This window comes from Castor canadensis, chromosome 6 (assembly GCF_047511655.1).
Source record: "Castor canadensis chromosome 6, mCasCan1.hap1v2, whole genome shotgun sequence".
NCBI lineage: Eukaryota > Metazoa > Chordata > Mammalia > Rodentia > Castoridae > Castor > Castor canadensis.
In genome coordinates this window covers 50,784,656-50,856,744 of record NC_133391.1, presented here as the reverse complement: position 1 = coordinate 50,856,744, position 72,089 = coordinate 50,784,656, and positions in this window count along the sequence as shown.

The window sequence follows — 72,089 nt, the reverse complement described above, 5'->3', positions numbered from 1 at the left end:
AGCTGAGTAGGCCTATTGGGAAGAAAATGAGCCTTTTTCCATCTTGAAAGTTGTGATTTCCAAGAAGTATTCCTTTGAAAAAGTAACTCAGTTGTCACAGGGCAAGAGGTTCTAAATGCTGCAGACCCTCACATAGACTCTTTTGTTTGGAGAGATCCATGTGTTTCTTCAAATCCACTGAAGAGACCTATTTAGAGAAAACACCACCTATCTCCACCTTGGAACGCCTCTGTTGCAGGAAGTATTTCTTTCAAAAACTAACTCAATTCTCACAGGGAAACAATGCTGAAGCTTTTATCATAGATTGTTTTCTTTGGAGAGACACATGTGTCTCTTTAACACTGCTCAAAAGGCATATTTGGAGCAAAGAGAGTCAAACTCCATCCTGAAAGAACTTAGTTGCAGGAAGCATTGCATTCAAAAACTAACTCAATACTCACAGGGAATGAATATTCTAGATGCTCCTGCATCTAATATCCGTGGATTTCTTTGAGAGACACACGTGTTCCTTCCACTTGGCTGAATAGGCCTAATTGGAACAAAATGAGCTTTTCTCCACTGTGAAAACTATGATTTTCAGGAAGTATTCCTTTCAAAAACTAACTCAATTCTCACAGGAAAGAAGATGCTAAATGCTGCAGCTTCTAACATAGATGGCGTTCTTTGGTGCGATACATGGGTAGCTTCTACTCAGCGGAATATACCTGAAGGGAGCAAACAGTGTCTATCTCCACCTTGAACCACCTAAGTTCCAGGAAGTATTATTTGAAAAAACTAAGCGAATTGTACAGGGAAACAATGTGGTGGAAGCTCTTGGTTCTAACCGATGGTTTTCTTTCGAGGGATACATGTGCTTCTTCAACTTAGCTGAAGAGACCTTTGGAACAAAATCAGACTTTCTCCACCTACAAAATTCTGACTCGCAGGAAGTATTCCCTTCAAACACAAATTCAATTCTCACAGGGAAAAAAATGTGCTAGATGCTGCCTCTTGCAACATCAATGGTGTCTGTTGGAGAGACACATGTGTTTCTTTATCTGAGCCGACAATGCCTGGTAGGATCCAACAGGGTGTATATATAGCTTGGAACACCTGAGTTGCGTTGAGGATTCCTTTCAAAACTACCTCGATTCTCACAGTAAAAGAATGTGCAAGATGCTCCTGCATCTAACAATGAAGGATTTCCTTGGGAGATACATGTGTTTCATCACCTCCCCTGAATAGTCTGATTTCGAGCACAATGAGCCTTTCTCCACTTTTTAAACATTGGTTTGCAGGATATATTCCTTTCAAAACATAACGCAAGTCTCACGTGGAAAAAAAGTGTTAGATGCTCCTCCTTCTAACACAATAGTTTTCTTTTGAAGGCTATCTGTGTTCCTTCAACTTAGCTGAATAGGCCTATTTGCAACCAAATGAACCTTTCTCCACCTTGAAAACTGTGGTTTGCAGCAAGTCTTCCTTTCAAAACTAATTCAATTCTCAGAGGGAGAAAATGCGTTAGATGCTGCACCTTCTATCATAGACGGTTTTCTTTGCAATGATACGTGTGTTCCCTCCCCTCAGTAGAATAGACATATTTGGATCTAAAAGTGCCCATGTCCACCTTCAATCACCTAATTATCAGGAAGCATTTCTTTCAAAAACTACCTCAACTCTCACAGAGAAACAATGTGTTACTTGCTTCCGCTTCGGCCACAGATGTATTTCCGTCGAGAGATACAAGTGTTTCTTCAACTTAGCTGAATAGGCCTATTTGGCGCAAACAGAGCCTATTTCCACCTTGAAAATCCGTGGATGCAGGCAGTATTCCTTTCCCAAACTAATACAATTCTGGCAGGAAAACAATCTGCTAGATGCTCCTTGTGCAAACACGGATGGTTTTCTTTTGAGAAACATCTGTGTTTCATCAACTTAGCTGAATAGGGCTCTTTGCAATAAAATGAGCCTAACCAACCTTGCACTTGGGATATGCAGGAATGACTCATTTCAAAAACCTTTTCTACTCTCAGAGAGGAACAATGTCCTTGATGCTACAACTTCTAGCATACATGCTTTTCTTTGTAGATGTATATGTATATCTTCAACTCAGCTGAATAGCCGTAATTGAGCAAACGCAGCCTATCTCCCCTTTAAAACACCTGAGAATGAGGATGTATTACTTTCCGTACTAAAACAATTCTCACATGAAAACAGTGTGCTTCTAACATGAATCGTTTTCTTTTGAAAAATACATGTTTCTTCATCTTAGCTGGATAGGGGTATTTGGAACAAGGTGAGTTTCTTCTACTTTGAAAATTGAGATTTGCAGGGTGTATTCCTTTCACAAACAAACTGAATTCTCACAGGGACACACTGTGATAGATGTGGCCGCTACAATAATAGATGGATTTCTTCGGAGATATACATGTGGATCTTCAACTCAGCTCAATAGGCCTATTAAGAGTAAGCACAGACTATCTCCAGCTTGAAACACCTTAGTTGTAGGAAGTATTCCTTTCAAGAAATAACTGAAGTCTCACAGTGCTCACAATCTCACAATGTGCTAAATGCACCTGCTTCCAACACAGATGTTTCCTTTCCAGATATGAACGTGTTACATCTACTGAGGGGAATAGTCCTATTTGAAACCAAATGATCCTTTCTCCACATTGTAAACTATGATGTGCAGGAAGTATTCCTTTCAAAAAGTGAGTCAAGTCTCTCATGGAAACAGTGTACTTGAATCCCGTACCTCTCACACGGATGGTTTTCTTTCTAGCAATGCATGTGTTTCTTCAACTTAGGTGAATAGGCCCACTTGGAACACAATGAGCCCATCTCCAGCTTGAGACCTATGCTAGGCAGGAAGTATTCCTTTCAAAAACCGACTCAGTTCTCCAAGGGAAACAATGTGCTAGAAGCGGCAGCTTACAACATAAATGGTTTCTTTGCAGGCATGCATGGATTTCTTCAACTCACCTCAATAGGCCTAATTGGTGGACACACAGTCTACCTGCACGTTGACACACCTAAGTTGCAGGAAATACTCCGTTCAAAAATTCACTCAACTTTCACAAGAAACAAGGTGCTAAATGCTGCAGCTTGTAGCATACATGGTTTTCGGTGGGGAGGAAAATCTGGTACTTCAACGGAGCTGAATAGGTGTATTTGCCACAAACACAGCCTACTCCACCTGGAAACTGCAAAGTTGCAGGAAGCATACCTTTCTAAAAGGGACACAGTTCAAACTGGAAATCGATGTGCTAGATGATACTGCTTCTCACACGGATGATTTAGTTTGAAGACATACATGTGTTTCTTCAGTTTAGCTGAGTAGGCCTATTGGGAAGAAAATGAGCCTTTTTCCATCTTGAAAGTTGTGATTTCCAAGAAGAATTCCTTTGAAAAAGTAACTCAGTTGTCGCAGGGCAAGAGGTTCTAAATGCTGCAGACCCTCACATAGACTCTTTTGTTTGGAGAGATCCATGTGTTTCTTCAAATCCACTGAAGAGACCTATTTAGAGAAAACACCACCTATCTCCACCTTGGAACGCCTCTGTTGCAGGAAGTATTTCTTTCAAAAACTAACTCAATTCTCACAGGGAAACAATGTGCTACATGCTGAAGCTTTTATCATAGATTGTTTTCTTTGGAGAGACACATGTGTCTCTTTAACACTGCTCAAAAGGCATATTTGGAGCAAAGAGAGTCAAACTCCATCCTGAAAGAACTTAGTTGCAGGAAGCATTGCATTCAAAAACTAACTCAATACTCACAGGGAATGAATATTCTAGATGCTCCTGCATCTAATATCCGTGGATTTCTTTGAGAGACACACGTGTTCCTTCCACTTGGCTGAATAGGCCTAATTGGAACAAAATGAGCTTTTCTCCACTGTGAAAACTATGATTTTCAGGAAGTATTCCTTTCAAAAACTAACTCAATTCTCACAGGAAAGAAGATGCTAAATGCTGCAGCTTCTAACATAGATGGCGTTCTTTGGTGCGATACATGGGTAGCTTCTACTCAGCGGAATATACCTGAAGGGAGCAAACAGTGTCTATCTCCACCTTGAACCACCTAAGTTCCAGGAAGTATTATTTGAAAAAACTAAGCGAATTGTACAGGGAAACAATGTGGTGGAAGCTCTTGGTTCTAAGACCGATGGTTTTCTTTCGAGGGATACATGTGCTTCTTCAACTTAGCTGAAGAGACCTTTGGAACAAAATCAGACTTTCTCCACCTACAAAATTCTGACTCGCAGGAAGTATTCCCTTCAAACACAAATTCAATTCTCACAGGGAAAAAAATGTGCTAGATGCTGCCTCTTGCAACATCAATGGTGTCTGTTGGAGAGACACATGTGTTTCTTTATCTGAGCCGACAATGCCTGGTAGGATCCAACAGGGTGTATATATAGCTTGGAACACCTGAGTTGCATTGAGGATTCCTTTCAAAACTACCTCGATTCTCACAGTAAAAGAATGTGCAAGATGCTCCTGCATCTAACAATGAAGGATTTCCTTGGGAGATACATGTGTTTCATCACCTCCCCTGAATAGGCTGATTTCGAGCACAATGAGCCTTTCTCCACTTTTTAAACATTGGTTTGCAGGATATATTCCTTTCAAAACATAACGCAAGTCTCACGTGGAAAAAAAGTGTTAGATGCTCCTCCTTCTAACACAATAGTTTTCTTTTGAAGGCTATCTGTGTTCCTTCAACTTAGCTGAATAGGCCTATTTGCAACCAAATGAACCTTTCTCCACCTTGAAAACTGTGGTTTGCAGCAAGTCTTCCTTTCAAAACTAATTCAATTCTCAGAGGGAGAAAATGCGTTAGATGCTGCACTTTCTATCATAGACGGTTTTCTTTGCAATGATACGTGTGTTCCCTCCCCTCAGTAGAATAGACATATTTGGATCTAAAAGTGCCCATGTCCACCTTCAATCACCTAATTATCAGGAAGCATTTCTTTCAAAGACTACCTCAACTCTCACAGAGAAACAATGTGTTACTTGCTTCCGCTTCAGCCACAGATGTATTTCCGTCGAGAGATACAAGTGTTTCTTCAACTTAGCTGAATAGGCCTATTTGGCGCAAACAGAGCCTGTTTCCACCTTGAAAATCCGTGGATGCAGGCACTATTCCTTTCCCAAACTAATGCAATTCTGGCAGGAAAACAATCTGCTAGATGCTCCTGGTGCAAACACGGATGGTTTTCTTTTGAGAAACATCTGTGTTTCATCAACTTAGCTGAATAGGGCTCTTTGCAATAAAATGAGCCTAACCAACCTTGCACTTGGGATATGCAAGAATGACTCATTTCAAAAACCTTTTCTACTCTCAGAGAGGAACAATGTCCTTGATGCTACAACTTCTAGCATACATGCTTTTCTTTGTAGATGTATATGCATATCTTCAACTCAGCTGAATAGCCGTAATTGAGCAAACGCAGCCTATCTCCCCTTTAAAACACCTGAGAATGAGGATGTATTACTTTCCGTACTAAAACAATTCTCACATGAAAACAGTGTGCTTCTAACATGAATCGTTTTCTTTTGAAAAATACATGTTTCTTCATCTTAGCTGGATAGGGGTATTTGGAACAAGGTGAGTCTCTTCTACTTTGAAAATTGAGATTTGCAGGGTGTATTCCTTTCACAAACAAACTGAATTCTCACAGGGACACACTGTGCTAGATGTGGCCGCTCCAATAATAGATGGATTTCTTCGGAGATATACATGTGGATCTTCAACTCAGCTCAATAGGCCTATTAAGAGTAAGCACAGACTATCTCCAGCTTGAAACACCTTAGTTGTAGGAAGTATTCCTTTCAAGAAATAACTGAAGTCTCACAGTGCTCACAATCTCACAATGTGCTAAATGCACCTGCTTCCAACACAGATGTTTCCTTTCCAGATATGAACGTGTTACATCTACTGAGGGGAATAGTCCTATTTGAAACCAAATGATCCTTTCTCCACATTGAAAACTATGATGTGCAGGAAGTATTCCTTTCAAAAAGTGAGTCAAGTCTCTCATATAAACAGTGTACTTGAATCCCGTACCTCTCACACGGATGGTTTTCTTTCTAGCAATGCATGTGTTTCTTCAACTTAGGTGAATAGGCCCACTTGGAACACAATGAGCCCATCTCCAGCTTGAGACCTATGCTAGGCAGGAAGTATTCCTTTCAAAAACCGACTCAGTTCTCCAAGGGAAACAATGTGCTAGAAGCGGCAGCTTACAACATAAATGGTTTCTTTGCAGGCATGCATGGATTTCTTCAACTCACCTCAATAGGCCTAATTTGTGGACACACAGTCTACCTGCACGTTGACACACCTAAGTTGCAGGAAATACTCCGTTCAAAAATTCACTCAACTTTCACAAGAAACAAGGTGCTAAATGCTGCAGCTTGTAGCATACATGGTTTTCGGTGGGGAGGAAAATCTGGTACTTCAACGGAGCTGAATAGGTGTATTTGCCACAAACACAGCCTACTCCACCTGGAAACTGCAAAGTTGCAGGAAGCATACCTTTCCAAAAGGGACACAGTTCAAACTGGAAATCGATGTGCTAGATGATACTGCTTCTCACACGGATGATTTAGTTTGAAGACATACATGTGTTTCTTCAGTTTAGCTGAGTAGGCCTATTGGGAAGAAAATGAGCCTTTTTCCATCTTGAAAGTTGTGATTTCCAAGAAGAATTCCTTTGAAAAAGTAACTCAGTTGTCGCAGGGCAAGAGGTTCTAAATGCTGCAGACCCTCACATAGACTCTTTTGTTTGGAGAGATCCATGTGTTTCTTCAAATCCACTGAAGAGACCTATTTAGAGAAAACACCACCTATCTCCACCTTGGAACGCCTCTGTTGCAGGAAGTATTTCTTTCAAAAACTAACTCAATTCTCACAGGGAAACAATGTGCTACATGCTGAAGCTTTTATCATAGATTGTTTTCTTTGGAGAGACACATGTGTCTCTTTAACACTGCTCAAAAGGCATATTTGGAGCAAAGAGAGTCAAACTCCATCCTGAAAGAACTTAGTTGCAGGAAGCATTGCATTCAAAAACTAACTCAATACTCACAGGGAATGAATATTCTAGATGCTCCTGCATCTAATATCCGTGGATTTCTTTGAGAGACACACGTGTTCCTTCCACTTGGCTGAATAGGCCTAATTGGAACAAAATGAGCTTTTCTCCACTGTGAAAACTATGATTTTCAGGAAGTATTCCTTTCAAAAACTAACTCAATTCTCACAGGAAAGAAGATGCTAAATGCTGCAGCTTCTAACATAGATGGCGTTCTTTGGTGCGATACATGGGTTGCTTCTACTCAGCGGAATATACCTGAAGGGAGCAAACAGTGTCTATCTCCACCTTGAACCACCTAAGTTCCAGGAAGTATTATTTGAAAAAACTAAGCGAATTGTACAGGGAAACAATGTGGTGGAAGCTCTTGGTTCTAAGACCGATGGTTTTCTTTCGAGGGATACATGTGCTTCTTCAACTTAGCTGAAGAGACCTTTGGAACAAAATCAGACTTTCTCCACCTACAAAATTCTGACTCGCAGGAAGTATTCCCTTCAAACACAAATTCAATTCTCACAGGGAAAAAAATGTGCTAGATGCTGCCTCTTGCAACATCAATGGTGTCTGTTGGAGAGACACATGTGTTTCTTTATCTGAGCCGACAATGCCTGGTAGGATCCAACAGGGTGTATATATAGCTTGGGACACCTGAGTTGCATTGAGGATTCCTTTCAAAACTACCTCGATTCTCACAGTAAAAGAATGTGCAAGATGCTCCTGCATCTAACAATGAAGGATTTCCTTGGGAGATACATGTGTTTCATCACCTCCCCTGAATAGGCTGATTTCGAGCACAATGAGCCTTTCTCCACTTTTTAAACATTGGTTTGCAGGATATATTCCTTTCAAAACATAACGCAAGTCTCACGTGGAAAAAAAGTGTTAGATGCTCCTCCTTCTAACACAATAGTTTTCTTTTGAAGGCTATCTGTGTTCCTTCAACTTAGCTGAATAGGCCTATTTGCAACCAAATGAACCTTTCTCCACCTTGAAAACTGTGGTTTGCAGCAAGTCTTCCTTTCAAAACTAATTCAATTCTCAGAAGGAGAAAATGCGTTAGATGCTGCACCTTCTATCATAGACGGTTTTCTTTGCAATGATACGTGTGTTCCCTCCCCTCAGTAGAATAGACATATTTGGATCTAAAAGTGCCCATGTCCACCTTCAATCACCTAATTATCAGGAAGCATTTCTTTCAAAAACTACCTCAACTCTCACAGAGAAACAATGTGTTACTTGCTTCCGCTTCGGCCACAGATGTATTTCCGTCGAGAGATACAAGTGTTTCTTCAACTTAGCTGAATAGGCCTATTTGGCGCAAACAGAGCCTATTTCCACCTTGAAAATCCGTGGATGCAGGCACTATTCCTTTCCCAAACTAATACAATTCTGGCAGGAAAACAATCTGCTAGATGCTCCTGGTGCAAACACGGATGGTTTTCTTTTGAGAAACATCTGTGTTTCATCAACTTAGCTGAATAGGGCTCTTTGCAATAAAATGAGCCTAACCAACCTTGCACTTGGGATATGCAGGAATGACTCATTTCAAAAACCTTTTCTACTCTCAGAGAGGAACAATGTCCTTGATGCTACAACTTCTAGCATACATGCTTTTCTTTGTAGATGTATATGTATATCTTCAACTCAGCTGAATAGCCGTAATTGAGCAAACGCAGCCTATCTCCCCTTTAAAACACCTGAGAATGAGGATGTATTACTTTCCGTACTAAAACAATTCTCACATGAAAACAGTGTGCTTCTAACATGAATCGTTTTCTTTTGAAAAATACATGTTTCTTCATCTTAGCTGGATAGGGGTATTTGGAACAAGGTGAGTCTCTTCTACTTTGAAAATTGAGATTTGCAGGGTGTATTCCTTTCACAAACAAACTGAATTCTCACAGGGACACACTGTGATAGATGTGGCCGCTACAATAATAGATGGATTTCTTCGGAGATATACATGTGGATCTTCAACTCAGCTCAATAGGCCTATTAAGAGTAAGCACAGACTATCTCCAGCTTGAAACACCTTAGTTGTAGGAAGTATTCCTTTCAAGAAATAACTGAAGTCTCACAGTGCTCACAATCTCACAATGTGCTAAATGCACCTGCTTCCAACACAGATGTTTCCTTTCCAGATATGAACGTGTTACATCTACTGAGGGGAATAGTCCTATTTGAAACCAAATGATCCTTTCTCCACATTGTAAACTATGATGTGCAGGAAGTATTCCTTTCAAAAAGTGAGTCAAGTCTCTCATGGAAACAGTGTACTTGAATCCCGTACCTCTCACACAGATGGTTTTCTTTCTAGCAATGCATGTGTTTCTTCAACTTAGGTGAATAGGCCCACTTGGAACACAATGAGCCCATCTCCAGCTTGAGACCTATGCTAGGCAGGAAGTATTCCTTTCAAAAACCGACTCAGTTCTCCAAGGGAAACAATGTGCTAGAAGCGGCAGCTTACAACATAAATGGTTTCTTTGCAGGCATGCATGGATTTCTTCAACTCACCTCAATAGGCCTAATTTGTGGACACACAGTCTACCTGCATGTTGACACACCTAAGTTGCAGGAAATACTCCGTTCAAAAATTCACTCAACTTTCACAAGAAACAAGGTGCTAAATGCTGCAGCTTGTAGCATACATGGTTTTCGGTGGGGAGGAAAATCTGGTACTTCAACGGAGCTGAATAGGTGTATTTGCCACAAACACAGCGTACTCCACCTGGAAACTGCAAAGTTGCAGGAAGCATACCTTTCCAAAAGGGACACAGTTCAAACTGGAAATCGATGTGCTAGATGATACTGCTTCTCACACGGATGATTTAGTTTGAAGACATACATGTGTTTCTTCAGTTTAGCTGAGTAGGCCTATTGGGAAGAAAATGAGCCTTTTTCCATCTTGAAAGTTGTGATTTCCAAGAAGAATTCCTTTGAAAAAGTAACTCAGTTGTCGCAGGGCAAGAGGTTCTAAATGCTGCAGACCCTCACATAGACTCTTTTGTTTGGAGAGATCCATGTGTTTCTTCAAATCCACTGAAGAGACCTATTTAGAGAAAACACCACCTATCTCCACCTTGGAACGCCTCTGTTGCAGGAAGTATTTCTTTCAAAAACTAACTCAATTCTCACAGGGAAACAATGTGCTACATGCTGAAGCTTTTATCATAGATTGTTTTCTTTGGAGAGACACATGTGTCTCTTTAACACTGCTCAAAAGGCATATTTGGAGCAAAGAGAGTCAAACTCCATCCTGAAAGAACTTAGTTGCAGGAAGCATTGCATTCAAAAACTAACTCAATACTCACAGGGAATGAATATTCTAGATGCTCCTGCATCTAATATCCGTGGATTTCTTTGAGAGACACACGTGTTCCTTCCACTTGGCTGAATAGGCCTAATTGGAACAAAATGAGCTTTTCTCCACTGTGAAAACTATGATTTTCAGGAAGTATTCCTTTCAAAAACTAACTCAATTCTCACAGGAAAGAAGATGCTAAATGCTGCAGCTTCTAACATAGATGGCGTTCTTTGGTGCGATACATGGGTAGCTTCTACTCAGCGGAATATACCTGAAGGGAGCAAACAGTGTCTATCTCCACCTTGAACCACCTAAGTTCCAGGAAGTATTATTTGAAAAAACTAAGCGAATTGTACAGGGAAACAATGTGGTGGAAGCTCTTGGTTCTAAGACCGATGGTTTTCTTTCGAGGGATACATGTGCTTCTTCAACTTAGCTGAAGAGACCTTTGGAACAAAATCAGACTTTCTCCACCTACAAAATTCTGACTCGCAGGAAGTATTCCCTTCAAACACAAATTCAATTCTCACAGGGAAAAAAATGTGCTAGATGCTGCCTCTTGCAACATCAATGGTGTCTGTTGGAGAGACACATGTGTTTCTTTATCTGAGCCGACAATGCCTGGTAGGATCCAACAGGGTGTATATATAGCTTGGAACACCTGAGTTGCATTGAGGATTCCTTTCAAAACTACCTCGATTCTCACAGTAAAAGAATGTGCAAGATGCTCCTGCATCTAACAATGAAGGATTTCCTTGGGAGATACATGTGTTTCATCACCTCCCCTGAATAGGCTGATTTCGAGCACAATGAGCCTTTCTCCACTTTTTAAACATTGGTTTGCAGGATATATTCCTTTCAAAACATAACGCAAGTCTCACGTGGAAAAAAAGTGTTAGATGCTCCTCCTTCTAACACAATAGTTTTCTTTTGAAGGCTATCTGTGTTCCTTCAACTTAGCTGAATAGGCCTATTTGCAACCAAATGAACCTTTCTCCACCTTGAAAACTGTGGTTTGCAGCAAGTCTTCCTTTCAAAACTAATTCAATTCTCAGAGGGAGAAAATGCGTTAGATGCTGCACCTTCTATCATAGACGGTTTTCTTTGCAATGATACGTGTGTTCCCTCCCCTCAGTAGAATAGACATATTTGGATCTAAAAGTGCCCATGTCCACCTTCAATCACCTAATTATCAGGAAGCATTTCTTTCAAAAACTACCTCAACTCTCACAGAGAAACAATGTGTTACTTGCTTCCGCTTCGGCCACAGATGTATTTCCGTCGAGAGATACAAGTGTTTCTTCAACTTAGCTGAACAGGCCTATTTGGTGCAAACAGAGCCTATTTCCACCTTGAAAATCCGTGGATGCAGGCAGTATTCCTTTCCCAAACTAATGCAATTCTGGCAGGAAAACAATCTGCTAGATGCTCCTGGTGCAAACACGGATGGTTTTCTTTTGAGAAACATCTGTGTTTCATCAACTTAGCTGAATAGGGCTCTTTGCAATAAAATGAGCCTAACCAACCTTGCACTTGGGATATGCAGGAATGACTCATTTCAAAAACCTTTTCTACTCTCAGAGAGGAACAATGTCCTTGATGCTACAACTTCTAGCATACATGCTTTTCTTTGTAGATGTATATGTATATCTTCAACTCAGCTGAATAGCCGTAATTGAGCAAACACAGCCTATCTCCCCTTTAAAACACCTGAGAATGAGGATGTATTACTTTCCGTACTAAAACAATTCTCACATGAAAACAGTGTGCTTCTAACATGAATCGTTTTCTTTTGAAAAATACATGTTTCTTCATCTTAGCTGGATAGGGGTATTTGGAACAAGGTGAGTCTCTTCTACTTTGAAAATTGAGATTTGCAGGGTGTATTCCTTTCACAAACAAACTGAATTCTCACAGGGACACACTGTGCTAGATGTGGCCGCTACAATAATAGATGGATTTCTTCGGAGATATACATGTGGATCTTCAACTCAGCTCAATAGGCCTATTAAGAGTAAGCACAGACTATCTCCAGCTTGAAACACCTTAGTTGTAGGAAGTATTCCTTTCAAGAAATAACTGAAGTCCCACAGTGCTCACAATCTCACAATGTGCTAAATGCACCTGCTTCCAACACAGATGTTTCCTTTCCAGATATGAACGTGTTACATCTACTGAGGGGAATAGTCCTATTTGAAACCAAATGATCCTTTCTCCACATTGAAAACTATGATGTGCAGGAAGTATTCCTTTCAAAAAGTGAGTCAAGTCTCTCATGGAAACAGTGTACTTGAATCCCGTACCTCTCACACGGATGGTTTTCTTTCTAGCAATGCATGTGTTTCTTCAACTTAGGTGCATAGGCCCACTTGGAACACAATGAGCCCATCTCCAGCTTGAGACCTATGCTAGGCAGGAAGTATTCCTTTCGAAAACCGACTCAGTTCTCCAAGGGAAACAATGTGCTAGAAGCGGCAGCTTACAACATAAATGGTTTCTTTGCAGGCATGCATGGATTTCTTCAACTCACCTCAATAGGCCTAATTTGTGGACACACAGTCTACCTGCACGTTGACACACCTAAGTTGCAGGAAATTCTCCGTTCAAAAATTCACTCAACTTTCACAAGAAACAAGGTGCTAAATGCTGCAGCTTGTAGCATACATGGTTTTCGGTGGGGAGGAAAATCTGGTACTTCAACGGAGCTGAATATGTGTATTTGCCACAAACACAGCCTACTCCACCTGGAAACTGCAAAGTTGCAGGAAGCATACCTTTCCAAAAGGGACACAGTTCAAACTGGAAATCGATGTGCTAGATGATACTGCTTCTCACACGGATGATTTAGTTTGAAGACATACATGTGTTTCTTCAGTTTAGCTGAGTAGGCCTATTGGGAAGAAAATGAGCCTTTTTCCATCTTGAAAGTTGTGATTTCCAAGAAGTATTCCTTTGAAAAAGTAACTCAGTTGTCACAGGGCAAGAGGTTCTAAATGCTGCAGACCCTCACATAGACTCTTTTGTTTGGAGAGATCCATGTGTTTCTTCAAATCCACTGAAGAGACCTATTTAGAGAAAACACCACCTATCTCCACCTTGGAACGCCTCTGTTGCAGGAAGTATTTCTTTCAAAAACTAACTCAATTCTCACAGGGAAACAATGTGCTACATGCTGAAGCTTTTATCATAGATTGTTTTCTTTGGAGAGACACATGTGTCTCTTTAACACTGCTCAAAAGGCATATTTGGAGCAAAGAGAGTCAAACTCCATCCTGAAAGAACTTAGTTGCAGGAAGCATTGCATTCAAAAACTAACTCAATACTCACAGGGAATGAATATTCTAGATGCTCCTGCATCTAATATCCGTGGATTTCTTTGAGAGACACACGTGTTCCTTCCACTTGGCTGAATAGGCCTAATTGGAACAAAATGAGCTTTTCTCCACTGTGAAAACTATGATTTTCAGGAAGTATTCCTTTCAAAAACTAACTCAATTCTCACAGGAAAGAAGATGCTAAATGCTGCAGCTTCTAACATAGATGGCGTTCTTTGGTGCGATACATGGGTAGCTTCTACTCAGCGGAATATACCTGAAGGGAGCAAACAGTGTCTATCTCCACCTTGAACCACCTAAGTTCCAGGAAGTATTATTTGAAAAAACTAAGCGAATTGTACAGGGAAACAATGTGGTGGAAGCTCTTGGTTCTAAGACCGATGGTTTTCTTTCGAGGGATACATGTGCTTCTTCAACTTAGCTGAAGAGACCTTTGGAACAAAATCAGACTTTCTCCACCTACAAAATTCTGACTCGCAGGAAGTATTCCCTTCAAACACAAATTCAATTCTCACAGGGAAAAAAATGTGCTAGATGCTGCCTCTTGCAACATCAATGGTGTCTGTTGGAGAGACACATGTGTTTCTTTATCTGAGCTGACAATGCCTGGTAGGATCCAACAGGGTGTATATATAGCTTGGAACACCTGAGTTGCATTGAGGATTCCTTTCAAAACTACCTCGATTCTCACAGTAAAAGAATGTGCAAGATGCTCCTGCATCTAACAATGAAGGATTTCCTTGGGAGATACATGTGTTTCATCACCTCCCCTGAATAGGCTGATTTCGAGCACAATGAGCCTTTCTCCACTTTTTAAACATTGGTTTGCAGGATATATTCCTTTCAAAACATAACGCAAGTCTCACGTGGAAAAAAAGTGTTAGATGCTCCTCCTTCTAACACAATAGTTTTCTTTTGAAGGCTATCTGTGTTCCTTCAACTTAGCTGAATAGGCCTATTTGCAACCAAATGAACCTTTCTCCACCTTGAAAACTGTGGTTTGCAGCAAGTCTTCCTTTCAAAACTAATTCAATTCTCAGAGGGAGAAAATGCGTTAGATGCTGCACCTTCTATCATAGACGGTTTTCTTTGCAATGATACGTGTGTTCCCTCCCCTCAGTAGAATAGACATATTTGGATCTAAAAGTGCCCATGTCCACCTTCAATCACCTAATTATCAGGAAGCATTTCTTTCAAAAACTACCTCAACTCTCACAGAGAAACAATGTGTTACTTGCTTCCGCTTCGGCCACAGATGTATTTCCGTCGAGAGATACAAGTGTTTCTTCAACTTAGCTGAATAGGCCTATTTGGCGCAAACAGAGCCTATTTCCACCTTGAAAATCCGTGGATGCAGGCAGTATTCCTTTCCCAAACTAATGCAATTCTGGCAGGAAAACAATCTGCTAGATGCTCCTGGTGCAAACACGGATGGTTTTCTTTTGAGAAACATCTGTGTTTCATCAACTTAGCTGAATAGGGCTCTTTGCAATAACATGAGCCTAACCAACCTTGCACTTGGGATATGCAGGAATGACTCATTTCAAAAACCTTTTCTACTCTCAGAGAGGAACAATGTCCTTGATGCTACAACTTCTAGCATACATGCTTTTCTTTGTAGATGTATATGTATATCTTCAACTCAGCTGAATAGCCGTAATTGAGCAAACGCAGCCTATCTCCCCTTTAAAACACCTGAGAATGAGGATGTATTACTTTCCGTACTAAAACAATTCTCACATGAAAACAGTGTGCTTCTAACATGAATCGTTTTCTTTTGAAAAATACATGTTTCTTCATCTTAGCTGGATAGGGGTATTTGGAACAAGGTGAGTCTCTTCTACTTTGAAAATTGAGATTTGCAGGGTGTATTCCTTTCACAAACAAACTGAATTCTCACAGGGACACACTGTGATAGATGTGGCCGCTACAATAATAGATGGATTTCTTCGGAGATATACATGTGGATCTTCAACTCAGCTCAATAGGCCTATTAAGAGTAAGCACAGACTATCTCCAGCTTGAAACACCTTAGTTGTAGGAAGTATTCCTTTCAAGAAATAACTGAAGTCTCACAGTGCTCACAATCTCACAATGTGCTAAATGCACCTGCTTCCAACACAGATGTTTCCTTTCCAGATATGAACGTGTTACATCTACTGAGGGGAATAGTCCTATTTGAAACCAAATGATCCTTTCTCCACATTGAAAACTATGATGTGCAGGAAGTATTCCTTTCAAAAAGTGAGTCAAGTCTCTCATGGAAACAGTGTACTTGAATCCCGTGCCTCTCACACGGATGGTTTTCTTTCTAGCAATGCATGTGTTTCTTCAACTTAGGTGCATAGGCCCACTTGGAACACAATGAGCCCATCTCCAGCTTGAGACCTATGCTAGGCAGGAAGTATTCCTTTCGAAAACCGACTCAGTTCTCCAAGGGAAACAATGTGCTAGAAGCGGCAGCTTACAACATAAATGGTTTCTTTGCAGGCATGCATGGATTTCTTCAACTCACCTCAATAGGCCTAATTTGTGGACACACAGTCTACCTGCATGTTGACACACCTAAGTTGCAGGAAATACTCCGTTCAAAAATTCACTCAACTTTCACAAGAAACAAGGTGCTAAATGCTGCAGCTTGTAGCATACATGGTTTTCGGTGGGGAGGAAAATCTGGTACTTCAACGGAGCTGAATAGGTGTATTTGCCACAAACACAGCGTACTCCACCTGGAAACTGCAAAGTTGCAGGAAGCATACCTTTCCAAAAGGGACACAGTTCAAACTGGAAATCGATGTGCTAGATGATACTGCTTCTCACACGGATGATTTAGTTTGAAGACATACATGTGTTTCTTCAGTTTAGCTGAGTAGGCCTATTGGGAAGAAAATGAGCCTTTTTCCATCTTGAAAGTTGTGATTTCCAAGAAGAATTCCTTTGAAAAAGTAACTCAGTTGTCGCAGGACAAGAGGTTCTAAATGCTGCAGACCCTCACATAGACTCTTTTGTTTGGAGAGATCCATGTGTTTCTTCAAATCCACTGAAGAGACCTATTTAGAGAAAACACCACCTATCTCCACCTTGGAACGCCTCTGTTGCAGGAAGTATTTCTTTCAAAAACTAACTCAATTCTCACAGGGAAACAATGTGCTACATGCTGAAGCTTTTATCATAGATTGTTTTCTTTGGAGAGACACATGTGTCTCTTTAACACTGCTCAAAAGGCATATTTGGAGCAAAGAGAGTCAAACTCCATCCTGAAAGAACTTAGTTGCAGGAAGCATTGCATTCAAAAACTAACTCAATACTCACAGGGAATGAATATTCTAGATGCTCCTGCATCTAATATCCGTGGATTTCTTTGAGAGACACACGTGTTCCTTCCACTTGGCTGAATAGGCCTAATTGGAACAAAATGAGCTTTTCTCCACTGTGAAAACTATGATTTTCAGGAAGTATTCCTTTCAAAAACTAACTCAATTCTCACAGGAAAGAAGATGCTAAATGCTGCAGCTTCTAACATAGATGGCGTTCTTTGGTGCGATACATGGGTAGCTTCTACTCAGCGGAATATACCTGAAGGGAGCAAACAGTGTCTATCTCCACCTTGAACCACCTAAGTTCCAGGAAGTATTATTTGAAAAAACTAAGCGAATTGTACAGGGAAACAATGTGGTGGAAGCTCTTGGTTCTAAGACTGATGGTTTTCTTTCGAGGGATACATGTGCTTCTTCAACTTAGCTGAAGAGACCTTTGGAACAAAATCAGACTTTCTCCACCTACAAAATTCTGACTCGCAGGAAGTATTCCCTTCAAACACAAATTCAATTCTCACAGGGAAAAAAATGTGCTAGATGCTGCCTCTTGCAACATCAATGGTGTCTGTTGGAGAGACACATGTGTTTCTTTATCTGAGCTGACAATGCCTGGTAGGATCCAACAGGGTGTATATATAGCTTGGAACACCTGAGTTGCATTGAGGATTCCTTTCAAAACTACCTCGATTCTCACAGTAAAAGAATGTGCAAGATGCTCCTGCATCTAACAATGAAGGATTTCCTTGGGAGATACATGTGTTTCATCACCTCCCCTGAATAGGCTGATTTCGAGCACAATGAGCCTTTCTCCACTTTTTAAACATTGGTTTGCAGGATATATTCCTTTCAAAACATAACGCAAGTCTCACGTGGAAAAAAAGTGTTAGATGCTCCTCCTTCTAACACAATAGTTTTCTTTTGAAGGCTATCTGTGTTCCTTCAACTTAGCTGAATAGGCCTATTTGCAACCAAATGAACCTTTCTCCACCTTGAAAACTGTGGTTTGCAGCAAGTCTTCCTTTCAAAACTAATTCAATTCTCAGAGGGAGAAAATGCGTTAGATGCTGCACCTTCTATCATAGACGGTTTTCTTTGCAATGATACGTGTGTTCCCTCCCCTCAGTAGAATAGACATATTTGGATCTAAAAGTGCCCATGTCCACCTTCAATCACCTAATTATCAGGAAGCATTTCTTTCAAAAACTACCTCAACTCTCACAGAGAAACAATGTGTTACTTGCTTCCGCTTCGGCCACAGATGTATTTCCGTCGAGAGATACAAGTGTTTCTTCAACTTAGCTGAATAGGCCTATTTGGCGCAAACAGAGCCTATTTCCACCTTGAAAATCCGTGGATGCAGGCAGTATTCCTTTCCCAAACTAATGCAATTCTGGCAGGAAAACAATCTGCTAGATGCTCCTGGTGCAAACACGGATGGTTTTCTTTTGAGAAACATCTGTGTTTCATCAACTTAGCTGAATAGGGCTCTTTGCAATAACATGAGCCTAACCAACCTTGCACTTGGGATATGCAGGAATGACTCATTTCAAAAACCTTTTCTACTCTCAGAGAGGAACAATGTCCTTGATGCTACAACTTCTAGCATACATGCTTTTCTTTGTAGATGTATATGTATATCTTCAACTCAGCTGAATAGCCGTAATTGAGCAAACGCAGCCTATCTCCCCTTTAAAACACCTGAGAATGAGGATGTATTACTTTCCGTACTAAAACAATTCTCACATGAAAACAGTGTGCTTCTAACATGAATCGTTTTCTTTTGAAAAATACATGTTTCTTCATCTTAGCTGGATAGGGGTATTTGGAACAAGGTGAGTCTCTTCTACTTTGAAAATTGAGATTTGCAGGGTGTATTCCTTTCACAAACAAACTGAATTCTCACAGGGACACACTGTGCTAGATGTGGCCGCTACAATAATAGATGGATTTCTTCGGAGATATACATGTGGATCTTCAACTCAGCTCACTAGGCCTATTAAGAGTAAGCACAGACTATCTCCAGCTTGAAACACCTTAGTTGTAGGAAGTATTCCTTTCAAGAAATAACTGAAGTCCCACAGTGCTCACAATCTCACAATGTGCTAAATGCACCTGCTTCCAACACAGATGTTTCCTTTCCAGATATGAACGTGTTACATCTACTGAGGGGAATAGTCCTATTTGAAACCAAATGATCCTTTCTCCACATTGAAAACTATGATGTGCAGGAAGTATTCCTTTCAAAAAGTGAGTCAAGTCTCTCATGGAAACAGTGTACTTGAATCCCGTACCTCTCACACGGATGGTTTTCTTTCTAGCAATGCATGTGTTTCTTCAACTTAGGTGCATAGGCCCACTTGGAACACAATGAGCCCATCTCCAGCTTGAGACCTATGCTAGGCAGGAAGTATTCCTTTCAAAAACCGACTCAGTTCTCCAAGGGAAACAATGTGCTAGAAGCGGCAGCTTACAACATAAATGGTTTCTTTGCAGGCATGCATGGATTTCTTCAACTCACCTCAATAGGCCTAATTTGTGGACACACAGTCTACCTGCACGTTGACACACCTAAGTTGCAGGAAATTCTCCGTTCAAAAATTCACTCAACTTTCACAAGAAACAAGGTGCTAAATGCTGCAGCTTGTAGCATACATGGTTTTCGGTGGGGAGGAAAATCTGGTACTTCAACGGAGCTGAATATGTGTATTTGCCACAAACACAGCCTACTCCACCTGGAAACTGCAAAGTTGCAGGAAGCATACCTTTCCAAAAGGGACACAGTTCAAACTGGAAATCGATGTGCTAGATGATACTGCTTCTCACACGGATGATTTAGTTTGAAGACATACATGTGTTTCTTCAGTTTAGCTGAGTAGGCCTATTGGGAAGAAAATGAGCCTTTTTCCATCTTGAAAGTTGTGATTTCCAAGAAGTATTCCTTTGAAAAAGTAACTCAGTTGTCACAGGGCAAGAGGTTCTAAATGCTGCAGACCCTCACATAGACTCTTTTGTTTGGAGAGATCCATGTGTTTCTTCAAATCCACTGAAGAGACCTATTTAGAGAAAACACCACCTATCTCCACCTTGGAACGCCTCTGTTGCAGGAAGTATTTCTTTCAAAAACTAACTCAATTCTCACAGGGAAACAATGTGCTACATGCTGAAGCTTTTATCATAGATTGTTTTCTTTGGAGAGACACATGTGTCTCTTTAACACTGCTGAAAAGGCATATTTGGAGCAAAGAGAGTCAAACTCCATCCTGAAAGAACTTAGTTGCAGGAAGCATTGCATTCAAAAACTAACTCAATACTCACAGGGAATGAATATTCTAGATGCTCCTGCATCTAATATCCGTGGATTTCTTTGAGAGACACACGTGTTCCTTCCACTTGGCTGAATAGGCCTAATTGGAACAAAATGAGCTTTTCTCCACTGTGAAAACTATGATTTTCAGGAAGTATTCCTTTCAAAAACTAACTCAATTCTCACAGGAAAGAAGATGCTAAATGCTGCAGCTTCTAACATAGATGGCGTTCTTTGGTGCGATACATGGGTAGCTTCTACTCAGCGGAATATACCTGAAGGGAGCAAACAGTGTCTATCTCCACCTTGAACCACCTAAGTTCCAGGAAGTATTATTTGAAAAAACTAAGCGAATTGTACAGGGAAACAATGTGGTGGAAGCTCTTGGTTCTAAGACCGATGGTTTTCTTTTGAGGGATACATGTGCTTCTTCAGCTTAGCTGAAGAGACCTTTGGAACAAAATCAGACTTTCTCCACCTACAAAATTCTGACTCGCAGGAAGTATTCCCTTCAAACACAAATTCAATTCTCACAGGGAAAAAAATGTGCTAGATGCTGCCTCTTGCAACATCAATGGTGTCTGTTGGAGAGACACATGTGTTTCTTTATCTGAGCCGACAATGCCTGGTAGGATCCAACAGGGTGTATATATAGCTTGGAACACCTGAGTTGCATTGAGGATTCCTTTCAAAACTACCTCGATTCTCACAGTAAAAGAATGTGCAAGATGCTCCTGCATCTAACAATGAAGGATTTCCTTGGGAGATACATGTGTTTCATCACCTCCCCTGAATAGGCTGATTTCGAGCACAATGAGCCTTTCTCCACTTTTTAAACATTGGTTTGCAGGATATATTCCTTTCAAAACATAACGCAAGTCTCACGTGGAAAAAAAGTGTTAGATGCTCCTCCTTCTAACACAATAGTTTTCTTTTGAAGGCTATCTGTGTTCCTTCAACTTAGCTGAATAGGCCTATTTGCAACCAAATGAACCTTTCTCCACCTTGAAAACTGTGGTTTGCAGCAAGTCTTCCTTTCAAAACTAATTCAATTCTCAGAGGGAGAAAATGCGTTAGATGCTGCACCTTCTATCATAGACGGTTTTCTTTGCAATGATACGTGTGTTCCCTCCCCTCAGTAGAATAGACATATTTGGATCTAAAAGTGCCCATGTCCACCTTCAATCACCTAATTATCAGGAAGCATTTCTTTCAAAAACTACCTCAACTCTCACAGAGAAACAATGTGTTACTTGCTTCCGCTTCGGCCACAGATGTATTTCCGTCGAGAGATACAAGTGTTTCTTCAACTTAGCTGAATAGGCCTATTTGGCGCAAACAGAGCCTATTTCCACCTTGAAAATCCGTGGATGCAGGCAGTATTCCTTTCCCAAACTAATGCAATTCTGGCAGGAAAACAATCTGCTAGATGCTCCTGGTGCAAACACGGATGGTTTTCTTTTGAGAAACATCTGTGTTTCATCAACTTAGCTGAATAGGGCTCTTTGCAATAACATGAGCCTAACCAACCTTGCACTTGGGATATGCAGGAATGACTCATTTCAAAAACCTTTTCTACTCTCAGAGAGGAACAATGTCCTTGATGCTACAACTTCTAGCATACATGCTTTTCTTTGTAGATGTATATGTATATCTTCAACTCAGCTGAATAGCCGTAATTGAGCAAACGCAGCCTATCTCCCCTTTAAAACACCTGAGAATGAGGATGTATTACTTTCCGTACTAAAACAATTCTCACATGAAAACAGTGTGCTTCTAACATGAATCGTTTTCTTTTGAAAAATACATGTTTCTTCATCTTAGCTGGATAGGGGTATTTGGAACAAGGTGAGTCTCTTCTACTTTGAAAATTGAGATTTGCAGGGTGTATTCCTTTCACAAACAAACTGAATTCTCACAGGGACACACTGTGCTAGATGTGGCCGCTACAATAATAGATGGATTTCTTCGGAGATATACATGTGGATCTTCAACTCAGCTCACTAGGCCTATTAAGAGTAAGCACAGACTATCTCCAGCTTGAAACACCTTAGTTGTAGGAAGTATTCCTTTCAAGAAATAACTGAAGTCCCACAGTGCTCACAATCTCACAATGTGCTAAATGCACCTGCTTCCAACACAGATGTTTCCTTTCCAGATATGAACGTGTTACATCTACTGAGGGGAATAGTCCTATTTGAAACCAAATGATCCTTTCTCCACATTGAAAACTATGATGTGCAGGAAGTATTCCTTTCAAAAAGTGAGTCAAGTCTCTCATGGAAACAGTGTACTTGAATCCCGTACCTCTCACACGGATGGTTTTCTTTCTAGCAATGCATGTGTTTCTTCAACTTAGGTGCATAGGCCCACTTGGAACACAATGAGCCCATCTCCAGCTTGAGACCTATGCTAGGCAGGAAGTATTCCTTTCAAAAACCGACTCAGTTCTCCAAGGGAAACAATGTGCTAGAAGCGGCAGCTTACAACATAAATGGTTTCTTTGCAGGCATGCATGGATTTCTTCAACTCACCTCAATAGGCCTAATTTGTGGACACACAGTCTACCTGCACGTTGACACACCTAAGTTGCAGGAAATTCTCCGTTCAAAAATTCACTCAACTTTCACAAGAAACAAGGTGCTAAATGCTGCAGCTTGTAGCATACATGGTTTTCGGTGGGGAGGAAAATCTGGTACTTCAACGGAGCTGAATATGTGTATTTGCCACAAACACAGCCTACTCCACCTGGAAACTGCAAAGTTGCAGGAAGCATACCTTTCCAAAAGGGACACAGTTCAAACTGGAAATCGATGTGCTAGATGATACTGCTTCTCACACGGATGATTTAGTTTGAAGACATACATGTGTTTCTTCAGTTTAGCTGAGTAGGCCTATTGGGAAGAAAATGAGCCTTTTTCCATCTTGAAAGTTGTGATTTCCAAGAAGTATTCCTTTGAAAAAGTAACTCAGTTGTCACAGGGCAAGAGGTTCTAAATGCTGCAGACCCTCACATAGACTCTTTTGTTTGGAGAGATCCATGTGTTTCTTCAAATCCACTGAAGAGACCTATTTAGAGAAAACACCACCTATCTCCACCTTGGAACGCCTCTGTTGCAGGAAGTATTTCTTTCAAAAACTAACTCAATTCTCACAGGGAAACAATGTGCTACATAATGAAGCTTTTATCATAGATTGTTTTCTTTGGAGAGACACATGTGTCTCTTTAACACTGCTCAAAAGGCATATTTGGAGCAAAGAGAGTCAAACTCCATCCTGAAAGAACTTAGTTGCAGGAAGCATTGCATTCAAAAACTAACTCAATACTCACAGGGAATGAATATTCTAGATGCTCCTGCATCTAATATCCGTGGATTTCTTTGAGAGACACACGTGTTCCTTCCACTTGGCTGAATAGGCCTAATTGGAACAAAATGAGCTTTTCTCCACTGTGAAAACTATGATTTTCAGGAAGTATTCCTTTCAAAAACTAACTCAATTCTCACAGGAAAGAAGATGCTAAATGCTGCAGCTTCTAACATAGATGGCGTTCTTTGGTGCGATACATGGGTAGCTTCTACTCAGCGGAATATACCTGAAGGGAGCAAACAGTGTCTATCTCCACCTTGAACCACCTAAGTTCCAGGAAGTATTATTTGAAAAAACTAAGCGAATTGTACAGGGAAACAATGTGGTGGAAGCTCTTGGTTCTAAGACCGATGGTTTTCTTTTGAGGGATACATGTGCTTCTTCAGCTTAGCTGAAGAGACCTTTGGAACAAAATCAGACTTTCTCCACCTACAAAATTCTGACTCGCAGGAAGTATTCCCTTCAAACACAAATTCAATTCTCACAGGGAAAAAAATGTGCTAGATGCTGCCTCTTGCAACATCAATGGTGTCTGTTGGAGAGACACATGTGTTTCTTTATCTGAGCCGACAATGCCTGGTAGGATCCAACAGGGTGTATATATAGCTTGGAACACCTGAGTTGCATTGAGGATTCCTTTCAAAACTACCTCGATTCTCACAGTAAAAGAATGTGCAAGATGCTCCTGCATCTAACAATGAAGGATTTCCTTGGGAGATACATGTGTTTCATCACCTCCCCTGAATAGGCTGATTTCGAGCACAATGAGCCTTTCTCCACTTTTTAAACATTGGTTTGCAGGATATATTCCTTTCAAAACATAACGCAAGTCTCACGTGGAAAAAAAGTGTTAGATGCTCCTCCTTCTAACACAATAGTTTTCTTTTGAAGGCTATCTGTGTTCCTTCAACTTAGCTGAATAGGCCTATTTGCAACCAAATGAACCTTTCTCCACCTTGAAAACTGTGGTTTGCAGCAAGTCTTCCTTTCAAAACTAATTCAATTCTCAGAGGGAGAAAATGCGTTAGATGCTGCACCTTCTATCATAGACGGTTTTCTTTGCAATGATACGTGTGTTCCCTCCCCTCAGTAGAATAGACATATTTGGATCTAAAAGTGCCCATGTCCACCTTCAATCACCTAATTATCAGGAAGCATTTCTTTCAAAAACTACCTCAACTCTCACAGAGAAACAATGTGTTACTTGCTTCCGCTTCGGCCACAGATGTATTTCCGTCGAGAGATACAAGTGTTTCTTCAACTTAGCTGAATAGGCCTATTTGGCGCAAACAGAGCCTATTTCCACCTTGAAAATCCGTGGATGCAGGCAGTATTCCTTTCCCAAACTAATGCAATTCTGGCAGGAAAACAATCTGCTAGATGCTCCTGGTGCAAACACGGATGGTTTTCTTTTGAGAAACATCTGTGTTTCATCAACTTAGCTGAATAGGGCTCTTTGCAATAACATGAGCCTAACGAACCTTGCACTTGGGATATGCAGGAATGACTCATTTCAAAAACCTTTTCTACTCTCAGAGAGGAACAATGTCCTTGATGCTACAACTTCTAGCATACATGCTTTTCTTTGTAGATGTATATGTATATCTTCAACTCAGCTGAATAGCCGTAATTGAGCAAACGCAGCCTATCTCCCCTTTAAAACACCTGAGAATGAGGATGTATTACTTTCCGTACTAAAACAATTCTCACATGAAAACAGTGTGCTTCTAACATGAATCGTTTTCTTTTGAAAAATACATGTTTCTTCATCTTAGCTGGATAGGGGTATTTGGAACAAGGTGAGTCTCTTCTACTTTGAAAATTGAGATTTGCAGGGTGTATTCCTTTCACAAACAAACTGAATTCTCACAGGGACACACTGTGCTAGATGTGGCCGCTACAATAATAGATGGATTTCTTCGGAGATATACATGTGGATCTTCAACTCAGCTCACTAGGCCTATTAAGAGTAAGCACAGACTATCTCCAGCTTGAAACACCTTAGTTGTAGGAAGTATTCCTTTCAAGAAATAACTGAAGTCCCACAGTGCTCACAATCTCACAATGTGCTAAATGCACCTGCTTCCAACACAGATGTTTCCTTTCCAGATATGAACGTGTTACATCTACTGAGGGGAATAGTCCTATTTGAAACCAAATGATCCTTTCTCCACATTGAAAACTATGATGTGCAGGAAGTATTCCTTTCAAAAAGTGAGTCAAGTCTCTCATGGAAACAGTGTACTTGAATCCCGTACCTCTCACACGGATGGTTTTCTTTCTAGCAATGCATGTGTTTCTTCAACTTAGGTGCATAGGCCCACTTGGAACACAATGAGCCCATCTCCAGCTTGAGACCTATGCTAGGCAGGAAGTATTCCTTTCAAAAACCGACTCAGTTCTCCAAGGGAAACAATGTGCTAGAAGCGGCAGCTTACAACATAAATGGTTTCTTTGCAGGCATGCATGGATTTCTTCAACTCACCTCAATAGGCCTAATTTGTGGACACACAGTCTACCTGCACGTTGACACACCTAAGTTGCAGGAAATTCTCCGTTCAAAAATTCACTCAACTTTCACAAGAAACAAGGTGCTAAATGCTGCAGCTTGTAGCATACATGGTTTTCGGTGGGGAGGAAAATCTGGTACTTCAACGGAGCTGAATATGTGTATTTGCCACAAACACAGCCTACTCCACCTGGAAACTGCAAAGTTGCAGGAAGCATACCTTTCCAAAAGGGACACAGTTCAAACTGGAAATCGATGTGCTAGATGATACTGCTTCTCACACGGATGATTTAGTTTGAAGACATACATGTGTTTCTTCAGTTTAGCTGAGTAGGCCTATTGGGAAGAAAATGAGCCTTTTTCCATCTTGAAAGTTGTGATTTCCAAGAAGTATTCCTTTGAAAAAGTAACTCAGTTGTCACAGGGCAAGAGGTTCTAAATGCTGCAGACCCTCACATAGACTCTTTTGTTTGGAGAGATCCATGTGTTTCTTCAAATCCACTGAAGAGACCTATTTAGAGAAAACACCACCTATCTCCACCTTGGAACGCCTCTGTTGCAGGAAGTATTTCTTTCAAAAACTAACTCAATTCTCACAGGGAAACAATGTGCTACATGCTGAAGCTTTTATCATAGATTGTTTTCTTTGGAGAGACACATGTGTCTCTTTAACACTGCTGAAAAGGCATATTTGGAGCAAAGAGAGTCAAACTCCATCCTGAAAGAACTTAGTTGCAGGAAGCATTGCATTCAAAAACTAACTCAATACTCACAGGGAATGAATATTCTAGATGCTCCTGCATCTAATATCCGTGGATTTCTTTGAGAGACACACGTGTTCCTTCCACTTGGCTGAATAGGCCTAATTGGAACAAAATGAGCTTTTCTCCACTGTGAAAACTATGATTTTCAGGAAGTATTCCTTTCAAAAACTAACTCAATTCTCACAGGAAAGAAGATGCTAAATGCTGCAGCTTCTAACATAGATGGCGTTCTTTGGTGCGATACATGGGTAGCTTCTACTCAGCGGAATATACCTGAAGGGAGCAAACAGTGTCTATCTCCACCTTGAACCACCTAAGTTCCAGGAAGTATTATTTGAAAAAACTAAGCGAATTGTACAGGGAAACAATGTGGTGGAAGCTCTTGGTTCTAAGACCGATGGTTTTCTTTTGAGGGATACATGTGCTTCTTCAGCTTAGCTGAAGAGACCTTTGGAACAAAATCAGACTTTCTCCACCTACAAAATTCTGACTCGCAGGAAGTATTCCCTTCAAACACAAATTCAATTCTCACAGGGAAAAAAATGTGCTAGATGCTGCCTCTTGCAACATCAATGGTGTCTGTTGGAGAGACACATGTGTTTCTTTATCTGAGCCGACAATGCCTGGTAGGATCCAACAGGGTGTATATATAGCTTGGAACACCTGAGTTGCATTGAGGATTCCTTTCAAAACTACCTCGATTCTCACAGTAAAAGAATGTGCAAGATGCTCCTGCATCTAACAATGAAGGATTTCCTTGGGAGATACATGTGTTTCATCACCTCCCCTGAATAGGCTGATTTCGAGCACAATGAGCCTTTCTCCACTTTTTAAACATTGGTTTGCAGGATATATTCCTTTCAAAACATAACGCAAGTCTCACGTGGAAAAAAAGTGTTAGATGCTCCTCCTTCTAACACAATAGTTTTCTTTTGAAGGCTATCTGTGTTCCTTCAACTTAGCTGAATAGGCCTATTTGCAACCAAATGAACCTTTCTCCACCTTGAAAACTGTGGTTTGCAGCAAGTCTTCCTTTCAAAACTAATTCAATTCTCAGAGGGAGAAAATGCGTTAGATGCTGCACCTTCTATCATAGACGGTTTTCTTTGCAATGATACGTGTGTTCCCTCCCCTCAGTAGAATAGACATATTTGGATCTAAAAGTGCCCATGTCCACCTTCAATCACCTAATTATCAGGAAGCATTTCTTTCAAAAACTACCTCAACTCTCACAGAGAAACAATGTGTTACTTGCTTCCGCTTCGGCCACAGATGTATTTCCGTCGAGAGATACAAGTGTTTCTTCAACTTAGCTGAATAGGCCTATTTGGCGCAAACAGAGCCTATTTCCACCTTGAAAATCCGTGGATGCAGGCACTATTCCTTTCCCAAACTAATGCAATTCTGGCAGGAAAACAATCTGCTAAATGCTCCTGGTGCAAACACGGATGGTTTTCTTTTGAGAAACATCTGTGTTTCATCAACTTAGCTGAATAGGGCTCTTTGCAATAAAATGAGCCTAACCAACCTTGCACTTGGGATATGCAGGAATGACTCATTTCAAAAACCTTTTCTACTCTCAGAGAGGAACAATGTCCTTGATGCTACAACTTCTAGCATACATGCTTTTCTTTGTAGATGTATATGTATATCTTCAACTCAGCTGAATAGCCGTAATTGAGCAAACGCAGCCTATCTCCCCTTTAAAACACCTGAGAATGAGGATGTATTACTTTCCGTACTAAAACAATTCTCACATGAAAACAGTGTGCTTCTAACATGAATCGTTTTCTTTTGAAAAATACATGTTTCTTCATCTTAGCTGGATAGGGGTATTTGGAACAAGGTGAGTCTCTTCTACTTTGAAAATTGAGATTTGCAGGGTGTATTCCTTTCACAAACAAACTGAATTCTCACAGGGACACACTGTGCTAGATGTGGCCGCTACAATAATAGATGGATTTCTTCGGAGATATACATGTGGATCTTCAACTCAGCTCAATAGGCCTATTAAGAGTAAGCACAGACTATCTCCAGCTTGAAACACCTTAGTTTTAGGAAGTATTCCTTTCAAGAAATAACTGAAGTCCCACAGTGCTCACAATCTCACAATGTGCTAAATGCACCTGCTTCCAACACAGATGTTTCCTTTCCAGATATGAACGTGTTACATCTACTGAGGGGAATAGTCCTATTTGAAACCAAATGATCCTTTCTCCACATTGAAAACTATGATGTGCAGGAAGTATTCCTTTCAAAAAGTGAGTCAAGTCTCTCATGGAAACAGTGTACTTGAATCCCGTACCTCTCACACGGATGGTTTTCTTTCTAGCAATGCATGTGTTTCTTCAACTTAGGTGCATAGGCCCACTTGGAACACAATGAGCCCATCTCCAGCTTGAGACCTATGCTAGGCAGGAAGTATTCCTTTCAAAAACCGACTCAGTTCTCCAAGGGAAACAATGTGCTAGAAGCGGCAGCTTACAACATAAATGGTTTCTTTGCAGGCATGCATGGATTTCTTCAACTCACCACAATAGGCCTAATTTGTGGACACACAGTCTACCTGCACGTTGACACACCTAAGTTGCAGGAAATACTCCGTTCAAAAATTCACTCAACTTTCACAAGAAACAAGGTGCTAAATGCTGCAGCTTGTAGCATACATGGTTTTCGGTGGGGAGGAAAATCTGGTACTTCAACGGAGCTGAATAGGTGTATTTGCCACAAACACAGCCTACTCCACCTGGAAACTGCAAAGTTGCAGGAAGCATACCTTTCCAAAAGGGACACAGTTCAAACTGGAAATCGATGTGCTAGATGATACTGCTTCTCACACGGATGATTTAGTTTGAAGACATACATGTGTTTCTTCAGTTTAGCTGAGTAGGCCTATTGGGAAGAAAATGAGCCTTTTTCCATCTTGAAAGTTGTGATTTCCAAGAAGTATTCCTTTGGAAAAGTAACTCAGTTGTCACAGGGCAAGAGGTTCTAAATGCTGCAGACCCTCACATAGACTCTTTTGTTTGGAGAGATCCATGTGTTTCTTCAAATCCACTGAAGAGACCTATTTAGAGAAAACACCACCTATCTCCACCTTGGAACGCCTCTGTTGCAGGAAGTATTTCTTTCAAAAACTAACTCAATTCTCACAGGGAAACAATGTGCTACATGCTGAAGCTTTTATCATAGATTGTTTTCTTTGGAGAGACACATGTGTCTCTTTAACACTGCTCAAAAGGCATATTTGGAGCAAAGAGAGTCAAACTCCATCCTGAAAGAACTTAGTTGCAGGAAGCATTGCATTCAAAAACTAACTCAATACTCACAGGGAATGAATATTCTAGATGCTCCTGCATCTAATATCCGTGGATTTCTTTGAGAGACACACGTGTTCCTTCCACTTGGCTGAATAGGCCTAATTGGAACAAAATGAGCTTTTCTCCACTGTGAAAACTATGATTTTCAGGAAGTATTCCTTTCAAAAACTAACTCAATTCTCACAGGAAAGAAGATGCTAAATGCTGCAGCTTCTAACATAGATGGCGTTCTTTGGTGCGATACATGGGTAGCTTCTACTCAGCGGAATATACCTGAAGGGAGCAAACAGTGTCTATCTCCACCTTGAACCACCTAAGTTCCAGGAAGTATTATTTGAAAAAACTAAGCGAATTGTACAGGGAAACAATGTGGTGGAAGCTCTTGGTTCTAAGACCGATGGTTTTCTTTCGAGGGATACATGTGCTTCTTCAACTTAGCTGAAGAGACCTTTGGAACAAAATCAGACTTTCTCCACCTACAAAATTCTGACTCGCAGGAAGTATTCCCTTCAAACACAAATTCAATTCTCACGGGAAAAAAATGTGCTAGATGCTGCCTCTTGCAACATCAATGGTGTCTGTTGGAGAGACACATGTGTTTCTTTATCTGAGCCGACAATGCCTGGTAGGATCCAACAGGGTGTATATATAGCTTGGAACACCTGAGTTGCATTGAGGATTCCTTTCAAAACTACCTCGATTCTCACAGTAAAAGAATGTGCAAGATGCTCCTGCATCTAACAATGAAGGATTTCCTTGGGAGATACATGTGTTTCATCACCTCCCCTGAATAGGCTGATTTCGAGCACAATGAGCCTTTCTCCACTTTTTAAACATTGGTTTGCAGGATATATTCCTTTCAAAACATAACGCAAGTCTCACGTGGAAAAAAAGTGTTAGATGCTCCTCCTTCTAACACAATAGTTTTCTTTTGAAGGCTATCTGTGTTCCTTCAACTTAGCTGAATAGGCCTATTTGCAACCAAATGAACCTTTCTCCACCTTGAAAACTGTGGTTTGCAGCAAGTCTTCCTTTCAAAACTAATTCAATTCTCAGAGGGAGAAAATGCGTTAGATGCTGCACCTTCTATCATAGACGGTTTTCTTTGCAATGATACGTGTGTTCCCTCCCCTCAGTAGAATAGACATATTTGGATCTAAAAGTGCCCATGTCCACCTTCAATCACCTAATTATCAGGAAGCATTTCTTTCAAAAACTACCTCAACTCTCACAGAGAAACAATGTGTTACTTGCTTCCGCTTCGGCCACAGATGTATTTCCGTCGAGAGATACAAGTGTTTCTTCAACTTAGCTGAATAGGCCTATTTGGCGCAAACAGAGCCTATTTCCACCTTGAAAATCCGTGGATGCAGGCACTATTCCTTTCCCAAACTAAGGCAATTCTGGCAGGAAAACAATCTGCTAGATGCTCCTGGTGCAAACACGGATGGTTTTCTTTTGAGAAACATCTGTGTTTCATCAACTTAGCTGAATAGGGCTCTTTGCAATAAAATGAGCCTAACCAACCTTGCACTTGGGATATGCAGGAATGACTCATTTCAAAAACCTTTTCTACTCTCAGAGAGGAACAATGTCCTTGATGCTACAACTTCTAGCATACATGCTTTTCTTTGTAGATGTATATGTATATCTTCAACTCAGCTGAATAGCCGTAATTGAGCAAACACAGCCTATCTCCCCTTTAAAACACCTGAGAATGAGGATGTATTACTTTCCGTACTAAAACAATTCTCACATGAAAACAGTGTGCTTCTAACATGAATCGTTTTCTTTTGAAAAATACATGTTTCTTCATCTTAGCTGGATAGGGGTATTTGGAACAAGGTGAGTCTCTTCTACTTTGAAAATTGAGATTTGCAGGGTGTATTCCTTTCACAAACAAACTGAATTCTCACAGGGACACACTGTGCTAGATGTGGCCGCTACAATAATAGATGGATTTCTTCGGAGATATACATGTGGATCTTCAACTCAGCTCAATAGGCCTATTAAGAGTAAGCACAGACTATCTCCAGCTTGAAACACCTTAGTTGTAGGAAGTATTCCTTTCAAGAAATAACTGAAGTCCCACAGTGCTCACAATCTCACAATGTGCTAAATGCACCTGCTTCCAACACAGATGTTTCCTTTCCAGATATGAACGTGTTACATCTACTGAGGGGAATAGTCCTATTTGAAACCAAATGATCCTTTCTCCACATTGAAAACTATGATGTGCAGGAAGTATTCCTTTCAAAAAGTGAGTCAAGTCTCTCATGGAAACAGTGTACTTGAATCCCGTACCTCTCACACGGATGGTTTTCTTTCTAGCAATGCATGTGTTTCTTCAACTTAGGTGCATAGGCCCACTTGGAACACAATGAGCCCATCTCCAGCTTGAGACCTATGCTAGGCAGGAAGTATTCCTTTCAAAAACCGACTCAGTTCTCCAAGGGAAACAATGTGCTAGAAGCGGCAGCTTACAACATAAATGGTTTCTTTGCAGGCATGCATGGATTTCTTCAACTCACCTCAATAGGCCTAATTTGTGGACACACAGTCTACCTGCACGTTGACACACCTAAGTTGCAGGAAATTCTCCGTTCAAAAATTCACTCAACTTTCACAAGAAACAAGGTGCTAAATGCTGCAGCTTGTAGCATACATGGTTTTCGGTGGGGAGGAAAATCTGGTACTTCAACGGAGCTGAATATGTGTATTTGCCACAAACACAGCCTACTCCACCTGGAAACTGCAAAGTTGCAGGAAGCATACCTTTCCAAAAGGGACACAGTTCAAACTGGAAATCGATGTGCTAGATGATACTGCTTCTCACACGGATGATTTAGTTTGAAGACATACATGTGTTTCTTCAGTTTAGCTGAGTAGGCCTATTGGGAAGAAAATGAGCCTTTTTCCATCTTGAAAGTTGTGATTTCCAAGAAGTATTCCTTTGAAAAAGTAACTCAGTTGTCACAGGGCAAGAGGTTCTAAATGCTGCAGACCCTCACATAGACTCTTTTGTTTGGAGAGATCCATGTGTTTCTTCAAATCCACTGAAGAGACCTATTTAGAGAAAACACCACCTATCTCCACCTTGGAACGCCTCTGTTGCAGGAAGTATTTCTTTCAAAAACTAACTCAATTCTCACAGGGAAACAATGTGCTACATGCTGAAGCTTTTATCATAGATTGTTTTCTTTGGAGAGACACATGTGTCTCTTTAACACTGCTGAAAAGGCATATTTGGAGCAAAGAGAGTCAAACTCCATCCTGAAAGAACTTAGTTGCAGGAAGCATTGCATTCAAAAACTAACTCAATACTCACAGGGAATGAATATTCTAGATGCTCCTGCATCTAATATCCGTGGATTTCTTTGAGAGACACACGTGTTCCTTCCACTTGGCTGAATAGGCCTAATTGGAACAAAATGAGCTTTTCTCCACTGTGAAAACTATGATTTTCAGGAAGTATTCCTTTCAAAAACTAACTCAATTCTCACAGGAAAGAAGATGCTAAATGCTGCAGCTTCTAACATAGATGGCGTTCTTTGGTGCGATACATGGGTAGCTTCTACTCAGCGGAATATACCTGAAGGGAGCAAACAGTGTCTATCTCCACCTTGAACCACCTAAGTTCCAGGAAGTATTATTTGAAAAAACTAAGCGAATTGTACAGGGAAACAATGTGGTGGAAGCTCTTGGTTCTAAGACCGATGGTTTTCTTTCGAGGGATACATGTGCTTCTTCAACTTAGCTGAAGAGACCTTTGGAACAAAATCAGACTTTCTCCACCTACAAAATTCTGACTCGCAGGAAGTATTCCCTTCAAACACAAATTCAATTCTCACAGGGAAAAAAATGTGCTAGATGCTGCCTCTTGCAACATCAATGGTGTCTGTTGGAGAGACACATGTGTTTCTTTATCTGAGCTGACAATGCCTGGTAGGATCCAACAGGGTGTATATATAGCTTGGAACACCTGAGTTGCATTGAGGATTCCTTTCAAAACTACCTCGATTCTCACAGTAAAAGAATGTGCAAGATGCTCCTGCATCTAACAATGAAGGATTTCCTTGGGAGATACATGTGTTTCATCACCTCCCCTGAATAGGCTGATTTCGAGCACAATGAGCCTTTCTCCACTTTTTAAACATTGGTTTGCAGGATATATTCCTTTCAAAACATAACGCAAGTCTCACGTGGAAAAAAAGTGTTAGATGCTCCTCCTTCTAACACAATAGTTTTCTTTTGAAGGCTATCTGTGTTCCTTCAACTTAGCTGAATAGGCCTATTTGCAACCAAATGAACCTTTCTCCACCTTGAAAACTGTGGTTTGCAGCAAGTCTTCCTTTCAAAACTAATTCAATTCTCAGAGGGAGAAAATGCGTTAGATGCTGCACCTTCTATCATAGACGGTTTTCTTTGCAATGATACGTGTGTTCCCTCCCCTCAGTAGAATAGACATATTTGGATCTAAAAGTGCCCATGTCCACCTTCAATCACCTAATTATCAGGAAGCATTTCTTTCAAAAACTACCTCAACTCTCACAGAGAAACAATGTGTTACTTGCTTCCGCTTCGGCCACAGATGTATTTCCGTCGAGAGATACAAGTGTTTCTTCAACTTAGCTGAATAGGCCTATTTGGCGCAAACAGAGCCTATTTCCACCTTGAAAATCCGTGGATGCAGGCACTATTCCTTTCCCAAACTAATGCAATTCTGGCAGGAAAACAATCTGCTAGATGCTCCTGGTGCAAACACGGATGGTTTTCTTTTGAGAAACATCTGTGTTTCATCAACTTAGCTGAATAGGGCTCTTTGCAATAAAATGAGCCTAACCAACCTTGCACTTGGGATATGCAGGAATGACTCATTTCAAAAACCTTTTCTACTCTCAGAGAGGAACAATGTCCTTGATGCTACAACTTCTAGCATACATGCTTTTCTTTGTAGATGTATATGTATATCTTCAACTCAGCTGAATAGCCGTAATTGAGCAAACGCAGCCTATCTCCCCTTTAAAACACCTGAGAATGAGGATGTATTACTTTCCGTACTAAAACAATTCTCACATGAAAACAGTGTGCTTCTAACATGAATCGTTTTCTTTTGAAAAATACATGTTTCTTCATCTTAGCTGGATAGGGGTATTTGGAACAAGGTGAGTCTCTTCTACTTTGAAAATTGAGATTTGCAGGGTGTATTCCTTTCACAAACAAACTGAATTCTCACAGGGACACACTGTGCTAGATGTGGCCGCTACAATAATAGATGGATTTCTTCGGAGATATACATGTGGATCTTCAACTCAGCTCAATAGGCCTATTAAGAGTAAGCACAGACTATCTCCAGCTTGAAACACCTTAGTTTTAGGAAGTATTCCTTTCAAGAAATAACTGAAGTCCCACAGTGCTCACAATCTCACAATGTGCTAAATGCACCTGCTTCCAACACAGATGTTTCCTTTCCAGATATGAACGTGTTACATCTACTGAGGGGAATAGTCCTATTTGAAACCAAATGATCCTTTCTCCACATTGAAAACTATGATGTGCAGGAAGTATTCCTTTCAAAAAGTGAGTCAAGTCTCTCATGGAAACAGTGTACTTGAATCCCGTACCTCTCACACGGATGGTTTTCTTTCTAGCAATGCATGTGTTTCTTCAACTTAGGTGCATAGGCCCACTTGGAACACAATGAGCCCATCTCCAGCTTGAGACCTATGCTAGGCAGGAAGTATTCCTTTCAAAAACCGACTCAGTTCTCCAAGGGAAACAATGTGCTAGAAGCGGCAGCTTACAACATAAATGGTTTCTTTGCAGGCATGCATGGATTTCTTCAACTCACCTCAATAGGCCTAATTTGTGGACACACAGTCTACCTGCACGTTGACACACGTAAGTTGCAGGAAATACTCCGTTCAAAAATTCACTCAACTTTCACAAGAAACAAGGTGCTAAATGCTGCAGCTTGTAGCATACATGGTTTTCGGTGGGGAGGAAAATCTGGTACTTCAACGGAGCTGAATAGGTGTATTTGCCACAAACACAGCCTACTCCACCTGGAAACTGCAAAGTTGCAGGAAGCATACCTTTCCAAAAGGGACACAGTTCAAACTGGAAATCGATGTGCTAGATGATACTGCTTCTCACACGGATGATTTAGTTTGAAGACATACATGTGTTTCTTCAGTTTAGCTGAGTAGGCCTATTGGGAAGAAAATGAGCCTTTTTCCATCTTGAAAGTTGTGATTTCCAAGAAGTATTCCTTTGGAAAAGTAACTCAGTTGTCACAGGGCAAGAGGTTCTAAATGCTGCAGACCCTCACATAGACTCTTTTGTTTGGAGAGATCCATGTGTTTCTTCAAATCCACTGAAGAGACCTATTTAGAGAAAACACCACCTATCTCCACCTTGGAACGCCTCTGTTGCAGGAAGTATTTCTTTCAAAAACTAACTCAATTCTCACAGGGAAACAATGTGCTACATGCTGAAGCTTTTATCATAGATTGTTTTCTTTGGAGAGACACATGTGTCTCTTTAACACTGCTCAAAAGGCATATTTGGAGCAAAGAGAGTCAAACTCCATCCTGAAAGAACTTAGTTGCAGGAAGCATTGCATTCAAAAACTAACTCAATACTCACAGGGAATGAATATTCTAGATGCTCCTGCATCTAATATCCGTGGATTTCTTTGAGAGACACACGTGTTCCTTCCACTTGGCTGAATAGGCCTAATTGGAACAAAATGAGCTTTTCTCCACTGTGAAAACTATGATTTTCAGGAAGTATTCCTTTCAAAAACTAACTCAATTCTCACAGGAAAGAAGATGCTAAATGCTGCAGCTTCTAACATAGATGGCGTTCTTTGGTGCGATACATGGGTAGCTTCTACTCAGCGGAATATACCTGAAGGGAGCAAACAGTGTCTATCTCCACCTTGAACCACCTAAGTTCCAGGAAGTATTATTTGAAAAAACTAAGCGAATTGTACAGGGAAACAATGTGGTGGAAGCTCTTGGTTCTAACCGATGGTTTTCTTTCGAGGGATACATGTGCTTCTTCAACTTAGCTGAAGAGACCTTTGGAACAAAATCAGACTTTCTCCACCTACAAAATTCTGACTCGCAGGAAGTATTCCCTTCAAACACAAATTCAATTCTCACAGGGAAAAAAATGTGCTAGATGCTGCCTCTTGCAACATCAATGGTGTCTGTTGGAGAGACACATGTGTTTCTTTATCTGAGCCGACAATGCCTGGTAGGATCCAACAGGGTGTATATATAGCTTGGAACACCTGAGTTGCATTAAGGATTCCTTTCAAAACTACCTCGATTCTCACAGTAAAAGAATGTGCAAGATGCTCCTGCATCTAACAATGAAGGATTTCCTTGGGAGATACATGTGTTTCATCACCTCCCCTGCATAGGCTGATTTCGAGCACAATGAGCCTTTCTCCACTTTTTAAACATTGGTTTGCAGGATATATTCCTTTCAAAACATAACGCAAGTCTCACGTGGACAAAAAGTGTTAGATGCTCCTCCTTCTAACACAATAGTTTTCTTTTGAAGGCTATATGTGTTCCTTCAACTTAGCTGAATAGGCCTATTTGCAACCAAATGAACCTTTCTCCACCTTGAAAACTGTGGTTTGCAGCAAGTATTCCTTTCAAAACTAACTCAATTCTCAGAGGGAGAAAATGCGTTAGATGCTGCACCTTCTATCATAGACGGTATTCTTTGCAATGATACGTGTGTTCCCTCCCCTCAGTAGAATAGACATATTTGGATCTAAAAGTGCCCATGTCCACCTTCAATCACCTAATTATCAGGAAGCATTTCTTTCAAAAACTACCTCAACTCTCACAGAGAAACAATGTGTTACTTGCTTCCGCTTCGGCCACAGATGTATTTCCGTCGAGAGATACAAGTGTTTCTTCAACTTAGCTGAATAGGCCTATTTGGAGCAAACAGAGCCTATTTCCACCTTGAAAATCCGTGGATGCAGGCACTATTCCTTTCCCAAACTAATGCAATTCTGGCAGGAAAACAATCTGCTAGATGCTCCTGGTGCAAACACGGATGGTTTTCTTTTGAGAAACATCTGTGTTTCATCAACTTAGCTGAATAGGGCTCTTTGCAATAAAATGAACCTAACCAACCTTGCACTTGGGATATGCAGGAATGACTCATTTCAAAAACCTTTTCTACTCTCAGAGAGGAACAATGTCCTTGATGCTACAACTTCTAGCATACATGCTTTTCTTTGTAGATGTATATGTATATCTTCAACTCAGCTGAATAGCCGTAATTGAGCAAACGCAGCCTATCTCCCCTTTAAAACACCTGAGAATGAGGATGTATTACTTTCCGTACTAAAACAATTCTCACATGAAAACAGTGTGCTTCTAACATGAATCGTTTTCTTTTGAAAAATACATGTTTCTTCATCTTAGCTGGATAGGGGTATTTGGAACAAGGTGAGTCTCTTCTACTTTGAAAATTGAGATTTGCAGGGTGTATTCCTTTCACAAACAAACTGAATTCTCACAGGGACACACTGTGCTAGATGTGGCCGCTACAATAATAGATGGATTTCTTCGGAGATATACATGTGGATCTTCAACTCAGCTCAATAGGCCTATTAAGAGTAAGCACAGACTATCTCCAGCTTGAAACACCTTAGTTGTAGGAAGTATTCCTTTCAAGAAATAACTGAAGTCTCACAGTGCTCACAATCTCACAATGTGCTAAATGCACCTGCTTCCAACACAGATGTTTCCTTTCCAGATATGAACGTGTTACATCTACTGAGGGGAATAGTCCTATTTGAAACCAAATGATCCTTTCTCCACATTGAAAACTATGATGTGCAGGAAGTATTCCTTTCAAAAAGTGAGTCAAGTCTCTCATGGAAACAGTGTACTTGAATCCCGTACCTCTCACACGGATGGTTTTCTTTCTAGCAATGCATGTGTTTCTTCAACTTAGGTGAATAGGCCCACTTGGAACACAATGAGCCCATCTCCAGCTTGAGACCTATGCTAGGCAGGAAGTATTCCTTTCAAAAACCGACTCAGTTCTCCAAGGGAAACAAAGTGCTAGAAGCGGCAGCTTACAACATAAATGGTTTCTTTGCAGGCATGCATGGATTTCTTCAACTCACCTCAATAGGCCTAATTTGTGGACACACAGTCTACCTGCACGTTGACACACCGAAGTTGCAGGAAATACTCCGTTCAAAAATTCACTCAACTTTCACAAGAAACAAGGTGCTAAATGCTGCAGCTTGTAGCATACATGGTTTTCGGTGGGGAGGAAAATCTGGTACTTCAACGGAGCTGAATAGGTGTATTTGCCACAAACACAGCCTACTCCACCTGGAAACTGCAAAGTTGCAGGAAGCATACCTTTCCAAAAGGGACACAGTTCAAACTGGAAATCGATGTGCTAGATGATACTGCTTCTCACACGGATGATTTAGTTTGAAGACATACATGTGTTTCTTCAGTTTAGCTGAGTAGGCCTATTGGGAAGAAAATGAGCCTTTTTCCATCTTGAAAGTTGTGATTTCCAAGAAGTATTCCTTTGGAAAAGTAACTCAGTTGTCACAGGGCAAGAGGTTCTAAATGCTGCAGACCCTCACATAGACTCTTTTGTTTGGAGAGATCCATGTGTTTCTTCAAATCCACTGAAGAGACCTATTTAGAGAAAACACCACCTATCTCCACCTTGGAACGCCTCTGTTGCAGGAAGTATTTCTTTCAAAAACTAACTCAATTCTCACAGGGAAACAATGTGCTACATGCTGAAGCTTTTATCATAGATTGTTTTCTTTGGAGAGACACATGTGTCTCTTTAACACTGCTCAAAAGGCATATTTGGAGCAAAGAGAGTCAAACTCCATCCTGAAAGAACTTAGTTGCAGGAAGCATTGCATTCAAAAACTAACTCAATACTCACAGGGAATGAATATTCTAGATGCTCCTGCATCTAATATCCGTGGATTTCTTTGAGAGACACACGTGTTCCTTCCACTTGGCTGAATAGGCCTAATTGGAACAAAATGAGCTTTTCTCCACTGTGAAAACTATGATTTTCAGGAAGTATTCCTTTCAAAAACTAACTCAATTCTCACAGGAAAGAAGATGCTAAATGCTGCAGCTTCTAACATAGATGGCGTTCTTTGGTGCGATACATGGGTAGCTTCTACTCAGCGGAATATACCTGAAGGGAGCAAACAGTGTCTGTCTCCACCTTGAACCACCTAAGTTCCAGGAAGTATTATTTGAAAAAACTAAGCGAATTGTACAGGGAAACAATGTGGTGGAAGCTCTTGGTTCTAAGACCGATGGTTTTCTTTCAAGGGATACATGTGCTTCTTCAACTTAGCTGAAGAGACCTTTGGAACAAAATCAGACTTTCTCCACCTACAAAATTCTGACTCGCAGGAAGTATTCCCTTCAAACACAAATTCAATTCTCACAGGGAAAAAAATGTGCTAGATGCTGCATCTTGCAACATCAATGGTGTCTGTTGGAGAGACACATGTGTTTCTTTATCTGAGCCGACAATGCCTGGTAGGATCCAACAGGGTGTATATATAGCTTGGAACACCTGAGTTGCATTGAGGATTCCTTTCAAAACTACCTCGATTCTCACAGTAAAAGAATGTGCAAGATGCTCCTGCATCTAACAATGAAGGATTTCCTTGGGAGATACATGTGTTTCATCACCTCCCCTGAATAGGCTGATTTCGAGCACAATGAGCCTTTCTCCACTTTTTAAACATTGGTTTGCAGGATATATTCCTTTCAAAACATAACGCAAGTCTCACGTGGAAAAAAAGTGTTAGATGCTCCTCCTTCTAACACAATAGTTTTCTTTTGAAGGCTATCTGTGTTCCTTCAACTTAGCTGAATAGGCCTATTTGCAACCAAATGAACCTTTCTCCACCTTGAAAACTGTGGTTTGCAGCAAGTCTTCCTTTCAAAACTAATTCAATTCTCAGAGGGAGAAAATGCGTTAGATGCTGCACCTTCTATCATAGACGGTTTTCTTTGCAATGATACGTGTGTTCCCTCCCCTCAGTAGAATAGACATATTTGGATCTAAAAGTGCCCATGTCCACCTTCAATCACCTAATTATCAGGAAGCATTTCTTTCAAAAACTACCTCAACTCTCACAGAGAAACAATGTGTTACTTGCTTCCGCTTCGGCCACAGATGTATTTCCGTCGAGAGATACAAGTGTTTCTTCAACTTAGCTGAATAGGCCTATTTGGCGCAAACAGAGCCTATTTCCACCTTGAAAATCCGTGGATGCAGGCAGTATTCCTTTCCCAAACTAATGCAATTCTGGCAGGAAAACAATCTGCTAGATGTTCCTGGTGCAAACACGGATGGTTTTCTTTTGAGAAACATCTGTGTTTCATCAACTTACCTGAATAGGGCTCTTTGCATTAAAATGAGCCTAACCAACCTTGCACTTGGGATATGCAGGAATGACTCATTTCAAAAACCTTTTCTACTCTCAGAGAGGAACAATGTCCTTGATGCTACAACTTCTAGCATACATGCTTTTCTTTGTAGATGTATATGTATATCTTCAACTCAGCTGAATAGCCGTAATTGAGCAAACACAGCCTATCTCCCCTTTAAAACACCTGAGAATGAGGATGTATTACTTTCCGTACTAAAACAATTCTCACATGAAAACAGTGTGCTTCTAACATGAATCGTTTTCTTTTGAAAAATACATGTTTCTTCATCTTAGCTGGATAGGGGTATTTGGAACAAGGTGAGTCTCTTCTACTTTGAAAATTGAGATTTGCAGGGTGTATTCCTTTCACAAACAAACTGAATTCTCACAGGGACACACTGTGCTAGATGTGGCCGCTACAATAATAGATGGATTTCTTCGGAGATATACATGTGAATCTTCAACTCAGCTGAATAGGCCTATTAAGAGAAAGCACAGACTATCTCCAGCTTGAAACACCTTAGTTGTAGGAAGTATTCCTTTCAAGAAATAACTGAAGTCTCACAGTGCTCACAATCTCACAATGTGCTAAATGCACCTGCTTCCAACACAGATGTTTCCTTTCCAGATATGAACGTGTTACATCTACTGAGGGGAATAGTCCTATTTGAAACCAAATGATCCTTTCTCCACATTGAAAACTATGATGTGCAGGAAGTATTCCTTTCAAAAAGTGAGTCAAGTCTCTCATGGAAACAGTGTACTTGAATCCCGTACCTCTCACACGGATGGTTTTCTTTCTAGCAATGCATGTGTTTCTTCAACTTATGTGAATAGGCCCACTTGGAACACAATGAGCCCATCTCCAGCTTGAGACCTATGCTAGGCAGGAAGTATTCCTTTCAAAAACCGACTCAGTTCTCCAAGGGAAACAATGTGCTAGAAGCGGCAGCTTACAACATAAATGGTTTCTTTGCAGGCATGCATGGATTTCTTCAACTCACCTCAATAGGCCTAATTTGTGGACACACAGTCTACCTGCACGTTGACACACCTAAGTTGCAGGAAATACTCCGTTCAAAAATTCACTCAACTTTCACAAGAAACAAGGTGCTAAATGCTGCAGCTTGTAGCATACATGGTTTTCGGTGGGGAGGAAAATCTGGTACTTCAACGGAGCTGAATAGGTGTATTTGCCACAAACACAGCCTACTCCACCTGGAAACTGCAAAGTTGCAGGAATCATACCTTTCCAAAAGGGACACAGTTCAAACTGGAAATCGATGTGCTAGATGATACTGCTTCTCACACGGATGATTTAGTTTGAAGACATACATGTGTTTCTTCAGTTTAGCTGAGTAGGCCTATTGGGAAGAAAATGAGCCTTTTTCCATCTTGAAAGTTGTGATTTCCAAGAAGTATTCCTTTGAAAAAGTAACTCAGTTGTCACAGGGCAAGAGGTTCTAAATGCTGCAGACCCTCACATAGACTCTTTTGTTTGGAGAGATCCATGTGTTTCTTCAAATCCACTGAAGAGACCTATTTAGAGAAAACACCACCTATCTCCACCTTGGAACGCCTCTGTTGCAGGAAGTATTTCTTTCAAAAACTAACTCAATTCTCACAGGGAAACAATGTGCTACATGCTGAAGCTTTTATCATAGATTGTTTTCTTTGGAGAGACACATGTGTCTCTTTAACACTGCTCAAAAGGCATATTTGGAGCAAAGAGAGTCAAACTCCATCCTGAAAGAACTTAGTTGCAGGAAGCATTGCATTCAAAAACTAACTCAATACTCACAGGGAATGAATATTCTAGATGCTCCTGCATCTAATATCCGTGGATTTCTTTGAGAGACACACGTGTTCCTTCCACTTGGCTGAATAGGCCTAATTGGAACAAAATGAGCTTTTCTCCACTGTGAAAACTATGATTTTCAGGAAGTATTCCTTTCAAAAACTAACTCAATTCTCACAGGAAAGAAGATGCTAAATGCTGCAGCTTCTAACATAGATGGCGTTCTTTGGTGCGATACATGGGTAGCTTCTACTCAGCGGAATATACCTGAAGGGAGCAAACAGTGTCTATCTCCACCTTGAACCACCTAAGTTCCAGGAAGTATTATTTGAAAAAACTAAGCGAATTGTACAGGGAAACAATGTGGTGGAAGCTCTTGGTTCTAAGACCGATGGTTTTCTTTCGAGGGATACATGTGCTTCTTCAACTTAGCTGAAGAGACCTTTGGAACAAAATCAGACTTTCTCCACCTACAAAATTCTGACTCGCAGGAAGTATTCCCTTCAAACACAAATTCAATTCTCACAGGGAAAAAAATGTGCTAGATGCTGCCTCTTGCAACATCAATGGTGTCTGTTGGAGAGACACATGTGTTTCTTTATCTGAGCCGACAATGCCTGGTAGGATCCAACAGGGTGTATATATAGCTTGGAACACCTGAGTTGCATTGAGGATTCCTTTCAAAACTACCTCGATTCTCACAGTAAAAGAATGTGCAAGATGCTCCTGCATCTAACAATGAAGGATTTCCTTGGGAGATACATGTGTTTCATCACCTCCCCTGAATAGGCTGATTTCGAGCACAATGAGCCTTTCTCCACTTTTTAAACATTGGTTTGCAGGATATATTCCTTTCAAAACATAACGCAAGTCTCACGTGGAAAAAAAGTGTTAGATGCTCCTCCTTCTAACACAATAGTTTTCTTTTGAAGGCTATCTGTGTTCCTTCAACTTAGCTGAATAGGCCTATTTGCAACCAAATGAACCTTTCTCCACCTTGAAAACTGTGGTTTGCAGCAAGTCTTCCTTTCAAAACTAATTCAATTCTCAGAGGGAGAAAATGCGTTAGATGCTGCACCTTCTATCATAGACGGTTTTCTTTGCAATGATACGTGTGTTCCCTCCCCTCAGTAGAATAGACATATTTGGATCTAAAAGTGCCCATGTCCACCTTCAATCACATAATTATCAGGAAGCATTTCTTTCAAAAACTACCTCAACTCTCACAGAGAAACAATGTGTTACTTGCTTCCGCTTCGGCCACAGATGTATTTCCGTCAAGAGATACAAGTGTTTCTTCAACTTAGCTGAATAGGCCTATTTGGCGCAAACAGAGCCTATTTCCACCTTGAAAATCCGTGGATGCAGGCAGTATTCCTTTCCCAAACTAATACAATTCTGGCAGGAAAACAATCTGCTAGATGCTCCTGGTGCAAACACGGATGGTTTTCTTTTGAGAAACATCTGTGTTTCATCAACTTAGCTGAATAGGGCTCTTTGCAATAAAATGAGCCTAACCAACCTTGCACTTGGGATATGCAGGAATGACTCATTTCAAAAACCTTTTCTACTCTCAGAGAAGAACAATGTCCTTGATGCTACAACTTCTAGCATACATGCTTTTCTTTGTAGATGTATATGTATATCTTCAACTCAGCTGAATAGCCGTAATTGAGCAAACGCAGCCTATCTCCCCTTTAAAACACCTGAGAATGAGGATGTATTACTTTCCATACTAAAACAATTCTCACATGAAAACAGTGTGCTTCTAACATGAATCGTTTTCTTTTGAAAAATACATGTTTCTTCATCTTAGCTGGATAGGGGTATTTGGAACAAGGTGAGTCTCTTCTACTTTGAAAATTGAGATTTGCAGGGTGTATTCCTTTCACAAACAAACTGAATTCTCACAGGGACACACTGTGCTAGATGTGGCCGCTACAATAATAGATGGATTTCTTCGGAGATATACATGTGGATCTTCAACTCAGCTCAATAGGCCTATTAAGAGTAAGCACAGACTATCTCCAGCTTGAAACACCTTAGTTGTAGGAAGTATTCCTTTCAAGAAATAACTGAAGTCCCACAGTGCTCACAATCTCACAATGTGCTAAATGCACCTGCTTCCAACACAGATGTTTCCTTTCCAGATATGAACGTGTTACATCTACTGAGGGGAATAGTCCTATTTGAAACCAAATGATCCTTTCTCCACATTGAAAACTATGATGTGCAGGAAGTATTCCTTTCAAAAAGTGAGTCAAGTCTCTCATGGAAACAGTGTACTTGAATCCCGTACCTCTCACACGGATGGTTTTCTTTCTAGCAATGCATGTGTTTCTTCAACTTAGGTGCATAGGCCCACTTGGAACACAATGAGCCCATCTCCAGCTTGAGACCTATGCTAGGCAGGAAGTATTCCTTTCAAAAACCGACTCAGTTCTCCAAGGGAAACAATGTGCTAGAAGCGGCAGCTTACAACATAAATGGTTTCTTTGCAGGCATGCATGGATTTCTTCAACTCACCTCAATAGGCCTAATTTGTGGACACACAGTCTACCTGCACGTTGACACACCTAAGTTGCAGGAAATACTCCGTTCAAAAATTCACTCAACTTTCACAAGAAACAAGGTGCTAAATGCTGCAGCTTGTAGCATACATGGTTTTCGGTGGGGAGGAAAATCTGGTACTTCAACGGAGCTGAATAGGTGTATTTGCCACAAACACAGCCTACTCCACCTGGAAACTGCAAAGTTGCAGGAAGCATACCTTTCCAAAAGGGACACAGTTCAAACTGGAAATCGATGTGCTAGATGATACTGCTTCTCACACGGATGATTTAGTTTGAAGACATACATGTGTTTCTTCAGTTTAGCTGAGTAGGCCTATTGGGAAGAAAATGAGCCTTTTTCCATCTTGAAAGTTGTGATTTCCAAGAAGTATTCCTTTGGAAAAGTAACTCAGTTGTCACAGGGCAAGAGGTTCTAAATGCTGCAGACCCTCACATAGACTCTTTTGTTTGGAGAGATCCATGTGTTTCTTCAAATCCACTGAAGAGACCTATTTAGAGAAAACACCACCTATCTCCACCTTGGAACGCCTCTGTTGCAGGAAGTATTTCTTTCAAAAACTAACTCAATTCTCACAGGGAAACAATGTGCTACATGCTGAAGCTTTTATCATAGATTGTTTTCTTTGGAGAGACACATGTGTCTCTTTAACACTGCTCAAAAGGCATATTTGGAGCAAAGAGAGTCAAACTCCATCCTGAAAGAACTTAGTTGCAGGAAGCATTGCATTCAAAAACTAACTCAATACTCACAGGGAATGAATATTCTAGATGCTCCTGCATCTAATATCCGTGGATTTCTTTGAGAGACACACGTGTTCCTTCCACTTGGCTGAATAGGCCTAATTGGAACAAAATGAGCTTTTCTCCACTGTGAAAACTATGATTTTCAGGAAGTATTCCTTTCAAAAACTAACTCAATTCTCACAGGAAAGAAGATGCTAAATGCTGCAGCTTCTAACATAGATGGCGTTCTTTGGTGCGATACATGGGTAGCTTCTACTCAGCGGAATATACCTGAAGGGAGCAAACAGTGTCTATCTCCACCTTGAACCACCTAAGTTCCAGGAAGTATTATTTGAAAAAACTAAGCGAATTGTACAGGGAAACAATGTGGTGGAAGCTCTTGGTTCTAAGACCGATGGTTTTCTTTCGAGGGATACATGTGCTTCTTCAACTTAGCTGAAGAGACCTTTGGAACAAAATCAGACTTTCTCCAGCTACAAAATTCTGACTCGCAGGAAGTATTCCCTTCAAACACAAATTCAATTCTCACGGGAAAAAAATGTGCTAGATGCTGCCTCTTGCAACATCAATGGTGTCTGTTGGAGAGACACATGTGTTTCTTTATCTGAGCCGACAATGCCTGGTAGGATCCAACAGGGTGTATATATAGCTTGGAACACCTGAGTTGCATTGAGGATTCCTTTCAAAACTACCTCGATTCTCACAGTAAAAGAATGTGCAAGATGCTCCTGCATCTAACAATGAAGGATTTCCTTGGGAGATACATGTGTTTCATCACCTCCCCTGAATAGGCTGATTTCGAGCACAATGAGCCTTTCTCCACTTTTTAAACATTGGTTTGCAGGATATATTCCTTTCAAAACATAACGCAAGTCTCACGTGGAAAAAAAGTGTTAGATGCTCCTCCTTCTAACACAATAGTTTTCTTTTGAAGGCTATCTGTGTTCCTTCAACTTAGCTGAATAGGCCTATTTGCAACCAAATGAACCTTTCTCCACCTTGAAAACTGTGGTTTGCAGCAAGTCTTCCTTTCAAAACTAATTCAATTCTCAGAGGGAGAAAATGCGTTAGATGCTGCACCTTCTATCATAGACGGTTTTCTTTGCAATGATACGTGTGTTCCCTCCCCTCAGTAGAATAGACATATTTGGATCTAAAAGTGCCCATGTCCACCTTCAATAACCTAATTATCAGGAAGCATTTCTTTCAAAAACTACCTCAACTCTCACAGAGAAACAATGTGTTACTTGCTTCCGCTTCGGCCACAGATGTATTTCCGTCGAGAGATACAAGTGTTTCTTCAACTTAGCTGAATAGGCCTATTTGGCGCAAACAGAGCCTATTTCCACCTTGAAAATCCGTGGATGCAGGCACTATTCCTTTCCCAAACTAAGGCAATTCTGGCAGGAAAACAATCTGCTAGATGCTCCTGGTGCAAACACGGATGGTTTTCTTTTGAGAAACATCTGTGTTTCATCAACTTAGCTGAATAGGGCTCTTTGCAATAAAATGAGCCTAACCAACCTTGCACTTGGGATATGCAGGAATGACTCATTTCAAAAACCTTTTCTACTCTCAGAGAGGAACAATGTCCTTGATGCTACAACTTCTAGCATACATGCTTTTCTTTGTAGATGTATATGTATATCTTCAACTCAGCTGAATAGCCGTAATTGAGCAAACACAGCCTATCTCCCCTTTAAAACACCTGAGAATGAGGATGTATTACTTTCCGTACTAAAACAATTCTCACATGAAAACAGTGTGCTTCTAACATGAATCGTTTTCTTTTGAAAAATACATGTTTCTTCATCTTAGCTGGATAGGGGTATTTGGAACAAGGTGAGTCTCTTCTACTTTGAAAATTGAGATTTGCAGGGTGTATTCCTTTCACAAACAAACTGAATTCTCACAGGGACACACTGTGCTAGATGTGGCCGCTACAATAATAGATGGATTTCTTCGGAGATATACATGTGGATCTTCAACTCAGCTCAATAGGCCTATTAAGAGTAAGCACAGACTATCTCCAGCTTGAAACACCTTAGTTGTAGGAAGTATTCCTTTCAAGAAATAACTGAAGTCCCACAGTGCTCACAATCTCACAATGTGCTAAATGCACCTGCTTCCAACACAGATGTTTCCTTTCCAGATATGAACGTGTTACATCTACTGAGGGGAATAGTCCTATTTGAAACCAAATGATCCTTTCTCCACATTGAAAACTATGATGTGCAGGAAGTATTCCTTTCAAAAAGTGAGTCAAGTCTCTCATGGAAACAGTGTACTTGAATCCCGTACCTCTCACACGGATGGTTTTCTTTCTAGCAATGCATGTGTTTCTTCAACTTAGGTGCATAGGCCCACTTGGAACACAATGAGCCCATCTCCAGCTTGAGACCTATGCTAGGCAGGAAGTATTCCTTTCAAAAACCGACTCAGTTCTCCAAGGGAAACAATGTGCTAGAAGCGGCAGCTTACAACATAAATGGTTTCTTTGCAGGCATGCATGGATTTCTTCAACTCACCTCAATAGGCCTAATTTGTGGACACACAGTCTACCTGCACGTTGACACACGTAAGTTGCAGGAAATACTCCGTTCAAAAATTCACTCAACTTTCACAAGAAACAAGGTGCTAAATGCTGCAGCTTGTAGCATACATGGTTTTCGGTGGGGAGGAAAATCTGGTACTTCAACGGAGCTGAATAGGTGTATTTGCCACAAACACAGCCTACTCCACCTGGAAACTGCAAAGTTGCAGGAAGCATACCTTTCCAAAAGGGACACAGTTCAAACTGGAAATCGATGTGCTAGATGATACTGCTTCTCACACGGATGATTTAGTTTGAAGACATACATGTGTTTCTTCAGTTTAGCTGAGTAGGCCTATTGGGAAGAAAATGAGCCTTTTTCCATCTTGAAAGTTGTGATTTCCAAGAAGTATTCCTTTGAAAAAGTAACTCAGTTGTCACAGGGCAAGAGGTTCTAAATGCTGCAGACCCTCACATAGACTCTTTTGTTTGGAGAGATCCATGTGTTTCTTCAAATCCACTGAAGAGACCTATTTAGAGAAAACACCACCTATCTCCACCTTGGAACGCCTCTGTTGCAGGAAGTATTTCTTTCAAAAACTAACTCAATTCTCACAGGGAAACAATGTGCTACATGCTGAAGCTTTTATCATAGATTGTTTTCTTTGGAGAGACACATGTGTCTCTTTAACACTGCTCAAAAGGCATATTTGGAGCAAAGAGAGTGAAACTCCATCCTGAAAGAACTTAGTTGCAGGAAGCATTGCATTCAAAAACTAACTCAATACTCACAGGGAATGAATATTCTAGATGCTCCTGCATCTAATATCCGTGGATTTCTTTGAGAGACACACGTGTTCCTTCCACTTGGCTGAATAGGCCTAATTGGAACAAAATGAGCTTTTCTCCACTGTGAAAACTATGATTTTCAGGAAGTATTCCTTTCAAAAACTAACTCAATTCTCACAGGAAAGAAGATGCTAAATGCTGCAGCTTCTAACATAGATGGCGTTCTTTGGTGCGATACATGGGTAGCTTCTACTCAGCGGAATATACCTGAAGGGAGCAAACAGTGTCTATCTCCACCTTGAACCACCTAAGTTCCAGGAAGTATTATTTGAAAAAACTAAGCGAATTGTACAGGGAAACAATGTGGTGGAAGCTCTTGGTTCTAAGACCGATGGTTTTCTTTCGAGGGATACATGTGCTTCTTCAACTTAGCTGAAGAGACCTTTGGAACAAAATCAGACTTTCTCCACCTACAAAATTCTGACTCGCAGGAAGTATTCCCTTCAAACACAAATTCAATTCTCACGGGAAAAAAATGTGCTAGATGCTGCCTCTTGCAACATCAATGGTGTCTGTTGGAGAGACACATGTGTTTCTTTATCTGAGCCGACAATGCCTGGTAGGATCCAACAGGGTGTATATATAGCTTGGAACACCTGAGTTGCATTGAGGATTCCTTTCAAAACTACCTCGATTCTCACAGTAAAAGAATGTGCAAGATGCTCCTGCATCTAACAATGAAGGATTTCCTTGGGAGATACATGTGTTTCATCACCTCCCCTGAATAGGCTGATTTCGAGCACAATGAGCCTTTCTCCACTTTTTAAACATTGGTTTGCAGGATATATTCCTTTCAAAACATAACGCAAGTCTCACGTGGAAAAAAAGTGTTAGATGCTCCTCCTTCTAACACAATAGTTTTCTTTTGAAGGCTATCTGTGTTCCTTCAACTTAGCTGAATAGGCCTATTTGCAACCAAATGAACCTTTCTCCACCTTGAAAACTGTGGTTTGCAGCAAGTCTTCCTTTCAAAACTAATTCAATTCTCAGAGGGAGAAAATGCGTTAGATGCTGCACCTTCTATCATAGACGGTTTTCTTTGCAATGATACGTGTGTTCCCTTCCCTCAGTAGAATAGACATATTTGGATCTAAAAGTGCCCATGTCCACCTTCAATAACCTAATTATCAGGAAGCATTTCTTTCAAAAACTACCTCAACTCTCACAGAGAAACAATGTGTTACTTGCTTCCGCTTCGGCCACAGATGTATTTCCGTCGAGAGATACAAGTGTTTCTTCAACTTAGCTGAATAGGCCTATTTGGCGCAAACAGAGCCTATTTCCACCTTGAAAATCCGTGGATGCAGGCACTATTCCTTTCCCAAACTAAGGCAATTCTGGCAGGAAAACAATCTGCTAGATGCTCCTGGTGCAAACACGGATGGTTTTCTTTTGAGAAACATCTGTGTTTCATCAACTTAGCTGAATAGGGCTCTTTGCAATAAAATGAGCCTAACCAACCTTGCACTTGGGATATGCAGGAATGACTCATTTCAAAAACCTTTTCTACTCTCAGAGAGGAACAATGTCCTTGATGCTACAACTTCTAGCATACATGCTTTTCTTTGTAGATGTATATGTATATCTTCAACTCAGCTGAATAGCCGTAATTGAGCAAACACAGCCTATCTCCCCTTTAAAACACCTGAGAATGAGGATGTATTACTTTCCGTACTAAAACAATTCTCACATGAAAACAGTGTGCTTCTAACATGAATCGTTTTCTTTTGAAAAATACATGTTTCTTCATCTTAGCTGGATAGGGGTATTTGGAACAAGGTGAGTCTCTTCTACTTTGAAAATTGAGATTTGCAGGGTGTATTCCTTTCACAAACAAACTGAATTCTCACAGGGACACACTGTGCTAGATGTGGCCGCTACAATAATAGATGGATTTCTTCGGAGATATACATGTGGATCTTCAACTCAGCTCAATAGGCCTATTAAGAGTAAGCACAGACTATCTCCAGCTTGAAACACCTTAGTTGTAGGAAGTATTCCTTTCAAGAAATAACTGAAGTCCCACAGTGCTCACAATCTCACAATGTGCTAAATGCACCTGCTTCCAACACAGATGTTTCCTTTCCAGATATGAACGTGTTACATCTACTGAGGGGAATAGTCCTATTTGAAACCAAATGATCCTTTCTCCACATTGAAAACTATGATGTGCAGGAAGTATTCCTTTCAAAAAGTGAGTCAAGTCTCTCATGGAAACAGTGTACTTGAATCCCGTACCTCTCACACGGATGGTTTTCTTTCTAGCAATGCATGTGTTTCTTCAACTTAGGTGCATAGGCCCACTTGGAACACAATGAGCCCATCTCCAGCTTGAGACCTATGCTAGGCAGGAAGTATTCCTTTCAAAAACCGACTCAGTTCTCCAAGGGAAACAATGTGCTAGAAGCGGCAGCTTACAACATAAATGGTTTCTTTGCAGGCATGCATGGATTTCTTCAACTCACCTCAATAGGCCTAATTTGTGGACACACAGTCTACCTGCACGTTGACACACCTAAGTTGCAGGAAATTCTCCGTTCAAAAATTCACTCAACTTTCACAAGAAACAAGGTGCTAAATGCTGCAGCTTGTAGCATACATGGTTTTCGGTGGGGAGGAAAATCTGGTACTTCAACGGAGCTGAATATGTGTATTTGCCACAAACACAGCCTACTCCACCTGGAAACTGCAAAGTTGCAGGAAGCATACCTTTCCAAAAGGGACACAGTTCAAACTGGAAATCGATGTGCTAGATGATACTGCTTCTCACACGGATGATTTAGTTTGAAGACATACATGTGTTTCTTCAGTTTAGCTGAGTAGGCCTATTGGGAAGAAAATGAGCCTTTTTCCATCTTGAAAGTTGTGATTTCCAAGAAGTATTCCTTTGGAAAAGTAACTCAGTTGTCACAGGGCAAGAGGTTCTAAATGCTGCAGACCCTCACATAGACTCTTTTGTTTGGAGAGATCCATGTGTTTCTTCAAATCCACTGAAGAGACCTATTTAGAGAAAACACCACCTATCTCCACCTTGGAACGCCTCTGTTGCAGGAAGTATTTCTTTCAAAAACTAACTCAATTCTCACAGGGAAACAATGTGCTACATGCTGAAGCTTTTATCATAGATTGTTTTCTTTGGAGAGACACATGTGTCTCTTTAACACTGCTCAAAAGGCATATTTGGAGCAAAGAGAGTCAAACTCCATCCTGAAAGAACTTAGTTGCAGGAAGCATTGCATTCAAAAACTAACTCAATACTCACAGGGAATGAATATTCTAGATGCTCCTGCATCTAATATCCGTGGATTTCTTTGAGAGACACACGTGTTCCTTCCACTTGGCTGAATAGGCCTAATTGGAACAAAATGAGCTTTTCTCCACTGTGAAAACTATGATTTTCAGGAAGTATTCCTTTCAAAAACTAACTCAATTCTCACAGGAAAGAAGATGCTAAATGCTGCAGCTTCTAACATAGATGGCGTTCTTTGGTGCGATACATGGGTAGCTTCTACTCAGCGGAATATACCTGAAGGGAGCAAACAGTGTCTATCTCCACCTTGAACCACCTAAGTTCCAGGAAGTATTATTTGAAAAAACTAAGCGAATTGTACAGGGAAACAATGTGGTGGAAGCTCTTGGTTCTAAGACCGATGGTTTTCTTTCGAGGGATACATGTGCTTCTTCAACTTAGCTGAAGAGACCTTTGGAACAAAATCAGACTTTCTCCACCTACAAAATTCTGACTCGCAGGAAGTATTCCCTTCAAACACAAATTCAATTCTCACAGGGAAAAAAATGTGCTAGATGCTGCCTCTTGCAACATCAATGGTGTCTGTTGGAGAGACACATGTGTTTCTTTATCTGAGCCGACAATGCCTGGTAGGATCCAACAGGGTGTATATATAGCTTGGAACACCTGAGTTGCATTGAGGATTCCTTTCAAAACTACCTCGATTCTCACAGTAAAAGAATGTGCAAGATGCTCCTGCATCTAACAATGAAGGATTTCCTTGGGAGATACATGTGTTTCATCACCTCCCCTGAATAGGCTGATTTCGAGCACAATGAGCCTTTCTCCACTTTTTAAACATTGGTTTGCAGGATATATTCCTTTCAAAACATAACGCAAGTCTCACGTGGAAAAAAAGTGTTAGATGCTCCTCCTTCTAACACAATAGTTTTCTTTTGAAGGCTATCTGTGTTCCTTCAACTTAGCTGAATAGGCCTATTTGCAACCAAATGAACCTTTCTCCACCTTGAAAACTGTGGTTTGCAGCAAGTCTTCCTTTCAAAACTAATTCAATTCTCAGAGGGAGAAAATGCGTTAGATGCTGCACCTTCTATCATAGACGGTTTTCTTTGCAATGATACGTGTGTTCCCTCCCCTCAGTAGAATAGACATATTTGGATCTAAAAGTGCCCATGTCCACCTTCAATCACCTAATTATCAGGAAGCATTTCTTTCAAAAACTACCTCAACTCTCACAGAGAAACAATGTGTTACTTGCTTCCGCTTCGGCCACAGATGTATTTCCGTCGAGAGATACAAGTGTTTCTTCAACTTAGCTGAATAGGCCTATTTGGCGCAAACAGAGCCTATTTCCACCTTGAAAATCCGTGGATGCAGGCACTATTCCTTTCCCAAACTAATGCAATTCTGGCAGGAAAACAATCTGCTAGATGCTCCTGGTGCAAACACGGATGGTTTTCTTTTGAGAAACATCTGTGTTTCATCAACTTAGCTGAATAGGGCTCTTTGCAATAAAATGAGCCTAACCAACCTTGCACTTGGGATATGCAGGAATGACTCATTTCAAAAACCTTTTCTACTCTCAGAGAGGAACAATGTCCTTGATGCTACAACTTCTAGCATACATGCTTTTCTTTGTAGATGTATATGTATATCTTCAACTCAGCTGAATAGCCGTAATTGAGCAAACGCAGCCTATCTCCCCTTTAAAACACCTGAGAATGAGGATGTATTACTTTCCGTACTAAAACAATTCTCACATGAAAACAGTGTGCTTCTAACATGAATCGTTTTCTTTTGAAAAATACATGTTTCTTCATCTTAGCTGGATAGGGGTATTTGGAACAAGGTGAGTCTCTTCTACTTTGAAAATTGAGATTTGCAGGGTGTATTCCTTTCACAAACAAACTGAATTCTCACAGGGACACACTGTGCTAGATGTGGCCGCTACAATAATAGATGGATTTCTTCGGAGATATACATGTGGATCTTCAACTCAGCTCAATAGGCCTATTAAGAGTAAGCACAGACTATCTCCAGCTTGAAACACCTTAGTTGTAGGAAGTATTCCTTTCAAGAAATAACTGAAGTCCCACAGTGCTCACAATCTCACAATGTGCTAAATGCACCTGCTTCCAACATAGATGTTTCCTTTCCAGATATGAACGTGTTACATCTACTGAGGGGAATAGTCCTATTTGAAACCAAATGATCCTTTCTCCACATTGAAAACTATGATGTGCAGGAAGTATTCCTTTCAAAAAGTGAGTCAAGTCTCTCATGGAAACAGTGTACTTGAATCCCGTACCTCTCACACGGATGGTTTTCTTTCTAGCAATGCATGTGTTTCTTCAACTTAGGTGCATAGACCCACTTGGAACACAATGAGCCCATCTCCAGCTTGAGACCTATGCTAGGCAGGAAGTATTCCTTTCAAAAACCGACTCAGTTCTCCAAGGGAAACAATGTGCTAGAAGCGGCAGCTTACAACATAAATGGTTTCTTTGCAGGCATGCATGGATTTCTTCAACTCACCTCAATAGGCCTAATTTGTGGACACACAGTCTACCTGCACGTTGACACACCTAAGTTGCAGGAAATACTCCGTTCAAAAATTCACTCAACTTTCACAAGAAACAAGGTGCTAAATGCTGCAGCTTGTAGCATACATGGTTTTCGGTGGGGAGGAAAATCTGGTACTTCAACGGAGCTGAATAGGTGTATTTGCCACAAACACAGCCTACTCCACCTGGAAACTGCAAAGTTGCAGGAAGCATACCTTTCCAAAAGGGACACAGTTCAAACTGGAAATCGATGTGCTAGATGATACTGCTTCTCACACGGATGATTTAGTTTGAAGACATACATGTGTTTCTTCAGTTTAGCTGAGTAGGCCTATTGGGAAGAAAATGAGCCTTTTTCCATCTTGAAAGTTGTGATTTCCAAGAAGTATTCCTTTGGAAAAGTAACTCAGTTGTCACAGGGCAAGAGGTTCTAAATGCTGCAGACCCTCACATAGACTCTTTTGTTTGGAGAGATCCATGTGTTTCTTCAAATCCACTGAAGAGACCTATTTAGAGAAAACACCACCTATCTCCACCTTGGAACGCCTCTGTTGCAGGAAGTATTTCTTTCAAAAACTAACTCAATTCTCACAGGGAAACAATGTGCTACATGCTGAAGCTTTTATCATAGATTGTTTTCTTTGGAGAGACACATGTGTCTCTTTAACACTGCTCAAAAGGCATATTTGGAGCAAAGAGAGTCAAACTCCATCCTGAAAGAACTTAGTTGCAGGAAGCATTGCATTCAAAAACTAACTCAATACTCACAGGGAATGAATATTCTAGATGCTCCTGCATCTAATATCCGTGGATTTCTTTGAGAGACACACGTGTTCCTTCCACTTGGCTGAATAGGCCTAATTGGAACAAAATGAGCTTTTCTCCACTGTGAAAACTATGATTTTCAGGAAGTATTCCTTTCAAAAACTAACTCAATTCTCACAGGAAAGAAGATGCTAAATGCTGCAGCTTCTAACATAGATGGCGTTCTTTGGTGCGATACATGGGTAGCTTCTACTCAGCGGAATATACCTGAAGGGAGCAAACAGTGTCTATCTCCACCTTGAACCACCTAAGTTCCAGGAAGTATTATTTGAAAAAACTAAGCGAATTGTACAGGGAAACAATGTGGTGGAAGCTCTTGGTTCTAAGACCGATGGTTTTCTTTCGAGGGATACATGTGCTTCTTCAACTTAGCTGAAGAGACCTTTGGAACAAAATCAGACTTTCTCCACCTACAAAATTCTGACTCGCAGGAAGTATTCCCTTCAAACACAAATTCAATTCTCACAGGGAAAAAAATGTGCTAGATGCTGCCTCTTGCAACATCAATGGTGTCTGTTGGAGAGACACATGTGTTTCTTTATCTGAGCCGACAATGCCTGGTAGGATCCAACAGGGTGTATATATAGCTTGGAACACCTGAGTTGCATTGAGGATTCCTTTCAAAACTACCTCGATTCTCACAGTAAAAGAATGTGCAAGATGCTCCTGCATCTAACAATGAAGGATTTCCTTGGGAGATACATGTGTTTCATCACCTCCCCTGAATAGGCTGATTTCGAGCACAATGAGCCTTTCTCCACTTTTTAAACATTGGTTTGCAGGATATATTCCTTTCAAAACATAACGCAAGTCTCACGTGGAAAAAAAGTGTTAGATGCTCCTCCTTCTAACACAATAGTTTTCTTTTGAAGGCTATCTGTGTTCCTTCAACTTAGCTGAATAGGCCTATTTGCAACCAAATGAACCTTTCTCCACCTTGAAAACTGTGGTTTGCAGCAAGTCTTCCTTTCAAAACTAATTCAATTCTCAGAGGGAGAAAATGCGTTAGATGCTGCACCTTCTATCATAGACGGTTTTCTTTGCAATGATACGTGTGTTCCCTCCCCTCAGTAGAATAGACATATTTGGATCTAAAAGTGCCCATGTCCACCTTCAATCACCTAATTATCAGGAAGCATTTCTTTCAAAAACTACCTCAACTCTCACAGAGAAACAATGTGTTACTTGCTTCCGCTTCGGCCACAGATGTATTTCCGTCGAGAGATACAAGTGTTTCTTCAACTTAGCTGAATAGGCCTATTTGGCGCAAACAGAGCCTATTTCCACCTTGAAAATCCGTGGATGCAGGCACTATTCCTTTCCCAAACTAATGCAATTCTGGCAGGAAAACAATCTGCTAGATGCTCCTGGTGCAAACACGGATGGTTTTCTTTTGAGAAACATCTGTGTTTCATCAACTTAGCTGAATAGGGCTCTTTGCAATAAAATGAGCCTAACCAACCTTGCACTTGGGATATGCAGGAATGACTCATTTCAAAAACCTTTTCTACTCTCAGAGAGGAACAATGTCCTTGATGCTACAACTTCTAGCATACATGCTTTTCTTTGTAGATGTATATGTATATCTTCAACTCAGCTGAATAGCCGTAATTGAGCAAACGCAGCCTATCTCCCCTTTAAAACCCCTGAGAATGAGGATGTATTACTTTCCGTACTAAAACAATTCTCACATGAAAACAGTGTGCTTCTAACATGAATCGTTTTCTTTTGAAAAATACATGTTTCTTCATCTTAGCTGGATAGGGGTATTTGGAACAAGGTGAGTCTCTTCTACTTTGAAAATTGAGATTTGCAGGGTGTATTCCTTTCACAAACAAACTGAATTCTCACAGGGACACACTGTGCTAGATGTGGCCGCTACAATAATAGATGGATTTCTTCGGAGATATACATGTGGATCTTCAACTCAGCTCAATAGGCCTATTAAGAGTAAGCACAGACTATCTCCAGCTTGAAACACCTTAGTTGTAGGAAGTATTCCTTTCAAGAAATAACTGAAGTCTCACAGTGCTCACAATCTCACAATGTGCTAAATGCACCTGCTTCCAACACAGATGTTTCCTTTCCAGATATGAACGTGTTACATCTACTGAGGGGAATAGTCCTATTTGAAACCAAATGATCCTTTCTCCACATTGAAAACTATGATGTGCAGGAAGTATTCCTTTCAAAAAGTGAGTCAAGTCTCTCATGGAAACAGTGTACTTGAATCCCGTACCTCTCACACGGATGGTTTTCTTTCTAGCAATGCATGTGTTTCTTCAACTTAGGTGAATAGGCCCACTTGGAACACAATGAGCCCATCTCCAGCTTGAGACCTATGCTAGGCAGGAAGTATTCCTTTCAAAAACCGACTCAGTTCTCCAAGGGAAACAATGTGCTAGAAGCGGCAGCTTACAACATAAATGGTTTCTTTGCAGGCATGCATGGATTTCTTCAACTCACCTCAATAGGCCTAATTTGTGGACACACAGTCTACCTGCACGTTGACACACCGAAGTTGCAGGAAATACTCCGTTCAAAAATTCACTCAACTTTCACAAGAAACAAGGTGCTAAATGCTGCAGCTTGTAGCATACATGGTTTTCGGTGGGGAGGAAAATCTGGTACTTCAACGGAGCTGAATAGGTGTATTTGCCACAAACACAGCCTACTCCACCTGGAAACTGCAAAGTTGCAGGAAGCATACCTTTCCAAAAGGGACACAGTTCAAACTGGAAATCGATGTGCTAGATGATACTGCTTCTCACACGGATGATTTAGTTTGAAGACATACATGTGTTTCTTCAGTTTAGCTGAGTAGGCCTATTGGGAAGAAAATGAGCCTTTTTCCATCTTGAAAGTTGTGATTTCCAAGAAGTATTCCTTTGGAAAAGTAACTCAGTTGTCACAGGGCAAGAGGTTCTAAATGCTGCAGACCCTCACATAGACTCTTTTGTTTGGAGAGATCCATGTGTTTCTTCAAATCCACTGAAGAGACCTATTTAGAGAAAACACCACCTATCTCCACCTTGGAACGCCTCTGTTGCAGGAAGTATTTCTTTCAAAAACTAACTCAATTCTCACAGGGAAACAATGTGCTACATGCTGAAGCTTTTATCATAGATTGTTTTCTTTGGAGAGACACATGTGTCTCTTTAACACTGCTCAAAAGGCATATTTGGAGCAAAGAGAGTCAAACTCCATCCTGAAAGAACTTAGTTGCAGGAAGCATTGCATTCAAAAACTAACTCAATACTCACAGGGAATGAATATTCTAGATGCTCCTGCATCTAATATCCGTGGATTTCTTTGAGAGACACACGTGTTCCTTCCACTTGGCTGAATAGGCCTAATTGGAACAAAATGAGCTTTTCTCCACTGTGAAAACTATGATTTTCAGGAAGTATTCCTTTCAAAAACTAACTCAATTCTCACAGGAAAGAAGATGCTAAATGCTGCAGCTTCTAACATAGATGGCGTTCTTTGGTGCGATACATGGGTAGCTTCTACTCAGCGGAATATACCTGAAGGGAGCAAACAGTGTCTATCTCCACCTTGAACCACCTAAGTTCCAGGAAGTATTATTTGAAAAAACTAAGCGAATTGTACAGGGAAACAATGTGGTGGAAGCTCTTGGTTCTAAGACCGATGGTTTTCTTTCGAGGGATACATGTGCTTCTTCAACTTAGCTGAAGAGACCTTTGGAACAAAATCAGACTTTCTCCACCTACAAAATTCTGACTCGCAGGAAGTATTCCCTTCAAACACAAATTCAATTCTCACAGGGAAAAAAATGTGCTAGATGCTGCCTCTTGCAACATCAATGGTGTCTGTTGGAGAGACACATGTGTTTCTTTATCTGAGCCGACAATGCCTGGTAGGATCCAAGAGGGTGTATATATAGCTTGGAACACCTGAGTTGCATTGAGGATTCCTTTCAAAACTACCTCGATTCTCACAGTAAAAGAATGTGCAAGATGCTCCTGCATCTAACAATGAAGGATTTCCTTGGGAGATACATGTGTTTCATCACCTCCCCTGAATAGGCTGATTTCGAGCACAATGAGCCTTTCTCCACTTTTTAAACATTGGTTTGCAGGATATATTCCTTTCAAAACATAACGCAAGTCTCACGTGGAAAAAAAGTGTTAGATGCTCCTCCTTCTAACACAATAGTTTTCTTTTGAAGGCTATCTGTGTTCCTTCAACTTAGCTGAATAGGCCTATTTGCAACCAAATGAACCTTTCTCCACCTTGAAAACTGTGGTTTGCAGCAAGTCTTCCTTTCAAAACTAATTCAATTCTCAGAGGGAGAAAATGCGTTAGATGCTGCACCTTCTATCATAGACGGTTTTCTTTGCAATGATACGTGTGTTCCCTCCCCTCAGTAGAATAGACATATTTGGATCTAAAAGTGCCCATGTCCACCTTCAATCACCTAATTATCAGGAAGCATTTCTTTCAAAAACTACCTCAACTCTCACAGAGAAACAATGTGTTACTTGCTTCCGCTTCGGCCACAGATGTATTTCCGTCGAGAGATACAAGTGTTTCTTCAACTTAGCTGAATAGGCCTATTTGGCGCAAACAGAGCCTATTTCCACCTTGAAAATCCGTGGATGCAGGCACTATTCCTTTCCCAAACTAATGCAATTCTGGCAGGAAAACAATCTGCTAGATGCTCCTGGTGCAAACACGGATGGTTTTCTTTTGAGAAACATCTGTGTTTCATCAACTTACCTGAATAGGGCTCTTTGCATTAAAATGAGCCTAACCAACCTTGCACTTGGGATATGCAGGAATGACTCATTTCAAAAACCTTTTCTACTCTCAGAGAGGAACAATGTCCTTGATGCTACAACTTCTAGCATACATGCTTTTCTTTGTAGATGTATATGTATATCTTCAACTCAGCTGAATAGCCGTAATTGAGCAAACGCAGCCTATCTCCCCTTTAAAACCCCTGAGAATGAGGATGTATTACTTTCCGTACTAAAACAATTCTCACATGAAAACAGTGTGCTTCTAACATGAATCGTTTTCTTTTGAAAAATACATGTTTCTTCATCTTAGCTGGATAGGGGTATTTGGAACAAGGTGAGTCTCTTCTACTTTGAAAATTGAGATTTGCAGGGTGTATTCCTTTCACAAACAAACTGAATTCTCACAGGGACACACTGTGCTAGATGTGGCCGCTACAATAATAGATGGATTTCTTCGGAGATATACATGTGGATCTTCAACTCAGCTCAATAGGCCTATTAAGAGTAAGCACAGACTATCTCCAGCTTGAAACACCTTAGTTGTAGGAAGTATTCCTTTCAAGAAATAACTGAAGTCCCACAGTGCTCACAATCTCACAATGTGCTAAATGCACCTGCTTCCAACACAGATGTTTCCTTTCCAGATATGAACGTGTTACATCTACTGAGGGGAATAGTCCTATTTGAAACCAAATGATCCTTTCTCCACATTGAAAACTATGATGTGCAGGAAGTATTCCTTTCAAAAAGTGAGTCAAGTCTCTCATGGAAACAGTGTACTTGAATCCCGTACCTCTCACACGGATGGTTTTCTTTCTAGCAATGCATGTGTTTCTTCAACTTAGGTGAATAGGCCCACTTGGAACACAATGAGCCCATCTCCAGCTTGAGACCTATGCTAGGCAGGAAGTATTCCTTTCAAAAACCGACTCAGTTCTCCAAGGGAAACAATGTGCTAGAAGCGGCAGCTTACAACATAAATGGTTTCTTTGCAGGCATGCATGGATTTCTTCAACTCACCTCAATAGGCCTAATTTGTGGACACACAGTCTACCTGCACGTTGACACACCGAAGTTGCAGGAAATACTCCGTTCAAAAATTCACTCAACTTTCACAAGAAACAAGGTGCTAAATGCTGCAGCTTGTAGCATACATGGTTTTCGGTGGGGAGGAAAATCTGGTACTTCAACGGAGCTGAATAGGTGTATTTGCCACAAACACAGCCTACTCCACCTGGAAACTGCAAAGTTGCAGGAAGCATACCTTTCCAAAAGGGACACAGTTCAAACTGGAAATCGATGTGCTAGATGATACTGCTTCTCACACGGATGATTTAGTTTGAAGACATACATGTGTTTCTTCAGTTTAGCTGAGTAGGCCTATTGGGAAGAAAATGAGCCTTTTTCCATCTTGAAAGTTGTGATTTCCAAGAAGTATTCCTTTGGAAAAGTAACTCAGTTGTCACAGGGCAAGAGGTTCTAAATGCTGCAGACCCTCACATAGACTCTTGTTTGGAGAGATCCATGTGTTTCTTCAAATCCACTGAAGAGACCTATTTAGAGAAAACACCACCTATCTCCACCTTGGAACGCCTCTGTTGCAGGAAGTATTTCTTTCAAAAACTAACTCAATTCTCACAGGGAAACAATGTGCTACATGCTGAAGCTTTTATCATAGATTGTTTTCTTTGGAGAGACACATGTGTCTCTTTAACACTGCTCAAAAGGCATATTTGGAGCAAAGAGAGTCAAACTCCATCCTGAAAGAACTTAGTTGCAGGAAGCATTGCATTCAAAAACTAACTCAATACTCACAGGGAATGAATATTCTAGATGCTCCTGCATCTAATATCCGTGGATTTCTTTGAGAGACACACGTGTTCCTTCCACTTGGCTGAATAGGCCTAATTGGAACAAAATGAGCTTTTCTCCACTGTGAAAACTATGATTTTCAGGAAGTATTCCTTTCAAAAACTAACTCAATTCTCACAGGAAAGAAGATGCTAAATGCTGCAGCTTCTAACATAGATGGCGTTCTTTGGTGCGATACATGGGTAGCTTCTACTCAGCGGAATATACCTGAAGGGAGCAAACAGTGTCTATCTCCACCTTGAACCACCTAAGTTCCAGGAAGTATTATTTGAAAAAACTAAGCGAATTGTACAGGGAAACAATGTGGTGGAAGCTCTTGGTTCTAAGACCGATGGTTTTCTTTCGAGGGATACATGTGCTTCTTCAACTTAGCTGAAGAGACCTTTGGAACAAAATCAGACTTTCTCCACCTACAAAATTCTGACTCGCAGGAAGTATTCCCTTCAAACACAAATTCAATTCTCACAGGGAAAAAAATGTGCTAGATGCTGCCTCTTGCAACATCAATGGTGTCTGTTGGAGAGACACATGTGTTTCTTTATCTGAGCCGACAATGCCTGGTAGGATCCAACAGGGTTTATATATAGCTTGGAACACCTGAGTTGCATTGAGGATTCCTTTCAAAACTACCTCGATTCTCACAGTAAAAGAATGTGCAAGATGCTCCTGCATCTAACAATGAAGGATTTCCTTGGGAGATACATGTGTTTCATCACCTCCCCTGAATAGGCTGATTTCGAGCACAATGAGCCTTTCTCCACTTTTTAAACATTGGTTTGCAGGATATATTCCTTTCAAAACATAACGCAAGTCTCACGTGGAAAAAAAGTGTTAGATGCTCCTCCTTCTAACACAATAGTTTTCTTTTGAAGGCTATCTGTGTTCCTTCAACTTAGCTGAATAGGCCTATTTGCAACCAAATGAACCTTTCTCCACCTTGAAAACTGTGGTTTGCAGCAAGTCTTCCTTTCAAAACTAATTCAATTCTCAGAGGGAGAAAATGCGTTAGATGCTGCACCTTCTATCATAGACGGTTTTCTTTGCAATGATACGTGTGTTCCCTCCCCTCAGTAGAATAGACATATTTGGATCTAAAAGTGCCCATGTCCACCTTCAATCACCTAATTATCAGGAAGCATTTCTTTCAAAAACTACCTCAACTCTCAAAGAGAAACAATGTGTTACTTGCTTCCGCTTCGGCCACAGATGTATTTCCGTCGAGAGATACAAGTGTTTCTTCAACTTAGCTGAATAGGCCTATTTGGCGCAAACAGAGCCTATTTCCACCTTGAAAATCCGTGGATGCAGGCACTATTCCTTTCCCAAACTAATGCAATTCTGGCAGGGAAACAATCTGCTAGATGCTCCTGGTGCAAACACGGATGGTTTTCTTTTGAGAAACATCTGTGTTTCATCAACTTAGCTGAATAGGGCTCTTTGCAATAAAATGAGCCTAACCAACCTTGCACTTGGGATATGCAGGAATGACTCATTTCAAAAACCTTTTCTACTCTCAGAGAGGAACAATGTCCTTGATGCTACAACTTCTAGCATACATGCTTTTCTTTGTAGATGTATATGTATATCTTCAACTCAGCTGAATAGCCGTAATTGAGCAAACGCAGCCTATCTCCCCTTTAAAACACCTGAGAATGAGGATGTATTACTTTCCGTACTAAAACAATTCTCACATGAAAACAGTGTGCTTCTAACATGAATCGTTTTCTTTTGAAAAATACATGTTTCTTCATCTTAGCTGGATAGGGGTATTTGGAACAAGGTGAGTCTCTTCTACTTTGAAAATTGAGATTTGCAGGGTGTATTCCTTTCACAAACAAACTGAATTCTCACAGGGACACACTGTGCTAGATGTGGCCGCTACAATAATAGATGGATTTCTTCGGAGATATACATGTGGATCTTCAACTCAGCTCAATAGGCCTATTAAGAGTAAGCACAGACTATCTCCAGCTTGAAACACCTTAGTTGTAGGAAGTATTCCTTTCAAGAAATAACTGAAGTCCCACAGTGCTCACAATCTCACAATGTGCTAAATGCACCTGCTTCCAACACAGATGTTTCCTTTCCAGATATGAACGTGTTACATCTACTGAGGGGAATAGTCCTATTTGAAACCAAATGATCCTTTCTCCACATTGAAAACTATGATGTGCAGGAAGTATTCCTTTCAAAAAGTGAGTCAAGTCTCTCATGGAAACAGTGTACTTGAATCCCGTACCTCTCACACGGATGGTTTTCTTTCTAGCAATGCATGTGTTTCTTCAACTTAGGTGAATAGGCCCACTTGGAACACAATGAGCCCATCTCCAGCTTGAGACCTATGCTAGGCAGGAAGTATTCCTTTCAAAAACCGACTCAGTTCTCCAAGGGAAACAATGTGCTAGAAGCGGCAGCTTACAACATAAATGGTTTCTTTGCAGGCATGCATGGATTTCTTCAACTCACCTCAATAGGCCTAATTTGTGGACACACAGTCTACCTGCACGTTGACACACCGAAGTTGCAGGAAATACTCCATTCAAAAATTCACTCAACTTTCACAAGAAACAAGGTGCTAAATGCTGCAGCTTGTAGCATACATGGTTTTCGGTGGGGAGGAAAATCTGGTACTTCAACGGAGCTGAATAGGTGTATTTGCCACAAACACAGCCTACTCCACCTGGAAACTGCAAAGTTGCAGGAAGCATACCTTTCCAAAAGGGACACAGTTCAAACTGGAAATCGATGTGCTAGATGATACTGCTTCTCACACGGATGATTTAGTTTGAAGACATACATGTGTTTCTTCAGTTTAGCTGAGTAGGCCTATTGGGAAGAAAATGAGCCTTTTTCCATCTTGAAAGTTGTGATTTCCAAGAAGTATTCCTTTGGAAAAGTAACTCAGTTGTCACAGGGCAAGAGGTTCTAAATGCTGCAGACCCTCACATAGACTCTTTTGTTTGGAGAGATCCATGTGTTTCTTCAAATCCACTGAAGAGACCTATTTAGAGAAAACACCACCTATCTCCACCTTGGAACGCCTCTGTTGCAGGAAGTATTTCTTTCAAAAACTAACTCAATTCTCACAGGGAAACAATGTGCTACATGCTGAAGCTTTTATCATAGATTGTTTTCTTTGGAGAGACACATGTGTCTCTTTAACACTGCTCAAAAGGCATATTTGGAGCAAAGAGAGTCAAACTCCATCCTGAAAGAACTTAGTTGCAGGAAGCATTGCATTCAAAAACTAACTCAATACTCACAGGGAATGAATATTCTAGATGCTCCTGCATCTAATATCCGTGGATTTCTTTGAGAGACACACGTGTTCCTTCCACTTGGCTGAATAGGCCTAATTGGAACAAAATGAGCTTTTCTCCACTGTGAAAACTATGATTTTCAGGAAGTATTCCTTTCAAAAACTAACTCAATTCTCACAGGAAAGAAGATGCTAAATGCTGCAGCTTCTAACATAGATGGCGTTCTTTGGTGCGATACATGGGTAGCTTCTACTCAGCGGAATATACCTGAAGGGAGCAAACAGTGTCTATCTCCACCTTGAACCACCTAAGTTCCAGGAAGTATTATTTGAAAAAACTAAGCGAATTGTACAGGGAAACAATGTGGTGGAAGCTCTTGGTTCTAAGACCGATGGTTTTCTTTCGAGGGATACATGTGCTTCTTCAACTTAGCTGAAGAGACCTTTGGAACAAAATCAGACTTTCTCCACCTACAAAATTCTGACTCGCAGGAAGTATTCCCTTCAAACACAAATTCAATTCTCACAGGGAAAAAAATGTGCTAGATGCTGCCTCTTGCAACATCAATGGTGTCTGTTGGAGAGACACATGTGTTTCTTTATCTGAGCCGACAATGCCTGGTAGGATCCAAGAGGGTGTATATATAGCTTGGAACACCTGAGTTGCATTGAGGATTCCTTTCAAAACTACCTCGATTCTCACAGTAAAAGAATGTGCAAGATGCTCCTGCATCTAACAATGAAGGATTTCCTTGGGAGATACATGTGTTTCATCACCTCCCCTGAATAGGCTGATTTCGAGCACAATGAGCCTTTCTCCACTTTTTAAACATTGGTTTGCAGGATATATTCCTTTCAAAACATAACGCAAGTCTCACGTGGAAAAAAAGTGTTAGATGCTCCTCCTTCTAACACAATAGTTTTCTTTTGAAGGCTATCTGTGTTCCTTCAACTTAGCTGAATAGGCCTATTTGCAACCAAATGAACCTTTCTCCACCTTGAAAACTGTGGTTTGCAGCAAGTCTTCCTTTCAAAACTAATTCAATTCTCAGAGGGAGAAAATGCGTTAGATGCTGCACCTTCTATCATAGACGGTTTTCTTTGCAATGATACGTGTGTTCCCTCCCCTCAGTAGAATAGACATATTTGGATCTAAAAGTGCCCATGTCCACCTTCAATCACCTAATTATCAGGAAGCATTTCTTTCAAAAACTACCTCAACTCTCACAGAGAAACAATGTGTTACTTGCTTCCGCTTCGGCCACAGATGTATTTCCGTCGAGAGATACAAGTGTTTCTTCAACTTAGCTGAATAGGCCTATTTGGCGCAAACAGAGCCTATTTCCACCTTGAAAATCCGTGGATGCAGGCAGTATTCCTTTCCCAAACTAATGCAATTCTGGCAGGAAAACAATCTGCTAGATGCTCCTGGTGCAAACACGGATGGTTTTCTTTTGAGAAACATCTGTGTTTCATCAACTTAGCTGAATAGGGCTCTTTGCAATAAAATGAGCCTAACCAACCTTGCACTTGGGATATGCAGGAATGACTCATTTCAAAAACCTTTTCTACTCTCAGAGAGGAACAATGTCCTTGATGCTACAACTTCTAGCATACATGCTTTTCTTTGTAGATGTATATGTATATCTTCAACTCAGCTGAATAGCCGTAATTGAGCAAACGCAGCCTATCTCCCCTTTAAAACACCTGAGAATGAGGATGTATTACTTTCCGTACTAAAACAATTCTCACATGAAAACAGTGTGCTTCTAACATGAATCGTTTTCTTTTGAAAAATACATGTTTCTTCATCTTAGCTGGATAGGGGTATTTGGAACAAGGTGAGTCTCTTCTACTTTGAAAATTGAGATTTGCAGGGTGTATTCCTTTCACAAACAAACTGAATTCTCACAGGGACACACTGTGCTAGATGTGGCCGCTACAATAATAGATGGATTTCTTCGGAGATATACATGTGGATCTTCAACTCAGCTCAATAGGCCTATTAAGAGTAAGCACAGACTATCTCCAGCTTGAAACACCTTAGTTGTAGGAAGTATTCCTTTCAAGAAATAACTGAAGTCCCACAGTGCTCACAATCTCACAATGTGCTAAATGCACCTGCTTCCAACACAGATGTTTCCTTTCCAGATATGAACGTGTTACATCTACTGAGGGGAATAGTCCTATTTGAAACCAAATGATCCTTTCTCCACATTGAAAACTATGATGTGCAGGAAGTATTCCTTTCAAAAAGTGAGTCAAGTCTCTCATGGAAACAGTGTACTTGAATCCCGTACCTCTCACACGGATGGTTTTCTTTCTAGCAATGCATGTGTTTCTTCAACGTAGGTGAATAGGCCCACTTGGAACACAATGAGCCCATCTCCAGCTTGAGACCTATGCTAGGCAGGAAGTATTCCTTTCAAAAACCGACTCAGTTCTCCAAGGGAAACAATGTGCTAGAAGCGGCAGCTTACAACATAAATGGTTTCTTTGCAGGCATGCATGGATTTCTTCAACTCACCTCAATAGGCCTAATTTGTGGACACACAGTCTACCTGCACGTTGACACACCGAAGTTGCAGGAAATACTCCATTCAAAAATTCACTCAACTTTCACAAGAAACAAGGTGCTAAATGCTGCAGCTTGTAGCATACATGGTTTTCGGTGGGGAGGAAAATCTGGTACTTCAATGGAGCTGAATAGGTGTATTTGCCACAAACACAGCCTACTCCACCTGGAAACTGCAAAGTTGCAGGAAGCATACCTTTCCAAAAGGGACACAGTTCAAACTGGAAATCGATGTGCTAGATGATACTGCTTCTCACACGGATGATTTAGTTTGAAGACATACATGTGTTTCTTCAGTTTAGCTGAGTAGGCCTATTGGGAAGAAAATGAGCCTTTTTCCATCTTGAAAGTTGTGATTTCCAAGAAGTATTCCTTTGGAAAAGTAACTCAGTTGTCACAGGGCAAGAGGTTCTAAATGCTGCAGACCCTCACATAGACTCTTTTGTTTGGAGAGATCCATGTGTTTCTTCAAATCCACTGAAGAGACCTATTTAGAGAAAACACCACCTATCTCCACCTTGGAACGCCTCTGTTGCAGGAAGTATTTCTTTCAAAAACTAACTCAATTCTCACAGGGAAACAATGTGCTACATGCTGAAGCTTTTATCATAGATTGTTTTCTTTGGAGAGACACATGTGTCTCTTTAACACTGCTCAAAAGGCATATTTGGAGCAAAGAGAGTCAAACTCCATCCTGAAAGAACTTAGTTGCAGGAAGCATTGCATTCAAAAACTAACTCAATACTCACAGGGAATGAATATTCTAGATGCTCCTGCATCTAATATCCGTGGATTTCTTTGAGAGACACACGTGTTCCTTCCACTTGGCTGAATAGGCCTAATTGGAACAAAATGAGCTTTTCTCCACTGTGAAAACTATGATTTTCAGGAAGTATTCCTTTCAAAAACTAACTCAATTCTCACAGGAAAGAAGATGCTAAATGCTGCAGCTTCTAACATAGATGGCGTTCTTTGGTGCGATACATGGGTAGCTTCTACTCAGCGGAATATACCTGAAGGCAGCAAACAGTGTCTGTCTCCACCTTGAACCACCTAAGTTCCAGGAAGTATTATTTGAAAAAACTAAGCGAATTGTACAGGGAAACAATGTGGTGGAAGCTCTTGGTTCTAAGACCGATGGTTTTCTTTCGAGGGATACATGTGCTTCTTCAACTTAGCTGAAGAGACCTTTGGAACAAAATCAGACTTTCTCCACCTACAAAATTCTGACTCGCAGGAAGTATTCCCTTCAAACACAAATTCAATTCTCACAGGGAAAAAAATGTGCTAGATGCTGCCTCTTGCAACATCAATGGTGTCTGTTGGAGAGACACATGTGTTTCTTTATCTGAGCCGACAATGCCTGGTAGGATCCAAGAGGGTGTATATATAGCTTGGAACACCTGAGTTGCATTGAGGATTCCTTTCAAAACTACCTCGATTCTCACAGTAAAAGAATGTGCAAGATGCTCCTGCATCTAACAATGAAGGATTTCCTTGGGAGATACATGTGTTTCATCACCTCCCCTGAATAGGCTGATTTCGAGCACAATGAGCCTTTCTCCACTTTTTAAACATTGGTTTGCAGGATATATTCCTTTCAAAACATAACGCAAGTCTCACGTGGAAAAAAAGTGTTAGATGCTCCTCCTTCTAACACAATAGTTTTCTTTTGAAGGCTATCTGTGTTCCTTCAACTTAGCTGAATAGGCCTATTTGCAACCAAATGAACCTTTCTCCACCTTGAAAACTGTGGTTTGCAGCAAGTCTTCCTTTCAAAACTAATTCAATTCTCAGAGGGAGAAAATGCGTTAGATGCTGCACCTTCTATCATAGACGGTTTTCTTTGCAATGATACGTGTGTTCCCTCCCCTCAGTAGAATAGACATATTTGGATCTAAAAGTGCCCATGTCCACCTTCAATCACCTAATTATCAGGAAGCATTTCTTTCAAAAACTACCTCAACTCTCACAGAGAAACAATGTGTTACTTGCTTCCGCTTCGGCCACAGATGTATTTCCGTCGAGAGATACAAGTGTTTCTTCAACTTAGCTGAATAGGCCTATTTGGCGCAAACAGAGCCTATTTCCACCTTGAAAATCCGTGGATGCAGGCAGTATTCCTTTCCCAAACTAATGCAATTCTGGCAGGAAAACAATCTGCTAGATGCTCCTGGTGCAAACACGGATGGTTTTCTTTTGAGAAACATCTGTGTTTCATCAACTTAGCTGAATAGGGCTCTTTGCAATAAAATGAGCCTAACCAACCTTGCACTTGGGATATGCAGGAATGACTCATTTCAAAAACCTTTTCTACTCTCAGAGAGGAACAATGTCCTTGATGCTACAACTTCTAGCATACATGCTTTTCTTTGTAGATGTATATGTATATCTTCAACTCAGCTGAATAGCCGTAATTGAGCAAACGCAGCCTATCTCCCCTTTAAAACACCTGAGAATGAGGATGTATTACTTTCCGTACTAAAACAATTCTCACATGAAAACAGTGTGCTTCTAACATGAATCGTTTTCTTTTGAAAAATACATGTTTCTTCATCTTAGCTGGATAGGGGTATTTGGAACAAGGTGAGTCTCTTCTACTTTGAAAATTGAGATTTGCAGGGTGTATTCCTTTCACAAACAAACTGAATTCTCACAGGGACACACTGTGCTAGATGTGGCCGCTA